Source organism: Trichosurus vulpecula, chromosome 6 (genome assembly GCF_011100635.1).
Source record: "Trichosurus vulpecula isolate mTriVul1 chromosome 6, mTriVul1.pri, whole genome shotgun sequence".
Classification (NCBI taxonomy): Eukaryota; Metazoa; Chordata; class Mammalia; order Diprotodontia; family Phalangeridae; genus Trichosurus; species Trichosurus vulpecula.
In genome coordinates, this window is record NC_050578.1 from 123,854,997 (window position 1) to 123,927,085 (window position 72,089).

The 72,089-nt window shown below is 39.0% G+C and overlaps 1 protein-coding gene and 1 pseudogene across 1 annotated transcript; one reads left to right on the forward strand and one right to left on the reverse strand.

Moving 5' to 3' along the window:
- Positions 1-6,613: 6,613 nt before the first annotated feature.
- Positions 6,614-9,768, reverse strand: LOC118852796 (protocadherin-10-like). Its single transcript, XM_036762493.1, has one exon. The coding sequence runs from the start codon at positions 9,450-9,452 to the stop codon at positions 6,744-6,746; it is 2,709 nt and encodes a 902-aa protein (XP_036618388.1). The 5' UTR covers positions 9,453-9,768; the 3' UTR covers positions 6,614-6,743.
- Positions 9,769-10,940: 1,172 nt separating this feature from the next.
- LOC118854738 lies at positions 10,941-47,069 on the forward strand (annotated as a pseudogene).
- Positions 47,070-72,089: the final 25,020 nt, after the last annotated feature.

Genomic DNA, 72,089 nt, shown 5'->3' on the forward strand with positions numbered 1-72,089 from the left:
ACTACTTTTATAGACATCAACATGAAAATATTTAAAAGTCTTTAAGGAAAATGGACTTGTCCTCTCTCTAGATTTATCATAAATTACACAATCTAGAAGGAGAATTTTTTCCCCTGACTTCTCTCACAAAACATCATTTTTTTTTTCATTTACAAATCTCTTCCTCATACTAATCTGTAGCATAACACTTCACCAGAAACCAGAATGCAGCCTTTCCATATAGTGGACAAGATGCAACATGTCTTTTCCCCATAACAAGGAAGATGATTTGCCTGAATCCTGATTTTGAAGGGAGTAGGAAAAGGGAAGATGTCTCTGGATCTTAACCTGAACCCTTATTGTTGTTTTTGTTTTTAAATCTTATATTACCAATATTCAAATTGAAATAAAACATGCTTTATTTGCAATTCAGGAGAGGGAGATTTTAAAATTAAATGTTTTATTTGAAACAACATTAGATGTCAAGACAAAAAACTAAACTTTCTTAGTAATTACTTTCATTTAAATTGACCGATTTCAATGCGAAGGGCATGTTCATTTTACTATTGTTGAGTAATACCAAAAGTCAAAAAACCCTCATTATTTCATGTAACAGACATACTTCCAGGGATATCTATCAATATTCTCCCAGTTTTCTGAAAGACAGGCTCTGAAGTTAATGAGTGAAGCAAGCCTTTTGATAACTGATCACTTGCTAGGATCCCACATAAAATAAGTTGGTCTCAGCCCAGTGGCTCATGCTTCAGTACCTACATGATGACACTGAAAACTACTTATGCCAATATACTTCCTTACTTGGGATTGCCATTTCAACCTTTCCCACAAGGTATTAAGAAATACAATGTCATTCATCACTTAGCCCACTGCTATATACAGCTGGTGTAACACGTGATTGATATTAGATACATCTCAGATAAACCAACAATATTGGGGCATCACTACCCCAGGATGCTTTATTAGCTTTGTAAATCAACAAAAGACTCCTTTCTTCAAGTCATTTGGCACATTTTCTCAAATGGCAAATCATTTCAGAGTATTTTTTTTAATGCATTGAATAGCTTAGTGATTTTAAGGACAGTTAATTCGGATTTTCCCCAGTGCTGCTTATGCATGAACCTACCACGTTTCCCTGGCTCCCTGCCATATCTAAGCGATACATCAATAGCACACTGAAAACCTCGGGAAGCACCTTGACAAGGCTATAGACAGAAAGTGCCACAGAGCAGGGATCAGGCAGAAGAGTTTCCCCACATGGGGCCAGGTGCAGAGGGAAACTGACAAAGCTCATGTGATTCTCTCTGCAGCTGCCAGCATGTGTGAAGCTCCTCTGTGCAAAAGATTGGTGATAATCTGTGGCTATGAGGGGCCTCCCTCAGGAGAAGAGAAGGAAACAGAGCAAACACTCAATGAAGAACATAGATAGATAGATAGACAGATAGATACATAGATAGATAGCGATTAATGCTTTATGTGAGTTTCCTCATATATAGCCATACCAATATCAATATAGAAATGGGGAAACTCAAAAGCAAAGAAGTCAAGGACACCACAGGTAATGGTGGGTATATAAGAAATTATGTATGTGAGTACTAAAGTACAAATATATTCATCCAATATTTCTTCGCCTGATAATCTGACTGTTAACTGCATCAAATGTGGATTAAGGAAAACGACTAAATTTCATTAAATGCTTGCTTTTCTTACTCTGAAAATGTGTAGATTGCCTAGAGAACATGTATTTCCTAATGTTATAACCTCTGAATTATCATCAGCATTTATCCTTAAATTAAAAGGAAGGAACAGAATTTTTTAAAGAAATCATCAATACACTTTTGTCTTATTTTTGGGAGACAGTTTAGCAACCATGGTAGTTTGCAATATATATGTTCTATGATTATAGCTTAGCATAAGCTTTTAAAAGAAAATAATTGTAATATTCTATATGGAGGAGGTAGAGTTGGTGTGTGATTTCATTCGTATTGGAAAATTTGTTGACAAAACTTTCTCAACATATGAAGCCACAGCCTAAATCTCCTATTATACTAATAGTACTGAAAAATTTCCTTGAGCACTGAAAAGTTAAGTGACTTGCCAGGAGTGACACCACCACTATGCATCAGAAGTGGGACCTGAATCCAGGTGGTCCTAGCTTTCTTTCTACTAATCTCAATGCCCCTCAATATATAGAAGCAGCTGTTTGTTTGTTTTTAAAGTTAAAAACTATCACTGGATGGATTATATCTTAAGATACTTATAAGTTTTTGCTTCTGTTGAACAATTTTTAATATAGCATCAGGTGTTTTGTGGATATTCAAGGAATTTCCACAAAATGAATAAACATACTCTTAGAATAGTAATTTTGAGTCTTGAATCATTTTAAAATAGAAAAGTTTTTATTTTGATAAAAAAGAAGGAAAAGAGAAAAAAAAGAAAGAGTGAATAAATAGCTTCAGTTTGTCATATGTCTCAGAAGTCCATATTTGAGCATTTTAGTCTTTTTTTTCAAATGCTTTGAGGCCTCAGGGAGAATTTGTTAGAAACATAACCATAGTGGCAATCCTTGGTGCCTCTAAAATAAAATAGCTACTGGGAAGATACAACAATCAGTTTATATTCCCATCCATCTTTCAAATTCAGCCCTTTTGTAGCTGTTTATTCCTTCCTTTCCTGTTAAGTTATTATGGCTCATTATGTCTGATGGACTAAACTGTTAGGAATGTTCATTGACACGGGAGTTCTGTGGTAAATTGTGACAAAAAAATGAAATATATCTAAATAGACTTGCAGATGACACTGCTTTTAATTTTTAAAAAATAATAAAAAAGAACCACGGTGCTGACTGCTGCATCAGAAACCCAAATTTGATAAAGGAATAGAAAGAATTGAAATACATAGCTTTTTAAAAGAAAACAATAAATCATATCCCATACATAGGGCAAAAATGAAAGGGACTTTGTCCTCAGATATAAACTTCTGGCAAGATCTGGTTTGTTGTCAGGTTCCCAGACACTAAATAGATGCTCTGTTCACTTAGCGTGAAGGCTTGCAAGGGGCAGGGACCTCCAGGGACTCTTGGCACTTCTCAAGTCTCATTAGGTCTGCATATTAATGACTTGCAGCAACATAAAGGACCCTTGAGCAGCCCCTCCTTTTTTTTTTTTTTTCCTTCCTCCAGCCTGGGTTTCCCAAGGCAAAGGGCAGCAGCAGACACACTACATATTAGCCAAGTAGGAGGCCTGTGGCAACTACCACGGCCAAGAGAACTGGGGGAGTATAATACCCTTTGCTACACTGTCCCAGTACTGCTTAGTGATTCTGAACACGGCTTGGTATCAGGGAATGGGGAGGGGGAGGGTCTGTATGACAGTTTACACAGCAACTAGGACTGCTCCACAATTCTATGGTCCCAAATGAAACAGGTCAAAGAAGTCACCTCGAAGTTTGTTGAATATGGGTGACCAAGTGGCATATATTTTTAGTAGTCACAAGAATGGTGTTGTCTCCCTTTTTTCTCTTTCTATGAAAATACAAAAGTATACCCCTCAAAAGTTACAAATCTAAAATAATGATAGAGCTGGAAAGAAATCCAGGCCTTTCAGTGATTCCCCTAACACATTAAAGTAGAAATATCTCTATCTATACCTCCAGAAAAAACACTGATTAGAAACCTATGAGATAAACAACATTAATACAACGTGTGGTAGAAAATATAAACATAAACACATTATTATATCACATTTCCCAAAACTGATGACCAAAATCTATTAACACCAGAAATGTTCCAAATATGCGTTCAGTTCTTAGCTACAATTTTTTTCCCTTACATCCTATCCAGTACTTGATAAAGTGGCAATTTCATTGCTTCACAAAGAAAGAGAAGTAGATTCTACCCCTCGTCCACCATTTATAGATTGTGTGACCTTGGATAAGTCTCTTGGCTTTAGCATCTCTAAGCTTTAGTAGCTTGATCTACAAAATGAAAAATTAATGCCTTTTTGCCTTGGAAAAAAGATGACTGCTTCAGTTCCCTTCCAGGTCAGTCAATCCAGTCCAGACTACCCCCACCCAAATTATATTTAAATCAAATCTTCTTCAACAAAAGCCACAAAGCTTTACAAAGAAAGTATGTCAAAATCTACAAATCTTATGCAAAGATTGTCAAATGAGCACCATGTTATTTCTTGACATATCCCTTTTTACATGATAACACATATATATGTGAATGTATATACACATATATGTGTATATATATACATGTATCAGTAACATTCATGGAATTACCTAAAAGATCATACTCTCTGGGTCTTTTTCTAAAATACAAATATTTTGAGTCACCTAAGGTCACACTCACCAGAAGACTGACCCCGGTTGGTGGCGTCATGGTCGCTGTCTCCTTGTTCACTGTCTCCATGTCCACTGTCCTTAGAGCTTACTATGTCAGCTTCCTGGAATGCAGAACTAGAAGTGCAAAAATGTTAGTATTAGAATAAACATCATAAAGAGGAAACTCGGAAAATATTCTTCTGCCATCACATGGCCACTGATGGTGCTGCATGTACACAGATCTTTTGGTAGCATGCAGTTTTGCAGGATGCTGATTTTCTTACTCTTAATTAAGCTTGAAAAGCAATCAGCACTAATAATCATAATAATAATAATGAATAACAGTAATAACTAATAGTCCATTTGCTGATCTCATTGAACCACACTTCTATTCTTATTGCCATCCATAATACCTATATTTTAAAATTATTTGCTCTTGTCCCTTACATACAATTACACCCAGATCAGCTAGTATTTAATATTAGAAGGTGCCGGTGTGTGGATTTATACAAAACTAAACCAATGTATTCATCTATGTGTAACTGAAGCAAAGACATACAATTTGTGTTATTATATGGATTCCTAATCATCAGTGTATTTGTGATTCCATCTTGGCTTAAGTCTATGCTTTTAAAATTCTTTTTTTTTTTTTTGCCCTTCCTACTTTGTATTGTTACAAAGAAGGTCACAAAGTCTCCACACACCCTTCTAGGAGCAAAGATTCCATACCTGTTTACCCGACGAGGTCTGTCAACTAGATAACTGAGCTCTGCTCGCTGATGTTTAGTCTAGAAAAAATAAATCAAAAGCATTTGAACTCCAAATGTTAAAAAAAAAAGAAAGAAAACAATAGCCTCACAAGCAGACATGTACCCATTGTTACATATCTGAACACTTAGTGAGGCTGTCTTGAGACCTCAAACTGATGCCTGGGGGAAAGGTGAAAGGGAGGTACAAAATTTGCAAACATGCAGACGTTATAAACTGGTTTATTTTTTGGTTCTGTTCAAAGTGAGGAGCCTAGCAGATGAAAAGGGACCAAAGCTAGACTCAGCAAGGAAAAAAAGCTATTTTTAAATGACCTCAAATTTAAGGTGATTTTAATTTTAAATGAGGCATATACCACCCTACCCATAGCTGCTAATGGTAACCCTTTAAAAAATGTATAATCTCTCTTCATTGGCCCAATATATGTGTTGGAGTGCATCTTTTAATGCAATAAAAATAAACAGCACACTTTTAATAAGAAAAAAGTTTGAATATTTTCAAGGAAATCTTTTTTTTTGTCACTTTATTTTCAAAATGTGCTTCCATACAAATGAGCAATACAAATAGTCATGAAAAGTCAATTAATAAGCTCTAATTCTCAAAGTGAGTAAAGCACCTGCCAAGAGAAGAGTTCATAAAACCCCAGAGGTCCTTTTGCCTTTCAATCAACCACGGCACTCTTTCCCACACAGCATACACTCTTCCAGGGGCACACACATTCTTGTACACAAACCAACTTACTGGACACTCTCTGCCCCACTCCAACCCTCCCCCATTTTTGCTCTTTGCCCTTTCTCCATCTTTTTTTTTTTTTTTTTTTTTTTTTACTGAATCTGGATTGCTTGGCCGAATGCTTTTAAGAAGAATGCAAACAGCACTGAAAGATCAAGGAACAGTGGCAAGAAAAGCAAGAGGGTGGTCATTAACTAAGAGAAATATAGCTGGACTGATGATTGTGAAACCATTCCTTTAGTCTAATCTAGCAACGGGCAGTGCCAGGCCAGCTTCATTCAAATTCACCCGGTGTGGGCATGTGGCTGCAACAGTGTCTGTGTTGCTGTCCAGAGTAGAGAACTGCTGGCTGGCTCTTTTTGCAATGGGAGTTCAGGAGAAAGGGAGCTCTTAACTCATTCGATCAAAGGTACACTCGGGTTTGGAGAACTGTGTAGAGTTAAAACACACTTTAGCTTCTGTTTACAGGCGATTGAAAGCATTGATAAACAAAGCAAATGAGAATCCACTTTATTATACACTGGGACAGACAGACGCAGAGAGCAAGAAAGATGTTTGAATATGTGTTGGAGCTCACTCCCCCTCCTCCATCCCTCCCTTTTCCTCCTCCCCAGACCGGCTTTGTGGAAACTTAGTAGATAGAAAGGGAGTTGGAAAGAAGATAGAGGGAAGGGAGGTGGGGGAAGCAGAAGTGGAGAAAAAGGTACAGGGGAGGGGGGAATTAAAATAATTGTGGAGAGGAGAGTGCACAGAGGATTGGGAATATCTGATTATACAAGGAGGAAGGAGAGTGCCAGCCTCCTTCCCCAACATTACAAGGAAGTTAAGATCCTAAAAATAAATAAATTAAATAAATAAATAAATACACAGGGCAGCCGAGGCGAGAGAGAGTACGGTGCACCAGTGATGGATGTGCCGGGCTAGAGGAGGCTTTCTGATGGAGGAGATGATAGATGGTGGTCCTTTCGCTTGAGCCTTACCTCGTTGGACAGTATGCTGCCGTTGGAGATGATATCGGGCTGCTGGTCAGTGTAGCCAGTGACGATGGCCCCGCAGGGGTTGTGCTCAGTGTCAGTACTCCGGGAAGGGCTGCAGGGTTTGAGGAACATCAGGTCGGTCTTGGCAGACTCCGGAGTCAGACAGACCTGATAGCAGTAGTTCTGGTTGTGGTGATGGGAGCCGAACCCTCCGGACTCCTCCACTGGTACCTGCGCCGGATTGCTGGGTACATTGGAGCTCTGAACCAACATAATGTCCGACTTGCTGAGCTTCTTCTTGCGCGCCCGAGCTTGGCGGCTGCAGCAGGAGGAGCCCCCGCCGCCTGCACCCCCACAGCAGCAGCAGCAGCAAAGACAGCAGTCACTGGCCAGGCACGTGTATATGTTAAGCTTTTTCTCCTTCTGGCAGCGTACTGCCAGTACTATCATGGCCAGTAGGAAGATAAAAGACACTGAGCCCAGGGCAATGATAAGAATGAGGGTGAGGTCCAGTGAGGTCTCCCCGCTGCCAGAGCGGCTGGGACGCTGGTGTTCTCCACCAGGACCTCCTCCTGCTCCGCCCCCCCCACCGCCGCCCAAGGGTTCCACTGCCCCGTCGACCAGCTGCACCTGCAGCGTTGCGGTGGACGACAGCGGAGGCTGCCCGTGGTCCCTCACCTCTATCACCAGCTCGTAAGGCCGCTGGGGGTCGCGCTTGGCCGGCACCCTGCGTGCGGTGCGGAGCTCCCCCGTGCGCCAGTCCATGCGGAATAGACTCATCTCATTGCCCCGCACGATGCTGTAAGTGAGGCGGGCATTCTCTCCGTCGTCTGCGTCCACTGCCGCCACCCGCGTGAGAAGGTAGCCAGGTTCTGCTGAACGAGGCAGCACCTCGCGCGCTGGAGTTCCGTTGCGCCCGGGTAGGGGCGCCACGATGGCGGGAGCGTTGTCGTTCTGGTCTACAATGAGAATATTGACGGTAGCGTTGCCGGCCAGGGCTAGAGGGCTGCCTGCGTCCCGGGCTTCCACTTGGAAGCTGAAGTCTTTGAGCTGCTCGTAATCGAAGGAGCGCAGCGCGTACAAGTAACCATTCTCTGAGTTGATGGACACGTAAGTGAAGACGCTCATGCCCTGGATCTGACAGTCCAGGATGGAATAGGCAAGCTGGGCGTTGGCTCCCTCGTCTCGGTCGGTGGCGCTCACGGCGTAGATGTAGGCGCCTGGCACGTTATTCTCGGTCACATACACGTCGTAGACAGGCTGGCTGAAGCGCGGAGCGTTATCGTTCACGTCCGACACCTGCACCTGTATGGACTTGCTGGTGGCCAGTGCGGGCTCGCCGCGATCCCGGGCCACCACTGTCAGAGTGTACGAGTCTCCTGCCTCCCGGTCCAGTGGGGTCTCGGTCACAATAGTGTAGTAGTTCTTGAAAGAGGACTTGAGACGGAACGGCACGTCACCGAGCAGCTCACACTGCACCTGCCCGTTCTCCTCGGAGTCGCGGTCAGTCACACTGAACAGGGCGACCACAGTGCCCGGCGCCGCGCCCTCACTCACAGCCTCCTTGACTGTGCTGAAGCTTATTTCGGGTGCGTTGTCATTGGCGTCCAGCACCCGCACAAGTACCTTGCAATGTGCCGGCACGGCGTTGGGCCCCAAGTCCTTAGCTTGCACATACACCTGATAGACTGGACTCTCCTCATAGTCCAGCTCCCCGCTCACCTCCAAGCGGCCAGTACGCGGGGACAGACCAAAGAGCTCCCGCGCCCTCGGTGAGATGTGACTGCTAAATGAGTACACCACCTCACCGTTCGGGCCCTCATCTGGGTCCGTGGCGTTCAGCTGAATGACCAGAGTACCTGGGGGTGAGTTTTCAGGCAGGGACACAGTGTAAACGGGTTGGTCAAAGGAGGGCACGTTGTCGTTGGAGTCCAGTACTCGGATAGTGAGCAGGGCCGTGCCCGTGCGCTGTTGCTGAGGGGGTGAGCCCCCTCCTCCGGCGCCTCCTGCCCCTCCTCCTTCTCCTCCACCTCCCCCGTCCACCGCGGTCAGCACGTAGCGGTGCACCGCCTGCTGCTCCCGGTCCAGCGGTTTCTCCAGTACTAGCTCGGCGAAGCGGTTGCCATCTCCCTGGGTCTGGACGTCAAGAGAAAAGTAGCTGTTGGGGGTGATCTCGTAGTCACGCAGCGAGTTAGTGCCCACGTCTGGGTCGAAGGCGCTTTCCAGTGGGAAGCGGGTGCCTGGTGTGGCGCTCTCTGAGATCTCCACTGTCAGGTCGGGCTCTGGGAAGGCTGGTGGGTTGTCATTTATGTCCAACACCTCGATCTCCACCCGGAACAGCTCCAGCGGGTTCTCCAGGAAGACCTCCAGGTGCAGGACGCATGAAGGGCTCTGTTTACAGATCTGTTCGCGGTCGATCTTCTCGTTCACGTACAGCACCCCGGTCTCCAGGTTAAGGTCCAAATAAGGGGTCCTCGAATTGGGGACCGTCTGAAAACGGCGAGCCGAAAGTTTTGTAATGTCCAAGCCCAGATCTTCGGCGATATTGCCCACGAACGTGCCATGCTCCTGCTCTTCCTGCACCGTGTAGTGCAGCTGGCCAAGGACTCCCTCCACCATCCAGAGCAAGGCAAAGAATAATAGCACAATCATCTCCAACGGGGGGGTGGGAAAGAAAGAAAGGTTCCTCTGCAGCCAACAGCCCCCCAAGCACCCCACCCCCCAGCAAAATCCTCCAGAAAATACGAATAAAAGTGCACTACGTGGCAGGACTGCCGGGGCTGGGGTGTCTTGTAAAGATTTAGTATTCCTTTTGCTTCATTTTAGGGTTCTACCCCCCACCATACAGCCTCTCCTTTTTCGCGCTTGGCACACGAAGGAAGGCAGACGTCCCCGCTCCTCATCTGTAATCTTACCACTGGCCAATTAATAAGATAATGATAATACAGTATTTCAGCTTCTTTTATTTATTCCGATAGTCTTGGCGCAGGGCAGTGCAGGCAAATCCCAAGGAGGAAATTTCGATATTTCAAGACTGTCCTCGGTTTGTCTTCCTGCTGATGGGAGGAGGAGGAGGAGGAGAAGGAGGAGGAGGAGGAATAAGAAGAGAAGGAGGAGGAGGAGGAAAAGCAGAACGAGGAGGAAGAAGAGAAGGAGCAGGAGAAGGGAGAGATGCCGCTGGAGCCGTTGAACATGCCTCTTAATTAAAAATAATAATAATAATAATAAACCACTGGTAAAAAGCACAAGCCAAAAAAAATGTTTGTAACCAGCGAGATTTTATGTAGAAAAAAGCACCAATGCTTTGCAGCATCAAACTTTCATTCCCTTCGGTTTTCTGGTTGAATCTCTCTTCTTAGATATTTCTCTCCCCTTGTTTTCATTTAGGGGCATTTCCAATCTCTTCTGCTCTCACTGTCTTCAACCTTGCTCTTTAAAAATGTAGTGAGCAGTTTCTTGCCTGCCGTTTTTTCCTAATCTCTTTCCCTCTCCCTCTCTTCTCTTTCTCTCTCTCTCTCTCTCTCTCTGTCCCTCGAACCTATCTCTCTCCTCTCTGCTTCCCTCCTTCAGCCTTAGATGCAGCTTCTGGGATCTCTGCTGGCAGTTTCTGGGCTCCGAGCGCTCGGCTTCTCTGTTTTTGCGCAGCGCCCTCCATCTGCCAACCAATTGCTGAGCAGCAACACCCACTGGGGAGGGAACTGATTGGATAGACCGGACGTCAAGCACGGCGCGTCACAAGGCAAACAGGCGGGGAGGAGGAGGAGAGCTCGGTTCCAGAGCAGGTCTGGGAATGTGTGTGTGAGTGTGAGAGCGAGAATAACCCTGCAGATCCCGAAGCGCTTGCTAGGGGAATCTCTGCTTCGGAAACTTAATATTCCCTTGCTGCAGAGGGTGGATAGGGAATAGAGGTTCCCCTATTTGCATCAGCAACACTAACGCATCATAACAAAAACAGCAGTGTTCTTTCCTTGGAGAGGTGTTTCCTAGGATGCTAACCGCGCCTCCCCCCTCCCTATTTTGTATCTTCTTCCGTGACATAGAAATAGTTGTTTTCAGCTCAGGGCAAAAGAAGAAAAAAAAGTTTTCAGTGAATTCAGTGAATAGTCTCGTGATTGAGGACAACCAGGGGAAATAATAAAAATGCAAATAATTTTGCTGCCAGGGGTGCTCCTGCTCTCAGATGAAGCAGGTGGGTTTGCGCAAGAGGTCGAACGGGGAGCAGTGGTCAAGACCGAAGGGTTGGGGGAGCAAGGTATTGGGGAAGGCTCCCGCCAAACCATTTGGGCTGACAGCCTCTTATCTCTCCGCTCTTTTAAAGATAATCGCTACTTGCATACAATGATGCTGCCAGAACGGATTAACCTTCTTCCGCACCTGGTTTATGAAAGTGAGCCCTCCGATAAATCACTGAGTAGTTTCACTACCGTATCTCTACACCTCTCCATCCTTTGCTGAAATGCTCTTTTTTAGCTTCCTGTGCCTAGTACATCAAGGCTCAGAGAATCACCTAAGATATCCCTACGCCGCACGCGGCGTAGTACAGCAACTCGAAAGGCGGAGGGAAAGGAAAGAGCAGAGAAGAGCAGAGAGGAGAAGGCTAGCGATTTCCCCCCCTGCTTTAGAAGGGAGAGAGCCCCCCCCCCCCCCACATGCTCCCACCCTAGCCCCGCAACCAAGGTGAGCTGAACTGGGACGCGGAGGCTTTTAGCACCGTGCAGTAAACCATGCATTGAAAATCCCACTTTGCACTAGCAAAAGACTACAGCCAATGCGGCATGAGCTGGGAGGTCTGGTTATAGAAACATACACACCATCCACATAGTTTGTATATATATACATACATATATACATATATATACACATATACACACACATATACATATATATTTGTATGCAATATTGGTAAACGGAGTGTGTGTGCGTGCGTGTGTGTGTGTGTGTGTAAAATATTCGGTCAATCTAGAGGGTTTGGAAAGTGGGGACACTTTAAAGTGCCTCTGGACAGCCCAGTACACACGCCTGTAGTCCATTCTGTACCACTATAGTAATCTGTACCTGAGTGATGTAAAGTTAAAATAGTGCGCCTAAGTCCCTGAACTCTTCATTCCTCAAAGAAACACTTGAAAAGACTGTTCAGAGAAAAGGGATTGTCGGAGCTCTTCACAGGAAAGGTGTCATTTGTAACTATTATTTGGTTCCCATATGCACTTAAAAATCCTGCACCTCTTCATTTTCCAAAAGATAAGAAAAAATTCTCAAGATTTCAAGAATAGAACAAGATCTCGGAAATGTGTGTGTGTGTGTGTGTGTGTGTGTGTGTGTGTGTGTGTGTAGTCCAGGGGGCATGTCTCTTGCCGAGAAAAGCAAAGCGTCTGTGGACAGACATTTAAAGAGCATTTCCTATTAGGGGATAAGGACACTGCATTTCTCCCTCACTTTCTTTTTAAAAGATTATGCACTTGCACTCCCTTATGAAGTATACATTTCCTGCATTTCCTCTAGTCATTCCTACCTCCTTTCATGGGAATAGATCTCGTCTTTAAGCAGTTTACAAAGGATGGGATGCCGAGGGGAAAATGCTAATCCTTTTCCAGCTGCAGTAAATTTAAGAGGGGACCAGGACCCAGCAGCAACCGCAGCAGCTGAAATGTTTCAGAGTCACGTCTGGGGCTGAGAAAGGAGCTACAGTTTATAAAAGGACCTGTGGATCGATGAAAAGGCGATTATGGTGTATCTGAATATTAATAGTTATCCAATCGCCCCTCTCACTCCCCAACACACACACACACACACACACACACACACACACACACACACACACACACACACACACACACACGATTTAAAAAAAAAATTTTTTTAGAACCTATAGCTGAATCATCAGATCCGGTAGTATTTTTCGCCTTCTGACAGTCCTTTCCTAAAGTGTGTACATCCACGTAGAGGAGAACGTGTCTACGTTTTGTGTGGCTATGTCTGTGTTGCGCGCGCGCATGTGTGCGTGTGTGCGTGTGTGTGTGTGTGTGTGTGTGTGTGTGTGTGTGTGTGTGAAAGAGAGACAGACAGACAGAGAGATGCGTCTGAATGGCAATGCAGGTTGACGGGAAAAGGGTTTTCTTATCCCAAAATGCAAACGAAGTTCCCGTGGACTGAGTCCTCCCCCAAAACATACAAAGGAGATGAATTCGAGGAGAAATAGGCAGATCTGGCAGTAAATAATCACTGCATCCACTTAAGCTGCCTTCCTCTGCTCTCTCCCCCCCTCCCCCCACTCCCGCCTTAACCAGATGTAGCTGAATGGGAAGCCCGCTTTGCAAACATGGGTTGCAAGCGTCTCCTAGCGGCCGTAGGAAATCAGTGCATGCAGGTTGCTGCTCGCAGGAGTCCTGGCTGGGGAAAGATACGACGCTTCTTTCCGGCCTCTGCTTCCTTCTCCTGATTTTCAAGATCCCTGAAGAGGATCATCTAGCCGTTTGCGAAAGAAAATTGAAGATACGCTTCCGGAAGAAGCTACGCTCTTGGTGACTCCAAGTCTCCACCGCGGTTTCTCGGCCGGAGCCGAACCACTGCACGGTGGGTGTTTTAGGAAGAGGCGGCAGTGCTTACTTAAGGGGTCCCTAAATCCCCTTCCTCCCCGCCACCCTTTCCTCCAACCCTGTCTTCCCGGGGCACCTCCAGCTTTTCTACTTTGGCTGGCGACCTTGATACTGACCCATTGTCCAGATGTGAAGGCTGTGCTGCTGATGCAACCTGCTCTTGCCTTCTTGCCCTAACTCCTAAATCCTTTCTCCCTAACCACACCTGGCGCTTTTTGCATTTTGGGGTGCATTTTTTTCAGTGCCTAGCAAAATGTAAATGATTTATTGGCTCCCAGCTGAGCTGTTTGCATTCCCTTCCCGCCCCCAGCCTCGAACTCTACCACACAACACCTCCAGGGATTGAAGTAAGATACTACACTAAGGGATGTGGCTGAGGCGCGCTTTGAAGTGGCTGAAGAACTCGCCTAGCCATGCTTTTCCTGGGGAGCTCTAATACGCTGGAGAGGGGCTGTAGGAGCTGGGGAGGGAAGGGGGAGCTCGGGTCTAGAGTGTGTTTGCTCCCAGCGATCATCCGACTCTAACGGTGAAAATGCCCACCGCCTGAGTCTGAGGGTACCAGGAATCTTGGAGCTGGGGCAGCGAGTTTTTTTTTTTTTAATCATTGCAAGGATACAGTATTTATCGAAATATTTTTTTTTTCATCCAGGAAGCCCTTGTGGATCTGAGGGAGGGCATTGGACTTTTCATTGGACTTTCTAATTGCTGTAAAAAAGGTGGGGGAACAACCGGAATGCAACAAATGTTTATTTGAGATATATTGTTTCAAACTTCTCTACCAGACGGTGGGATTTCTGTGCTCCCAGCCCTCTGAGCTGGAGGGGGAAGAAGGGAGCAGCTAGTTAACCTGCTAGAGGGCGGATGAATAAGTATTTGCTGTAATTTAACGCGACTTGAAAGCAATTTGCTCCTAAATCCCTTTGTTATTGCGTTGTGTCCAGAGCTTTGAGGGAGGTATTGTAATCGAAGGCATTCATGTATGTGTGTGTTTGTGTGAGTGTATTTGTATATGTGTATATATATATATGTATATACACATACATATATACATACACATACGAATGTACGCATTTATATCGTCTGAATGTGATTATTAAATCTGAATGTGACTATTAACAGTCCTTCAAACGTCAAACTCACCCAGCCACGGGGAAAGGCTATCCCTGGCATTTGGCTTGAAAGGCAGGCACAGAGAGAAGAGCCAACCCGAAGATATTTAAACTGCATTTCATCAGGACAGGATACCTAAGGCATCTCTTGTGAGGAAGCATGAAATATGCTTATTTTTAGGAGTGAAATATAACTAAGGGATAGCACTGTCCTGCTGGACCACTGTCACAAATAATGCATATGGATCTTGTGCATCGGAGATGTACCATCAAATTTTCAGAGGAGTTTCTGGAACTGAGTAAAGCAGAGTAATTTCACTGGGTTCAAATGGCTATTTTGCTGTTTTGTGTCCCATTAAAATCACTTGAGAACTGTTTAGTTGGTATTCTTAGTAGGATATGTGATGTTGCTTTAGGAGGGTTTAACTACATTATCTAAACGCAGCAAGGAGGAATCCACATCTCCATTTTGTGGGAACTGTGTGCCAGGGATACAGCTTCCCATCTTTCTGCCCTTTCAGTCATCAGACAGGGCCAGCATTTTGTTAAACTCTAAACAGTGAATTAAAAGCACTGACGACTTGGAGCGGCCCTCTAATGCAAAATGACAAATTGCACTTAGGCGATACATGCACAAGAAAATGATTTATAGATTTTTCACGATGGTCTGAGCAAATGAAGGCACCATGAATTATACATCCTAATGCTCACTATATCATTTTCTAATAATACTGTTTCAGCTGGGTTGCTGTATACTGTACTCTTCAATAGGAGGTATTGATTAATAAGAAGTCCATGACTATCTATAAATTGAGTATTTATTTATTTGTCTGTTTTTTTCACTTGTTTGTTAATTTGTGGTGCTGGCCTCAGATATGGATTTGGTTTTTTTATCCACTACCTTTCTTTTCTCTACCTCTTCCTTTTTCCGTATTCCTACTAGGCTACTTGTGAAAATGGTCCCTTGTCCACACAGATTATCATGAGGTAGCAGTTACTTTATAAAACAGAACTAATCTTTAGGACATATGCATTTTACTCCAGACTGTCTTTCAGAAATGCAAATGCCTAAATTCAGAATGTGGTATTTCTCCCCCACCCACCTCCCATCTATCAGGACTTCCCTCACCCACCAACAAAGCACATCATCCTACCTAGCTGGCCATGCTAATGCTGACTGTAATTAGAAATCCGGACTTCTCTAAAATTGCCTGTTGTCTTTTAATGGTGCTGTCATAACATAGAACTGGGAGAGACCTCAGAAGCATCTAATGCTTTGTTCTTTTATTATTTTAAGAAACATTCTTGTTATTCCCTCACATACATTCCTAAAAGTGTTGCAAATCCCCACACCTTAGATAGTGAGACATTCAGAAACCTTACTTGGTTCACATGATGAATGATCTTTCACAGTTTCTGAAAATGGTTGGTGGAAGTATCAATCACAGAAAAAGTTTAATGTCATTCTTGGGTTTTCAGGTACATTGGAACAAGTATTGGCCCTGGAGGCAAGAGACCTGAGTTCAAATCTAGCCTCTGATATTTACTACTTGTGTGACCTTGAGCACTTAATCTTTTCCTTGGCCTCACTTTCCTCATTTGTTAAATTGTGTGTGTGTGTGTGTGTGTGTGTGTGTGTGTGTGTGTGTGGGACCTAACTATATGGTTTCTAAGGTCTCTAACCGCTCTAAATCTATGGTCCTTTGATGTAAGAGGATTAAGCTACTATGCTTTGTCATACAGAATTCTGTGAAATAGGTCCCCTTAGTTTCCCTTTCCGGAGGCTTGCTTAAAGGGTTATTTCTTGGTCCTTATCATTTTAAATAGAGTTAACAGTTTTCACTATTTTAAAGAAAACCTTAATCTAGAAGCTTCTTATCCTGAGATCTCCAGAGTCACATTACTTGGCTTACTTTTAATTATCTGGGTTTACAAACATACATTCTCATATACATAAGAACGAACTCTCAATCCAGCTTTTGGCAGCATTAAAAAGCATTGTTACTGAAAGATTACTGAAATCAATGATGTGATTAGGATTGTAAAGAAGAAGTCTAAGACATCACCATTTACAAAGGAGAAAGCCCACTCCTTTACTAACTGGTAGATGTGTGGGTTTTACCGATGGAGCCCTGAGGCGGAAAATCCAGCTTCAAACATCCAGGTCGATATAAAACAATCTCTGAAATTAATTGCAAGGCCTGATGAAGTTTATTTGTGTGCCAGGGAAGCTTCTCGGATAGGTCTCTTTGCTCCTTCCCCAAGGGTTTTCTTCTTATTTGCCAGTGATAGAAAATGAGGGCAGCCCTCCTGTTTAGTCGAGTTGGAAAGCATAAATTGCTTGTTTCTCTAAGGGGCTGCCCCTTGATTTGACTAATACAGCAGGAGAGTTAGCAAGTCCTGGCTCGGAGCAGAAGTTAGAGAGATGTACTCAGAAGGGTCTCCAAATAATATTGTCAGCCAGTAATGGTGGCATTTGTAATCTTGGTAAGACTCTGGAGGTTTCTGGTGTAGTGGATAGAATGCTAGACTTGTAGTCATGCAGACCTGGTTTCGTAATTCTACCTCCAACACTAACTAGCTCCTTAAGTAGACATTTCAACACTGTGTGTGTGTGTGTTTCCTTCTATTTTTGTATGCACAGTGGATAACAATTTTTTTTTTTGTCTAGACAGTCTTAGAGATACGCTTGGTACACTGAGTGGTTAATATGCCTTTCTTGTCCAGGGTCACACAGCCAGTATGTATCGAAGGTTGAATTTGAACCAATGATGTCCGTATTTAGGTCAGCCATCTCTCTACAATGCTCCGCTGCCTCTCTGTCATGTATACAGTAGGTGCTTGATAATAGGTCTATTGAATTGGCTATGATAAGTCTTTTCTTGACTTAACCTTTCTTAACCTTTTCTTAACCTCACCTGTAAAATGGAGATAAAATCTATTTCACAGGCATATGAGACAAAAATGAGAAAATGTATGCAAAGTGCTTTGACAATATAAACAGCAGCATTTAGTTTTAGGAAACATGATCACTCATAGTTTGAAAACAGCTTGATGGAGGGCCCTCCACTCCCCATCATTAAAGAATTCAAAGGCAGCTTTTCCCAGCTGCCTCATAAGGAATTTAGATCTTTCTATTGTATTGCCTGGTTGGCTTAACTCTCCATAGAGCGAATCACTTCTTTTTCAATGTGTTTTCTTAGCATGTTGACTTTAAAAGTGGTATTTTCTAAAATGATTTATCCTTGTCTCGTTTTATTTAAGAACTTCTTGGATTTAATTTGGTGGATTAACCAGATGTAATTAAGGATTAGAGAATTAGGCTTTTTCCAGGTTTCTTTATAGGCTAATTTTATACTATGCTAACAAGTGGGCAGCACTAGTTTACCCTAGTGACAAGTGATTGGTTGATCACAGGGGCATGGGGAATTTGGTGAGGGTTTTCACTAAATATTTCAAGTTCTTTGCACAAGTGAAATTATATATGGATGTTTTCTCCTCTTGCAGGAACTTATCCTAAATGGATTTTGATGAGTGGAAATGGCAATGAATAGAGAGAACAGAACCCAAGGGAAATTAGCTCTGCTTCTTTGATGATGGGTAGACATCATAACAATGGGTTTACTGAACCTAGCCAATTAATTTAACAGTGGTTAAAAGGATTTAAAAAAATAATAAGTAAACCGATCTTACAACTTTTAAAAATAAGATATACTTTTTTCCCTATTCATGTAAGTTTCTGAATTGAGCCTTCGTTTAAAATGGAAACAGTAGCACTTTATCATTCTTCATATAATGGCTTTTATTGTTTTCACTTCCATTTAGCCTGCGATTGAGAGATTGAGTGTTTTTGTGGTGGCTTGTATTCTTACAAAAAAGTGAATGATTAAATTTGCATGACACTCATGTCAGCAGAAAAAAAGAAGGCAAACACAAGTCAGGAGAAAATTGATGAGAAATAACCAAAGATTGGACATGGAAAGCTGATTGTGGCTTTGTGGTAGTTCAGTGTGAGTATGATTCTTTACATTTTACAGTCAAGAGAATGTTAACATTGCTTGAAAAATATATATTTTATTAATACTTTTCCTTTCTGGACCTTCATTTCTGAATATTAACTCTTCCACCTCAGCCACAGAATTAAAATCTTCTTTGTAGCAAAGAAAAGCATAGCAATATATTGTTTTAAATAAAAACAAGCAATATACTGATCATTCTGTCAGTGTATGAATTACATGACCCTTGGAGGCCTCCAACTTCCAGCTTACGGGTAAGAATTTCTCATTCCTTCCTGGTTTAACATTCCTTTTCAAAGGTTGCCCAGAAAAACAAATTTTCTAAGTTCCTTGAGACATTCTTTTCCCCTGTTATTTGCTTTCCTTTGTTGGAACAATCTATATTCACCAACAGCATTTATTAAGCATGGAGCACTTTAATACTCCACTGGTTATGGAATCTCACCAATGTGTATGTTCCCCCCAAAGATTAGTTTGTAATCTTTTAGAATCTTTTGCATGAAAAAAAGCAAACAAAACAAAACATGCAATCTAGTTGGGAAAGCAAGACATATCTATAATAATTATTATACAATACTAACCCAACTAAACTCTAGTCTACTTTCCATTCTGCAAAAGCTAACCAGGGCCTTTTAGAAGATCAGGTTTCTGGTTGTGATAATAAATTTATCAAAATATTCTTTGTTTTTCTTTCAGGTGATGTTTCTTTCTGCTAGTTGGATGAACCATATCTATAAATCTTTCTTAATGATTAAAAAAGGCTATGCTTTGTATGATTTTATTAACAAATTCCTAATTATTGAGAAATATGGAAAGATGGAACCAAGGTAGAGCTCATTCTTACAGAGGTTAAAGATGCATGGGAACTTAAAGATCACCTAACTAAATCTCTTCATTTTACAGGTGACAAAAGTCAGGCCCAGAAATGGAAAGTGAATTGTCTACGGTTGCACAGGTAAGTCAGTATCAAAGCTGATTTGAATATGAAATCTTTTGGCTTCTGTACAGGACTTTTCTCATTTTACCACATTGTCTTTTTTCTCTATAGCTCAGACTTGAACTAATTGATCTCTACATTTCATACAACTATAAAATTAGATTTTTTTTTAGTTTTAACATTTACCCTAGGTTCAGTAAGGATTGAAAAGTTTCTTAAAATTCTCAAAGTTATGCAAAAGCCTGCAAATTTTTTTTTCAAGGAAAAGTAGAAATGTTAACATAACAATTGGTATTTATCAACTAGCCCCTGAGACTTTTCCTTCTTCTAGGTAACCAACTTTTTTCTCTCTCTCTCTGCATCTCAGCTCCCTGGCATCTGCTCCTCCTAATTATGACTTCCAATGAGTCCTAAATAAATAGTGACACAATGTCTGGACAGCCACAGTGAGATTGTTATGGCATAAGTCCTGCCCTAGAAATGACTGGGGGATGCCAAAGAGGTAGAAATAATATATCTTTCCATCAAGAACCTTTAACTGTAGTTGAAAATGCAGAACAAATACATATGAAAGACATTAAAGACAATCTACCACAAAAACTGAAATAAAACACTCAACATTCTAGAAAAGATAAGTTTCATTAAAAAGTTTCGAAGGAGAATGAAAGAATCAATGAATCTCAAGAGTTGGAAGGGACGTAAGAGGAAAACCCATTCCTGTCCAAGAATATTCTTTATATCATACCCAACAATTCATCCAGGCCAGTGAGTGGACTGGACTATTCTCCTACTTACTACTTTGGTGTGGGAGGTAGTTCATCTTCCTTTTGGTTAGTTCTATTTTTTTTAAAGCACATGGATTGATAGAGAAGAGGAAAATATGGAGCATTACATATACAGAGCAGTAAGCCACTTGCTGTCAAGACTAAAGGAAAAAGTGAATTTTATTTGAGTGCAAGTCAAATCAAGTCAATAAGCCTTTGTTGAGTGCTTTCTATGTACCTGGAACCATGCTAAGCACTGGGTATACAGAGAAAAAAAAGCTCACAACCTAGTGAAATAGACACCAGGCCAAAAACAATGTACAAACAAGATATATACAAGATAAATTGGAGATAATCTCAGAGGAAAGGCAGTATCTTTAAGGGGGAATTGGGAAAGATTACTTACAGAATATGGGATGTTAGCTGAGACGTGAAATAAGCCAGGAGGGAGAAGCAAGGATGGCATTCTTTATACCTAGTTCCTGAAATTCCTGGTATCAGACAGGCTACCATTTTTATGATTAACCCAAAGGACTTTGCCCCCCTAGGATTGGAGCATTTCTTTCTGGGATTTGTGTTCAGTTTTTATGAATGAAAACTGGGAGCATTTATCTTTGTTTGGACTAAAGGCCAATGTTAAATTGGAATTAAATAAAACCCAACATTCCTGTTTATTTGGATATTTCTTTGTAAACTTGGCTTGCTGAAGTTTAAGTAAATCAATCTTATATAGAAGATAGGATCCTGTTTTTGAAGGTTTTTTTCATGATCAGAAGTTAGTTTTGAAATATTTTCTCATAAAAGTAATTTACATGATTTTAAATCTTTGTAAAATATCTAGATATTGCTTAACTATATTTTAAAATAAACAATAAGACAAATTTCAAGAAGTTTAGGAATATCTTCCTTTCAAGTATGTGCTCATTACTACAAATTCCTCAGTGTCCTGTGTTGGGAGCTTGCCTGTTCAGCATTCCTTGATATCATGTATAATCATTTGATACCCAGTTGCCTTTTGATTCTTGAAATGAGTGACATACTTATTTAACATCTCTATGTCCACCTTCCTTCTCTCCCTTTGAATGAACTGCTGTTCAGTTTCAGTAAAGAGTAACTCCCCATGTTTCAGGTTGGTAAGATGAGGGGGACAGTTGTCTGTTTATGGATAAGGCAGGATTCCCTTGACTTAGAATGTATTCCTTCTCTGAAAAAGAGATGCCACCTCCACTGATGCTCAGAGATGGTAGAGTTTGGAATTTAGAGAGTAAGGTGTTCCTCTAGTCCTCATGAAGAAAAAACTGGGCAAACCTAGATGCTAAAAAGAAACATATTTAAGTGCAGACTATATAATTTGATTCAAAATAATAGGCAGAGCTTTAAAAAAGTAGGTTTTCTAAATATTTGCTCCCTCAGTCATGCTCTTGCATTCCTTATAGAAGAGCTGAATTTTCTGTCTGTCTCAGTCTCTCTATCTCCGCCCTACCTTCCTTTTTTCTTCTGGAGTGTTACAGGATAGAATAGTTGTGAGGATTCTAGATAACTTCTCATGAACATTATTCTGTGAGGCAGACGAGCAACAAAAGGAATAACCAGAGGTCTACTTTTCTGAGTTGGGAAGTGAAATGAATTTGTGTTAAGGAAGGGCCAGCTGGGCCCAGAGGAATACAGGTACCTATTCTGCTTTCTAAAATAACATGCCTCCTTTGTTAGGATTATTGTTAAGAATTCTAATATCACTATTTCAGTCACTGTGGATAGTGCTGCATGTTTGTCCTAGGCTAGCAATTTCTCTGGAGAGTCCATAAGTCTGATAATCCTTTTAATATGTCCTCTTGTGGCTGATACTCTTCCAGACCTACTAGCTAAGGATAGCATTGTAATCTGCAGCTGTGCCAAAGCTTCACTCTCCTCCCGGCTTCCCCATCTCCATTGGAGAGGCAACACAGCATAGTAGGTAGAGGAGCTGGATTTAGGAAAGCCTCAGTACAGATCCTCTCTCTGAAGCTTACTAGTTACCTATATGACCTTAGACTTTCTTAGAATTTCTGTGTGGTCACATCCGTAAAATGGAAATCACGTAAGGCTCAAATGACATATAAGTATATAAGACATTCCACAAACTTCAAAGTGTTATGTATCTATTAGAATTATTATAGCGAAACCATTCTCCTACTCATCCAAGCTATTTCTCAGTCATTGTTGACTTTTCCTTAAACCCTGTAACTACTCAGTTCCCAAGACCTGTGGATTATACTTTCAGAGTGTCTCTCCTGCCCTTTTTTTTTCATACATTTCTTTCTTCATAACAGCATCCTACATCATTTCCCTGTTTCCAGTCTCTCTCTTTTCCAATCCATCCTTCACATGCCTGCCAAATCAATCTTCCTACAGCACTGATCTGTTATAGTATTTGCTTGCTCAGAAACCTTTACATGGCTATTAGCTTTATTTTCAAGGACATCTACAATCAGATTCAAACCTGCCTTTTAAACTTTATTTTAATTAATCCATTGACAAACACTTATTAAACACCAACCATATCCTAGGTACTGTGTTAGGTTATAGGAATACAAAGCTAAAGCATTTTTTTGCTTAAGGTAGTTATTCACTTAAACTGATTTGAAAAGCAAAGTGACTTGTGAAAACAAATCCATGAATGTAGCCTGTAGATATATGGAAATATAAATAATTTTCCTCCTGCATACCTTGGCCATTCCATACTTAGAAGGCACTCCCTTCTCCCTTTGACTCATGGAATCCCTATTGTAATTCAAAACTAAGCTCATATGCCACCTCCCACAAGAAGCTTTTCCTGATCCCCCTAGTAGTTAATGCTTTTATCTGGTTCTATCTTTTTCTCCTTTCTCCCCAGTGTAATATAGTATAAATTACCACTGACTTGTAAGTATGCTTGTAAGGGTAGAAAAAATGATTTTCAGGTATTATCCCATTTGAGTCTGACAAAAAAAATAATCACCATTACCACCACCTTTGTTAGTTGTTATTGTTAAATTTTAATATTTTTATTAATTATCCCCATTTTACATAAAAGGAAATTGAGACCCAAGAGAGGTTAAATTACTTGTCCATGGTCATACAACTAGTCAGAGTGAAAGGAAGGATATGGACCCAATTTTTCTTAACTCTTAACTCCAGTATTTTGGAACTAGCCCTGATGCCCTTTGGCATAGAGGACAAAGTAACAGTTACCTATGGTGTCTTAGCCTTAGATACAATAACTAAAGAATATAGAACATAAAGACTAACAAAACAATCTGATACCAGTAGTGTTGAACAGCATATCTTACTATTTCCTCAGTGGAATTTTTATTTTGTTAAGCTGGCATTTGTGAAATTGATCCTTATATATGTCTGGTATATGTGCTGTTTGTATGTATTTGCATACATGCATTTGTGACAAATGTGTGTGTGAATCCATATATTTTAACAAGTTGGGGGCTGAAACTATAGCTGTGGTATACATTAGCAGATGGAAGGAGGTAGTTTGCTACCTAGTTTAAGAACTTTATTCTCTGTCATCACTACTTCTATTCCCTTTTTAACCTTTTCATTTTTATTTAAGGATTTTAAAATATATCTCCCCTTAAAAGAAGGGCATTAAATGAATGAATGGATGGATGGATGGATGAATTTATGACAGGAAAAGATTTTGGTAAAGTATAATTAAGGAATTGGATTTGTTTAGTGTTTATATTTAGTAAACCCTCGTGAACTTTTAATTTAGGTAGGTTATGGCTGATGCAAAATAGTGTAGAGACACTGTAAATCTTCAAAGATGGCCTGGATTCATGCAAGTTTCTCCTTCATATGCTTGTTCTCTCTCATTTTAAGCATTAATCTTCTTTCAGATATTCCATGATTTCTAAATAGTACAAAATGGGGAATTTTCTGATTTTAAATCAAAGATGATATGTCATTTTAATTTCCTGAGAAATATACAAGTAGCATCACAATTCTCTAACGCCATTATACCCAATTTGAAAGCATTACGTTGAAGGGAATTATGCCTAAAGATTATATATAATGAAGAGAAAGTCATATTCTTATGCATATAAGCACACTTTATAGGAACCAAAAATTTATAAAAAGAAACAACATGGCATACTTTCTAATTGGATTTTTCAGGGTTACCAGAGCCCTTGGGTGGCATCAGAAATGTTCTAGAAGGTTAATGGATAACATAAATCAGCAAAGCATGGCATACACACATACCTGAAGAAGCAAGAAAAGGTTAAGAAAAGGTGGCTCTTTATAGTACAGCATACATTAGGTAAGCAAACAGAAATTACCTAATTTGTAGTGCATTTTCACCTTCTAGAATCCAGGTCTTTATCCCTGTGTAGAAATGTTCTCATTTGAGGAGAGGCATGCTAGCTTGAGAAGGGTTAGATTGACACCCAGAAAACTTGAAAATTCACCTAGACCAAAAGAGGAACTAGATAAAGAGTTCAGAAAACAGCTCCTAGGCTTAATACTGAGGCAGGATATAGTAGTCATGGGGGACCTCAATTATCTGGACATCTGCTGAAGCTCTGTCTCTGCCAAAAGCAGAACAGCTAATCACTTCTTGGCTTGCCTTTGTGGTAGTTTTATCCTTTGAAGGATGGAGGAAGCAAAGAGAACTGCTCTCCAAGACCTGATTCTCACCGAGAAGGAGGTACTGATTGCTGAAACAGAAATGATAAGAACCTTTGGGAGAATTGGCTGCTGCATCTCAGAATTTGGGAGAACATATTTCAAAGGATCAGCAAAGTGATATCTGAGGATCCCGTAGACAAAAAAATCAATAGGAAAAATTAGGGCAAGTGGTATTTGGCCCAGTATGTCTTCCAGCTCTGTGCTTCCCTATCTCTATATATGAGCAGTCTTTAGTAAAGTTAGGACTTTACCTTCTTTTATTTTAAAAATAAGAATTTTAGGGTATATAGACATCAGATTCTCAAATCACTTTAGATCCCAAAGCTCTAGCTTAAACCAATTGGAATTCCAGCCATGTTATAGTCATTCAGAAACTAATCTGTATTTTGGGGATCTCATGAAACTTCTAGTTGCAACTGAGAATAATCCAGAAATGTTCATTATTATATTCTCTGATTGATGGGCTCTTGCTTATATGGAAATGAAACCTTAAAGGTAGGCCAGATTAAAGAGCTCAAATCAGAAATAGACACCCTATGCTGAAATGTTTCAAATGGTAACAGAGTAATCAGTTGTTAAATTCTATGCATACATACATTCACACACACATACACATACATACACATAGACATATAGACACATTTGAGTCAGTCAGATAGAACATCAGAAGTTGGTTAACTAGAATTTTTCCTAGATGACCTTTAAGGTCCCTCTAGCCATGGCCAGAGCATGGCATCATATTTATTATCATTTACAAAAGGTAAGTTTCCCTCTGTGATGTGCCTTAACTTTTACTCTCAGTATTAACTCTGAAAACTTACTGGGAAGTTACAGGAAAAGAGGGAAAATGGGTTGCTGTCAATGGTTTCATAGCTATCTGATTCCTCCTTGAACTGAACCCTATAATCATAGCTCTGCCTAGAAAGGTACATTTTTACATGTTGCTAAATTTCTCAACCGTTCTGGGGTCAGGCTTTTCGATAAAAATCAGTTGTTTTTCCAGTGCCACTTAAGATAATGAAAATACATGGAAGATCTCCCTCATCAATGTGGGGTAACTTCCAATTCCCTCTGCCACTGTAAATTATATCTCTGTAAATTGTCTATGAATTAGTTGATATATCCCTGGGAGGTACTTGAAGCATATAAAGGTTAAGTGAATAACCTAGGCTGACCTACCTCATAAACATTGGTGGCAGGATTTGAACCTAAGTCTTCTTGATGCTAAGCCTAGCATTTTATACGATAGCCTATATAATGTATTTGTTTTTATCACAACATATATGCAACTAGACTGAAGACACATATGGATTAGCTCCTGATTTAAACTTCTTCATTCCACTCCACACCCCGGTTTCTAGCACAAAGCTTTGCAAATTATAAGCATTTGAAAAATGTCAATTGAATGAATAAATCGCTCTCTTGTTTTGCTGAGTTACCTCAGTTACAGAAAAAGGGCACACTTGAAAAACTATCAGTTGCCATTTTGTTTCTAGTTGGCACATATCAATCATAATGTGTGCTTTGTTATAATTTTAAAATGTAACAAGCTTCATCAGAATTAACCAGCACCTTCGAAAGTTATCTTGGAATAAAACCCCAAATGTAAATGGTTGAGTTAAAATAGAAATCCCCCTTATTTAATAGCTTTTGACTTGTGTAATGGAAAGAGGCATAGTAGATTTCAAGTAGGCCAGAACTTATTTCTGATGCTTATTTGTCCACAAGAAAAATAAGGAAAAGGTATAAACAAGGGCATGCATGATAAAGTGGGGATTATTCATATATTAGGAACAAGGGGATTAAAAAGATGGCTAACGTTAATGTTGTGCAGGAATATGCAAACCAGAAGAAGACTCTCCATGTCTTAAGTAATCCTCTCTGCAGAACTTTTTAGAAGATATGGACAAGAGTCTTTCAGAATAAGAAACCATGAAAGAGCTATGATCGTCATTGATATTGAGAATCCCCACATTGATGAGACCATGAGTTCATTGACATAACATGTAAAACATTCACAAAACAACTCATTTTCACAGCACTTAACTAGCCTAAGGAATTAGGACCATTTCAGTTTTTGAATTCTTCTTAACAAACTTCCACAAATGTAATGTGAGGTTCAGGAATTCCCTGTGGGCATCCTTCCTTACACAGGAGCAGCGACTTTGAATGGGCGCTAGAGGTGAAAAAGAAGGTTGTTGGAGCTAAAAGTTACTTGGTGTGCAATTTCTGCATAAGCCACCTAGTGGTGCTCTAAACACCAAGGCGTCTAAATCAAGTATTGGCTATGACAGTGGGCACAGATCAGCTTGGATTACACATAGCACCCAATCATGTCATTTAATTTAGTCTAGGGTTGAAAATACAAAGAGTATTAAAACATTTAATTAATTTAACAAAATGGCTTAGACACTATTCCTGTCTATTTTTCTCTCCCATCCAGCAGCAACAGCCAGAGGCCATTTAAAGAAGAGAGCTAACAGGCAGGCATCCTTCAGGTACCAAAGTCACAGAGGGGGGAAACAGAAATCTCATCATGTTAGTTTATCATCCTGTTCCTGGTAGAGTCAGTTTTTGCTTCATGGAAAATCACGTGGTAACATGTTGAGTCTGATGGTCGCTAGGAGACCTCAGTAACTGCTCAGACATCACTCCTGTACTTTCACTGAAACTTTCACTCCATGATCATTCATAGGACACTGCACCCTCCCTGCTCATGTTGCAGCCCAGGTGTGCTTTTCAAGTGTTTTCACATTCTGTTTTAGGGTTCTCAGTAAGGTAGTTGTTTGCCTTTGTTTTTATAACTTCACCTTTTTGAGGTCTCGACCAATGTTAATCCCCAAGGGCTATACACAGTGATGTTATGGAATAAGTCTGAACTGGCTTGGAGAGGCAATTGTTAAATTTTCATTGTGATTATTTACACCTCAGAAATAAGCAAATGCTAAAAATGATTTATTATTTTGTTGATTATTTAGATTAAAGTGATGGCAAAATTGTTAATAGTGTGTATTAAACATAAAAGTTTGTCCTGGGCTCATCTAACCTTTCTCCTCACAGAGATCCTGGTTGTTAAAAAGTTTACTATTATACTCCAGGCTGCTAAGTAAGTCCCATGTGCCAGGCCCCTTTGGTGCCTTCAGGATAATGCAAGGAAATGCAAAAGAAAGAAAACTCAGGACAAACGAAAGTCTGTGAATGAAGACTAGTTTGGGGCCTTGAAATGAAAGGAGATTCAGCCCTATAGTGGAACTATAAAGGCACTATATAGGCACAATTCAACAAACATTTATTGAATCATGGAATCTAGAAATGTTACAAAAGCATCCACATAGCTTTAAAATTCCAGTCCCAGTCAGGGTTCTATGAAAATCCATTATACAGAAAAATTATAATAATGGGAGGTCATACAATGTGTGTGATCATATCTATGCATATGTATTAACATATCTACCCAAGTAACTCTCCTCATGCCTTCCCCCCCAGACACTTTGGATATATTTAACTTCTAAAAATAAGTGAGGGGAATTATTCAATCTTATTCAACAAAGATTTAAGCAATTGGGTACCAAATACTGTCCATGGGAGATACAAAGAAAAAAAAAAGGAAGTTTCTGCCCTTGAAGCGTTTACATTCTCCTGGAATATGCAGAAAATTATGAATAAATGAATGGTCATATAGTCCAACATTTTATTCAAGTGGTAAAGAAACCAAGACCCAAAGAAGTGACATGGCTTGCCCAAAGTCACACATCAAAGTTAGTGACAGAATCAGAAGTAGAACCCAAGTCTCCTGACTCGCAGGCCATTATATTTTCTACAACATCATGACTCAGAATAACATGTATATAAAGATAGTTCAGATTTATATTCAAAGTCTCCCAACAGTCTTAGTGTACTTTTAAGCTATTAAAGCTTGGGGATTTTATATGGTCATGTGCTTTGGTTGATGATAGGAAACTCCCTCTACTAATGCAAGCTGGAACCTTCTCAGCAACTTATAGATTCAGAAAGTTGCCTTGGGCACTGAGAGGTTAAGTGAAGATTTTTATTTTGTTTTTTTTTTTCCCTAGGTTCACACAGCCAGTATGTTTCAGAGGCAGGACATGAACCAAAGTTTTCCTGACTCTTAAAACACTGTGCAGTGTTCCTTCTCATTTATATAATCTAAAAAATAATAATACAAACTCCCGTTGTTCTTTATAGCTTCCCATGTACTCTCTTCACAACAATCCCTTCACAACAAGAGAAGTAGTGCTAGTAACTTTATCCCTTCTCTACATATAAGGAAACTAAACCTCAGAGAGTTTAAGTGACTTGCACATGGTAGCAATGACACCTACATAGTAGGTATCAAAGCTGCTAGTCTGACCTGGGTCTCTTCCCTCCCTATTCAGAGCAATCCTAAGAATTATGGAATTATTTCTTGGTGCGATGCCTAGTCAGCTATTCTAGGGTTGAACATAATTCCTTCTCAGAGTTCATGCCCCTATAAACACCTCAACAAGCTCTTATCTTCTCTAAGTCAGGAAAAATAAAAAAACACCCACTAGATATGATAATGTTTTATCCCCCAAACAAAATTAGAAGCATACTATAGAGAGATGGGCATCTGTGGCACTAAGGGGGTTAGTAATACAGGGGGTATGGAAGGAGTCATGGAGGGCAGAGTTGGAGATAATTGAAATCTTTAGAGAATTTGTAGATTCTAAACTGGCAGGAGGAAGGGATGAAGCTATTAAAAGATGTAACAGCCTAGGAGAGCTAACTAGGTTTGTAAACTTAAACCTCCTCCCTCCTCTTTGAGTTCCACTTTTCTGCTCAGTATGGCTTCTGCCCTTTGAATAGAATTTGGTGTCACTCTGCTGGGCTCTGGAGACAGCTCATAAAGAACATTCATCCATAGTTCCTAGCTGACTTCAGATTGTGTGTGTGTGTTGGGGGTGAGGGGGGTGGTGTGTGGAATAATTGGCCTAGCAAGGTAAAAACCATCTCATGTCCCACCATTGTAGGAGATGCCAGAGGTTGTCGCCCCCTCCTCCACAGAACACAAATGGGTAAACATTGTCTGACTACACAGTGCTCAAATTCTTCCCAAGGCTATAACTAGTAAGTGGACTCACCATATGTACTTTGTGGGCTTCTAAACTGTTCCTGTTGACAATAATTGACTTCCAGGGAGTGATAGTGTAAGAATGAGCGGTCATTTCGTCATTATTTTCTGTAGAGGAATGTTCTGGGAGGCAAGCTGAACTTGAACAAATTTTGTGTGTGCCTCAGAATTTTTGAGCTTTTTCTCAAAGGTTTAAGTTGTGGTTGCTGTTGCACCAGTGAAAGAGAAAACAGAAACCTCAGCTATTTTGGTTTTCTTTTGCTTTGAGCTGGGCAATCCTGGAGTGCCACAGCAGATTTCCCATTAACCACTAAATTGAAAGTCTTCCTAGTAGGCAGTTCAGCAGAAGGGCTTGGTTTCAACAGGAGGACCATGAAAGTGGCTCTGGCTTTAGGCAGGCAGAGGGGAGGGAAGCTTTTAAAGCCTTGTTGTGGTTTGATGGAGAGTGATTCCCATCTGAAAGAGGATGGCTTTTTTTGAGTTTTGGCAGAGGTAACAAGCAGCATTTAAGAATGTGTCTGGGGAAACACAACTTCAATTTATGGTTTGGTGAGGTCCCTAAAAGATGACCAGCTGCCCAGAATTCTTAGAGGTCTTTAGCCCAAACATTGTTACTTTAGGATCTCAGAAAACAAATAGATAAACAAACAAAAAAGTTCTTTATGGGAAAACACACTGGGGAGGGAGCATAGTTATTATACATACTGAATCATTGCCCTTTCTCCTAAATAATAATGAAATCCTTCAAATAATATATATTATGAAGGTATTAGGGCTATTAAAAGGGATGAGTGACTGGGGCTTTACCCCACTGCAGAAAATATAGAGAATGATGACAGCACTGTCCAGGGATGTACTTCCTTCCCTGACTGGCTCACACTGTTACTTGGGAACAAGTAACAATGGTGGCCTTGTCCTGAGGCATTTTCTTCTTTAGCAGGTTAAAAACCTTGTGATGCCCCAGGGTATCCTCTCTCTAACTGGAAGCCACATCCCAGATATGCCTAACCCCCTTCTCAACCCCTGTCATTTGTACGATGCACAAAAAGTCTTAGATATAGCTCTGCTCTCAGATGACCTTTCCACTGGGAACTTGGGATGGTGTATAGGGCAGCTGCAAGTGCAATGCAAAGATCGTGGACTCTAGTCTTAAAGTGACCTCAGAGGTTATCTAGCCCACCCTCTGCCTGAATAGGATTCTTTTCTACGATATCCCCAACTAGTAATGGTCAAGAGGATATAAATGTGAAAATACAAGCCTCTCTCTCTCTCTCCCTCTCCTTCCCTCTCTCTCTCTCCCTCTCTTTCTTTCTCTCTCTTCCTCCTCCCTCCTCTCCCTCTGCCTCTCCTCTTCCCCCTCTCCTTCCCCTCCCCTTCCTCCTCCCCTGTCTCAGAATCCAGAATTCCACAGTGTGCATCACCTCATATCACTATAACACAGTTGAAAAAGGGTGAAAAAGCTTTTCCTCAAAGACCCCTGCTATAGGAGAGCCTACCTATTCCTTAAGAGGCCCATTGTATTTATGGACAATGCTAATTTTTAGAAAGTTTTTCTTTGCCTTAAGCCTAAATATCTTTAAGTCTCAGGCAGTTAGTATAGTGACTTAAGCAAATCATATGCTCAAAAGTATTTATTGAATAAATCAGTATATGAATAGTCACCTAGCCTCCACTTGCACACCTCCAATTATAGGAAAACCACAGCCTCCTGAGGCAGCTCATTACACTTTTGGATGACTCTAATTATTAGAATGATTGTCCTCATATCACCTCTGAAAGCTGCTTCTTTTCCATCTTTAGCCATTACTCCTGGCTCTGCCTTCTAGGGTCAGTCAGAACAAGATGAATCCCTCTTTCGCATGACAGCACTTCATAGACATCTGTCAAGTTGCTTTGAAGACTTCTCTTCTCCAGGCTAAATATCTAAGTTCTTTCAAATGATTCTTGTATGACAAGGTTTCCAGTAATCTCACCATGCTGGTCACACTCGGATCCCCTCCAATTCATCAATGTCCTTCCAAAAACGTTAGTGCTTGTACTGGATACAAAGTGATAACAACTTCCAGAACACTCGCTGCCCCCCAGGTGGCTCTCATAGCTTACCTACTACATCTCCCCCCCAATAAATATAAAGAGGATACGTTGAACGGTGAAAAGAACACTGGACCTGAAATCAACATAGACGAATTCAAATCCTGGCTCTATCATTCACTATGTGGTTCTGGCCAGATCATTTTTAGCTCTCTGAGCCTCAATTTATTCATCCATAAATGAAGACAATACTTTACCTACGTCAAAGGGTTGTTGTGAATAAATTGCTTTGTAAATTTGAAAATGGCATAAAAATTAGGATTACTCTTAAAGTCGAGTTTACCTCCTTCAAACTAATTATTTTTTGTTCAACAGACATTCCTAGAGGCATGCATATGGTATTCGAAAAATTTATAAACATAAATGGTAATCCTGGTGGAGATATCTGAAAGGCCAGCTCCCCAATATATGTATATACATTTTTTCCTAGAATGTATTCTTTATGGAAGTCAGTTTAGAGCCATCACCTACTGATGCCATGTGACATGGAGTCTGGTGGAAACTATTCAGTGAGAAGGAGAAGGAAAAAGATTAACAATAAATAGCTGGGCTTGCAGATGTCAGGGATAGTAGACTTGTTTGCAATTAAAAAGGAAGAGTAGTGGAGGCACTGACACAGGTTGAGCCACTAGCTATGTGAAAATGAGACTAAAAATGAGGAAAGGGAAGAAAATATATGTAGATGCATTTTGGGGACACTGCTAGCGTGGGTTATGGCTGAAATAATGCCCCATCTTTGTGATAGATCTAATTTCTTGTTCTTGGTTTTCCTTCATTCCTTCCTTTCTTCCTTTCTTCCTTCCTGCCTTCCTCCCTCCCTCCCTTCTTTCTTTCCTCCTTCTCCTGCTCCTCATCTTCCTCTCTTCCTTCTCTTCCTCTCCTCCTTCTCTCTCTCTCCCTTCTTTCCTCCGAGAAACATCAATGTAGAAGATCACTAATATGCAGATAGTTTCTAGCTGCATGTAAGAGACTTCTTTTAACAGAAGTACTCTCAAAACTCTTGTTTTCTCTAATTCTCACTGAAATTCTACATTAAATTTATATATCCCTAAGAGGTTTCACTACACTAAGAAGCCTTTATTGTATTATATTGGTTCAATTTCAAATTTATCATTGACCTCCTCTTTACTATAATTAAAGACTTCAATATTTCAATGGACCCATGGTCTCAGTAATGGGGGTACCCCTTCCAGCAATGTATATAAAAACCCATCCATGTCTGCATACTCCATGCAGTTCTTGTCCATATACTCCCATAAATTCTGGTGACTATTTGATGCCCCAAAAGTCTTCCTTTATCTCTTTATGCTTTCTTTTTTTTTGCACTTAATAGGTTTTTTTTCCAATTACATGTATAGATAATTTTCAACATTCACTTTTGTAAGATTTTGAGTTACAAATTTTTCCCCCTCCCTTTCCTCCACAAGACAGCAAGCAATTTAATACAGGTTATACATGTACAGTCATGTTAAACGTATTTTCGTATTAGTCATGCTGTCAAAGAAGAATCAGAACAAAAGGGAAAAACTACAAGAAAGAAAAATAAAAAACAAAGTTAAAATAGTATTCTTTGATCTGCATTCAGACTCTGTAGTTCTTTCATTGGATGTGTATAGCATTTTCCATAAGGAGTCCTTTGGAATTTTCTTAGATCATTGTATTGCTTAGAAGAGCTCAGTCTGTCATAGTTGATCATCACACAATGTTGCTGTTACTGTGTACAGTGTTCTCTTGGTTCTGCTCACTTCACTCTGAGTCAATTCATGTAAGTCTTTCCAGGTTTTTCTGAAATCTGCCTTCTTATAACACAATAGTATTCCATTACATTCATATATCAAAACTTGTTCAGCAATTCCCCAATCGATAGGCATTCCTTCAAATTCTAATTCTTTGCTACCACAAAAAAAGAGCTGCAATATTTTTCTATATGCAGGGCTTTTTCCCTTTTTTTATGATCCCTTTAGGATACAGACCTAGTAGTGGTATTGTTGGATCAAAAGGTATGCACACTTTGGTCGTCCTTTGGGCATAGTTCCAAATGGCTCTCCAGAATGGTTGGATCAGTTCTCAACTTCACCAACAATGCATTAGTGTTCCAATTTTCCCACATCTTCTCCAAGATTTATCATTTTTCTTTTCTGTCATATTAGCCAATCTGATAGGTGTGAGGTGGCACCTCAGAGTTGTTTTAATTTGCATTTCTCTAATCAAAAGTGATTTAGACTTCATATGACTATAGATAGCTTTAATTTCTTCAACTGAAAACTGTTCATATCCTTTCACCATTTATCAATTAGGGAATGACTTGTATTCTTACAAATTTGACTCAGTTCTCCATATATTTGAGAAATGAGGCCTTTATCAGAGACACTTGCTATAAAGATTTGTTTCTTAGCTTTCTGCTTTCCTTATAATCTTGGTTGCATTACTTTTGCTTGAACAAAAACCTTTTAATTTAATGTAATCAAAATTATCAGTTTTGCATTTCTTAGTGTTCTCTATTTCTTGTTTGGTCATAAATTTTTCCCTTCCATAGATCTGACAGGTAAACTATTCTTTGCCCTCCTAATTTGTTTATGGTTATCACCCTTTATGTCCAAATAATATACCCACTTTGACCTTATTGTTGTATAGTGTGTGAGATGTTGGCCTGTGCCTAGTTTCTGCTATACTATTTTCCAGTCTTCCCAGCAGTTTTTTTTTTTTTTGTCAAATAGTGAGTTCGTATCCCAGAAACTGAAGTCTTGGGTCTATCAAACAGTAGATGGCTATATTCAGTTATTACTGTGTCTTGTGTTCCTAACCTATTCTACTTATCCACTACTCTCTTTCTTAGCCAGTGTCTTAGTTTTGATGTACCAGATCTAAAATTATATTATAAAGTGGCAATCATCAAAACTAAGACACTTTCCTTCAGCATACTAAAGTGGGGTAGGCATCTTCTATCTTCCCTCTCCAACCAAGCTAGAGGCCAGAAGTGCCTGAAGCAACTGTGAGGCATGAAGAAATTGGAAGACTGACTAAGGAAGAGCTTAAGACCTCTTCTCTCTCTCTCCAACTTCATCCCACCCTTTACACAGGCTGGCAACACTGATATCCACCTATAAGGAGAGAATCCCATACCAATAGGCTTTGAGACTGGGATTACCTTCATATGAGAAAATTGAAGCCCAGAATTCTAGATCTTAGGTTTAGAACTCTAATGGACTTCAGAAGCCATATAATCTAATCCCTCTCATTTTCCAGCTGAGGAAATTGAGACCTCTCCAGGCTAATTTCCTTGCCTAATGTCACCTAGGTAATAAGTGATTCAAGTAGGATTTGAACCCAGGTCCTCTGTGTCTAAAATGACTGCTGTTTCCACTGTGCTATGTAAGTCAGAAGAGATGTTGGTAGAATACAAGTTCTGTGAGAGAAGAGATTTTTTTTTTGTCATTGTATCCCTAAAGCTAAAAAAACAGAGCCTGGTACTTAGTGTGTGCTTAATAAATGTTTGTTGATTTGAGTTGAATTAATTTTTAAGAAATAAGCATTTATCACCCAAATGAAAAAGGTTATTTAACTAGCGAAGGCAGTAACCTTACTTTTAAAATAAAATTATTTTTACAACTTCCTGACATGCATTATTAATGACAACCATAGAACTATTGTTTAATTTATTGTAAATTATTTTCTTTACATAAATAAACATTTCTAGTTAACAGACGAAACTAAAATTGAGTTGGTTCTGCAAGGTTTTGAAGCTGAGACCTTACTGTTTTTACATCTGTCATATGACTGCTTCATTGGATTTCCATCCTATTTCCCCACCCTGCTATGAGGCCTCCCTAAAATGGCAAAGATTAGATCTCTGTTTTGTAGCTTTCCCCTTACTTATATGGGAACAGAATATGGAGGAATTAATTCTAGGAGCCAATGTCAAAAAATTCACTCAGTATTCTCATCTTCCAAGGGGAATTAAAGAGTATGTCATCAAACTGAACATTGAATGTTCAGATTTATTGAATATTTTCATTTTAAAAGCAAAAAATCTGATTGAGTCACAGATGACAATATTAAAATGGATTGCTAGAGGGGAAAAAAGGAAATGTGGTGATTTAGCAAAGGTGTGTTTACATCACCTCAACAAAATGTCTTATAAAGACTTCTTTTTGTGGGTCTGCTAGTTTGTCCTGCCTTCTAAACTTAGTGTTTATGAGAGGAATCTTGCTGAGACATCTCCAGACTAACACCGTTTGTCAGTGGTCCTATTCAGACAGAAACAATTATAGAATGGGCATTTCCCATTTTGCTATTGACACGTCTGTGCTCTTAATTAGCCACAGTCTTAAACTCACCACTTTTTCTAGTCAAGACAATGTTAGAAAAAAACATGCCAAAGAATTTTTCTTTTAAAAAATCATATCAGTACCTTATTTGGCCTTCCAACCTTCACATTCTATAAGCTCAACATTTGACTGATGATTTATTAAGAGTTTAGTATGTGTAAGGAGGCAGCATTTAATATAGGCCATGATAGAGTGGATTTTGACACAAAGATAGTGGAGGAGAGTACTCCAGGGGGTGGAAACAAATTGAGCAAAGGCACAGAGAAGGGCAAGCATGGGATGCAGTAAGGGGACAATAAATAGTCTAATTTGACTAGAGGATAAGGTAGATCAATAGGGGAATAGTTGGGGGGCCAGGACAGTGGGAAAAAAATCATATTCCTAGAATAGAGCTGGAGGAGGCATTAGAGGCCATCTAGACTAAATCTTTCATTTTTCAGATGAGGAAACTAAAGGCCATGGAAATTAAATGACTTGCTCCAGGTCACTCAAAAGAAAATCAAGAGAAAAATCAAGAGAAAAGAAGGGGGAGAAGAGAGAAAGAGAGATGGAGGAAGGATGGGAGAGAACAGGTGGAGGAAAAGAGAAAGAAAAAAGAGGAGGAAAGGAAGGAAGGAGAGAGACAGAAGGAGGGAGGGTGAGAGAAAGATGGAAGGAGAGAAAGAGAAGGGAGGAAGGTGGGGTAGAGAAGACAAACTGGCCCCCACTGTGATACTTTCTGGGCAACATAGGGAAAACTTTACCACTGATTAGAGCTACCAAAAGTATAATGAACTTTTTTTTTACAGATAATAGCTTCTCCTTAACTGGATGGCCTCAAACAAAAGCTAAATGATCATTTTCCAGCTATGATACAGACAATAGTCATATCCAGGGACTGGTTAGATGGTCTCTGAGATTCATTTATTCTGTATGCATAATTCTGGAATTCTGGGGTATGGGAAAATTACTCAAGTTGATGCAGCTGGACATCTATGTGCTATTTCTCTACAATGTTCATTAAATATGTCAATTCTTGCTATGTATGCTAAATCCCAGAAAGCACCTTGTCAGCTAGACTAAAATAGATGTTATGCTTGGGCATGGTGGTACACGCTTGTATTCTCAAGCTACCTAGAAGGCTGAGCCTGGTGTATCTCTTGAGCTTGGGAGTTCTGAGGTGCAGTGAGGCTGTGCAAATAGTTTGTAGCAGGTTATTTATTAATATGGTGAGTTCTTTGGTTTTGAAGGGCCTTCCTAACAAAGGGCAAACCTGCCCATGTTGAAAAATAAAATAGGTTAATGTTACAGTGTCAATCAGTAGTGGAATTGGGCCCCTGCATTTCCAGTCTGGGCAAAATGGGGAGCTTTAATCTTTAAAAAATAAAATAAAATAGCTGTTATAGATGGCTGTATCCATCCCTTTTCCAACTTTCTGCAAACAAAGGTGTGAAAACCCTTAGCTAGAAAAATCATTATCTCAGGAACTCTTTACATATTTCACTTAAATCACAGCCAGTCTTCAATATATATCCGGTATATAGAACAAATCTGGAAATAAATGGAAGAATGAATTCACTTGAAAAAATACTGATTTAGCTCCCACCATTTTCAAGTTATTATGTTAAACCTGACCTCAATGACCTTATATTCTAGTAGGAAATAGCTATCTTAAAATTTGTCCTACTTTACACATAGAAAGAATTTTCAGACCACACCTTATTAATATAGAGCTGTAAATAAATATCCTTGTGTAGGAGAAAGGGATCTTTCTGCACCCAGAATTAACAGACCAAGAAACTGAGGTTTCTTTTCAACTTTAGGAACCAAAAATTACTGAATAAAAGTGAAGAAGGAACAGGCCTTAGAGTAATTTATTTAACCTAAGATTAAGATAACCTAAGATTTAACCTAAGATAATTTAACCTAAAAATAAGTAATTTATTTAACCTAAGATTATCATATCCTGCTTCGTATATCTAGAAACCGATTTGTCTGTTTGAAAGAACCTAATGCTCCATATTGAGGTATATGGGATGTTCAAGGAGGACTAACACTTCTAGTGTGAGGGTTTGCTGAGCCCTTTCCAGGGTTACTTATTCACCTTTGGTCAGGGCCAGTCATTCACCTTTGGTGTCCACCTCTCCCCCAACTCTCACCTGTGGTTCAAGAAGCCATAGCATGTGCAGCAGCCACACTTGGCTAAATTGTCTGGAGCAAATGGACTAAACCAGTTTGAGGGTAATTGACAGGTCTAAACCCATTTGTGATAAAGGAAGAATATCTATTCCAAGCACGTGAAGACTTCCCCGGGGAATAGGTGGATGAGAACAATTCGTCCCAATTCCTACGAAGGTGGCCGAAGCAGGCTCTGTCAAATGCTTTGAGCTCAGTCAGACATCAAGGATGCCAAGGTTATCCTCTGAATCACAGGCCATCACCTGTCATTCTTACATTTGTCTTGCCACTGGACTTTGAGAACTCTAGAAGAGAAACTAAGACTGATAACTTTGTGCAACTCTGTCTCACTCAAATCCAGTTCATGTATAAGTTAAGACATCACTCCATGTTGTCATTGGTCCTTTTTGAAAACGAGGACAACAACCTTCCATATTGGCTACAGCTTGCCTAAAATGAAAAAATATCTTCATACTCTCCTCTTCTAGTATTATCTTTCCACATTGCCCAGGTGCTTTTATGGGCTTGCTGGAAAAGAACTTTATCTCCAAGAGAACTGAATCTTGCCTCCACTACCACCATCAACCCTGCCACTTCCTCTACTTTCAAACCTTACTCATTACAGGTTTGATGGGAATCATAGAATCACAGACTCTCAATTTGTAAGGGACTTCAAAGTCTATCTAGTGTAGAAGTTTTCAATCCTTTTGTTCCTAAGACTTCTTTACACTCTTAAAAATCATTGAGTTTTGCATTGAGAGTTTTTTTTAATTGTTATGGGTACTATCAGCTGATATATACTATATTAAAAATGTAAACATCTTAACATTTTTTTAGAGATAGTTCACACTTCACAGACCCTAGAGAAAAGATCTAGTCTAAGCTAAACTTGAAAAATTCCTTTTACAAAACCATCCAGTCTCTCCTTGAAGATCACCAGTGAGAGGGAACCCACCATATCTTTAGCCAACTTCTTTTAATTTGGAATAGCTCTAATTTTTTGTACATTCCATTAATCAGCCTTAGATTGGCCTCTGCAATTTTCTCCCCAGTAATACTAGTTCTGCCCTTTAGGGTGAAGAATTGGTCTAATATTTCTCTTGAATGGCAGTCATCAGATTTGGTTTCCTATAGTAATCAATTTCCTATATTACAACATACAGCAGATTAGAAGGAACAAAGTGGGAGGAGAGAAGTTAAAGTAGAGTATAAGAATTAAAATATAAACACAACCATCAGATATGGCATTAAAAACCTTCAGTGAGTGGCCTGACAAATGCTAATCATTTTTTTTTTTGCTTAATGATTTCCAGTAGGTCTTTATTTTTATTCTTTTTTAAATTAAGATTTTTTATTTTTAGTTAACAACACTCAGTTCCACATGTTTTTGGGTTTCAGATTTTCTTCCCCTTTTTCCCTTCTCCTCTTCCCCCAAGATGGCATGGAATCTGATATATCTTCTGTATACACCTTCGCATTAAACTTATTTACACAATAGTCAAGTTGTAAAGAAGAATTATGACCAATGGAATGAATCAGGAGAAAGAAGAAATAAGACCAAAAAAAAAAGAGAAAAAAAAGAGCAAATAGTTTACCTCAATCTGCATCCAGACTCCCTAGCTCTTTCTCTGGATGTAGATAGCTCTTTCCATCAAGAGCCTTTTGGAGTTGTCTTTAAACCTTGTATTGTTGAGAAGAGCCAAGTCTATCAAGGTTAGTCATCACAGAATCAATGTATCTGTGGTTATGTACAATGTTCTCCTGGTTCTGTTCCACTCACTCAGCATCATATCATGTAGGTCTTTCCAGGTTATTATGAAGTCTGTATGTTCCCTATTTCTTATAGCACAATAGTATTACATTACATTCATATACCCCAACTTGTTTAGCCATTCCCCAATTGATGGGCATCCCCTTGATTTCCAATTCTTTGCTACCACAAAAAGAGCTGCTCTAAATATTTTTGTGCAAATGGGTCCCTTTCCCACTTGTGTGATCTCTTTGGGATACAGCCCTAGGAGTGGTATGGCTGGGTATGCACATTTTTATAGCCCTTTGGGCATAGTTCCAAATTGCTCTCCAGAATGGCCGGATCAGTTCACAACTCCACCAACAATGTAACAGTGTTCCAATTTTCCCACACCCTTTCTAGCACTTATCATTTTCCTGTTTTGTCATCTTAGCCAATCTGACAGGAGAGATGTGGAACCTAAGAGTTGTTTTGATTTGCATTTCTCTAATCAGTAGTGATTTAGAGCATTTTTTCATATGCCTACAGATATCTTTTAATTTCTTCCTCTGAAAACTGCCTGTTCATATCCTTTGACCATTTCTCAATTGGGGAATGACTTGTATTCCTATAAATTTGGCTAAGTTCCATGTATAGTTTAGAGATGAGGCCTTTATCAAAGACACTGGATGTAAAGATTTTCTCCCAGTTTTCTGCTTCCTTCCTAATCCTTATTGCATTGGCTTTTTTTATACAAAAACTTTTCAATTTAAAATAATCAAAATTATCAATTTTGCATTTTGCAATGCTCTCTATCTCTTGTTGTATCGTGAATTCTTTCCTTTCCCATAAATCTGATAAGTAAACTATTCCTTGCTCTCCTCAATTGCTCATAGTATCAGCCTTTATTCCTAAGTCATGAACCCATTTTGACTTTATTTTGTTATATGGTGTAAAATATTAGTCTATGCCCAGTTTCTGCCCTACCATTTTCCAATTTTCCCAGCAGTTTTTGTGCAATAGTGAATTCTTAGCCCAGAAGCTGGATTCTATGGGTTTATCAAAGAGTAGATTGCTATAGTCGTTGACTATTGCATCTTGTGTCCCTAACCTATTCCACTGATCCACGACTCTGTTTCTTAGCCAAACGCTAATCATTTCAACAGTACAGGCGTGCATCCCTCCCCTTAGCACAGAAAGAGCTATAGAGGAATTTAGAACACTGAGTCTCTCACTGCCTGCACCTATTTATACTCACATCATTTAGTAATATGGAGTGACAAAATACATATGTGCCAGGTGCTGTACTAAGTACTGGAGATACAAAAAGATGCAAGAGACAGTCTTTGCCCTCTAGGAGCCCACAATCTGATGGGGAAGGCAACAACCAAATATAAACAAAGAAGCTATATATCAGATAAACAGGAAATTAATGGACAAAAGTCACAAGCATAAAGAGATGTTGGAAAAAGGCTTCTAGTAAAAGATGGGGTTTTAGTTGGGATGTAAAGGAAGCCAGGGAGGTCAGTAGGCAGAATAGCAGAGAGAGAGTGCTTCAGGTATGGGGAACAGCCAGAGAGCGTGGCTGGAGACAAGAGTTGGAACTATCTTGTTCATTGTACAGAAAAGAGGCCACAGTCACAGGATTGAAGAGTACATGGCAGGAAATAAGGTTTAAGAGGTCTAGGTTATGATGGACTTTCAATGCTAAATAGAGCATTTTATGTTTGTTTCTGGAGGGAATAGGGAGCCACTGCAGTCTACTGAGTAGGGGAGTGGCAGGACTGCACTTGGGCCTTAAGTGGAGGATGGATTGGAAAGGGGAGATTTGAAGCAGGTACATCCACTAACAGTAGTCCAGGCATATGATGATAAGAAACTGTACTAATGGCAGTTTCAGTGACAAGGAGATGTGTTGGAGAAATTTTCCTTAATGACAGGTCTGATCATATCACCCCACCCACTCAGTAAACTTGAGTGGGTGGCTCCTTATTGCCTGCAGGAGCAAATATCAAATGCTCTGACATTCACAATGCTTCATAACCTAGCATCCTTCTACTTTTCGAGCCTTTTTACACATTAGTCCCTGACAGATATTCTTTGATCCAGTGATGCTGGCCGCTTGTCGATCCACAAACAAGAAAATCCATCTCTTGGCTGCCAGCTTTTTTTCTGGCTGTCCCCTATGCCTGGAGCTCTCTACATCCTCTGCTCTGATCGACTTCATTTAAGTTCCAACTAAGATTCTCCTTCTGCAGGAAGTCTTCTCTGACCCCTCTTAATTCCAGTAGTGTTTTACCTTTTTTGAAAACTATTTTCTATTTATCCTTTATATAGCTTACTTTTTATATATTTGTTTACATGTTGTCTCCCTTGCTCCTTGAGGGCAAGACTGATTTTTACCTCTTTTTGCGTACCCAATGCTCAGCACAATGTCTGGCATTGTAGTGCTTAATAAAGGTTTGGGTAGGTGCTCAATAAACATTTATTGATTTGAATTGAATGTTGCAAAGCTGAAATGGACAGTTCTTGGCGAAAGCTTGGCATGTACAAGGGATGTTTAGAGAGAGTGTAGTCCAGGATGACTCCAGGTTATGAGCCTGAGTGGGACCATGGTGTTGCTCTGTAAAGTAATAGAGAAGGGTGGGGAAGAAGGGTTTATGGATAAAGATGAGCTCAGTTTTGGACATGTTGAGTTTAAAATGTTTACTGGACATTCAGTTAGAGATATGTGTAAAGCGGTTGGGGGTGCAAGATTGGAGTTCAGCAGAGAGTTTGGGCAAGAAAGTTAGGTTTGAGAATCATTAGTATAGAGGTGGTAATTGAATCCATGGAAGCTGATGAGATCACCAAGTGAAGTAATGTAGAGAGAGAAGAGAAAAGGGCCCTGGACAGAACCCCAAGGAACATCTGTGGTTATAGGGAATGGTCTGGGTGAAGATCCAATGAAGGAGACTGAGGAGTGGTCAGATAGGAGGAGAAACTGGAGAGAGTGGTGTCCAGAAAACCTAGAGAGAAAAGAGTATCAAGGTGGAGTACTTGATCAACAGTGTCAAAAGCTGTGAAGAGTTCGAGGAGCATGAGAACTGAGAAAAGGCCATTCAGTTTGTCAACTAAATCATATAATGTATGTGATCATGAACAAGAAATTCTTGAAACAGTGAAAATACTGGCTTCATAATGAGTAGGTCTGTCTGAAGCTGGTCCCCTGTTAGTTTAGGTTAGGTGTAGGAGCCAAATGATGCACTCCTAAGTTATTCAATGGGATAACTAGGTGGCATAGTTGTTAGAGCCCTGGGCCTGGAGTCAGGAAAACCTGAGTTCAAAATCAGCCTTAGACCCTTACTAGCTGTGTGACCCTGAGCAAGTTGCTTAACCCTGTACCTCAGTTTCCTTATCTGTAAAATTATTTGGAGAAGGGAAAATCACTCCAGTATCTTTGCCAAGAAGACCTCAAATGGGGTTACAAAGAGTCAGACATGACTGAACAACAACAAGTGATTCAGTAGTTATCGTAAGGAAGTTTACTTATCCATAAAAGACCATTAACTCAGGTAGACTAGTCCTTTATCCACAAGGGAACAGGATCTGGTCAACATTGTAGTGGCCTTGGGTTATTCCACAAATCTGAAGGGCCTGGACTCCATTGGGTGGGTCTTTTCATGCCCTTAGATCACCAGATGGTATGACCATAGGACATTAGGAAGCTGCATCAGTAGAGATGTAGCTTAAGATTTATTGCCCTGGGCCCATCAAGTCTTGGGAGCAGCCTTCTCATCTTTTAGAGACAAAAGCCTTTATGGGATAGGAGAGACCCAGACAGATATGATTGTATTATATGCTTGGAAAAATCATCTTATACATGCCTTCTTTAGAGAAAGCTGGCCTTAAAGAAGGATTTAAAGGCTAAGAAAAACCTGGTATTGTGCTAAGAGTCAGAGGACCTGGATTCAAATCCTACTTTCTACACTTAGTACCTTTATGATTTACTGAAAGGAATTTCACCTTGTTTTTCAGTTTCCTTATCTGTAAAATGAGGGCCCTACAATAGATGGTGTCTGAGACCTAAACAAAAGTTAGTACTAAGCATTATCAATATGCAAGTCACTGAGTGTAGTGCTCGAAAAAAAATTTTTTTAAAATAATCTTGGTATTCAAGAAGCCTCCACTCTTCTCTGTAACTTGTAGGGAATGGTTTTGAATTTATTTAGCTTTCTAAGTAACTTCCTTCTAGGGAATAATTGATTTAAAAAGTAGTTTTAGCCCTAAGTCACACCAATGATGCATTCAGACCTAGAAGGTGGCAGATCGAAGTGTTACATACATGTAGTGCCCAGTGACTTGTTCCCCTTTGTGCTCAGTGTCTTGTGCCACAAGCAGTTTCTGAAAATGGCTAGCAAGTTTGATGAGGCTATAGGATGCCCCCAAAAGGGCTCCAATGTAATTTTCCTGTTTCATTTCTATCGTTTCTGGCTCAGTAGGTCTTCCAAGACTCAAAAGCAGAAGTTGCAGCCTAACAGTGGCAAAGAAGACTAAGAAGTCAAATGCTTCTTCCGATGGCAGTCATAAAGGAGAGACCAAATGACTTCTAGACAAGAAAAGCCACCAAGTCATCTGGTTCATCCCCTCAGTCTGAGAAATCAACCATTCCTGACAAAGCAATGGAGAGCAGTGAGCAATTAGTAGCAGTGAGGATTCCAGAGTTGAAGAATACAATGATAGCCAGAAGAAGCCTGCCCAGAAGGGACCCAAGTCCCCAACCAAGGAAGCCAACCCTTCCCCGAAGCAGACTAGCCTAAGAAAGCTAAAAGCTCCATCTCTGATTCTGACTCATTCTGACCCTGACTCTGACTGCACCTCAGAGGATGAAGCTACCAAAAAACAGAAATGAAAGACTAAAGTTAATATTCCAGTTAAAACCCCTGCTTAGGCCACAGCTAAGATTCCAGTTAATACCCTAGCTAAGGCAGGTAAAACTACTGAGGTAGCCTCCAAATTAGCCAATGGCAAAGCTGGTGAAAGCAGTAGCAGCAGTAGCAGCAGTGACTCATAGAGGAGGATGCAGATCCACCCAAAAGGGCTGTACTGAAGAATCCAGTTCTGTCCAAAACCCCTGGGAAAGCTACCTAGGAGAGTACCAGCAGTAAAGATTTCTGCACTGAAGAAGAAGAAAAACAGAAGTAGAGGAAAAAATACTGTCAAGGCCAAGCAGAGTCCATACTGCTCTGTCCCCCACATCCCCTGAGCCCAGCCAAGGAAAGTTGGAAGGTGACTAGCCTCCCAAGAAGAAGGAAGAAAGCAGTGATTCTTCTGATAGCGGTGAGGACAGCAGTGATTAGGAGGCAGTCCCTGCTAAAGCAGGAGAGGACAAAGCTACCATGCCTGAGGCTAAATCAGCCAAAGCCACCACTGTCAAAACTAGGACAAACAAGGACAAACAGGAAAGCATCCAGTCCAGATAGCATCTCAGGTTCCAGCTCAGAGGAGGAAAAGGAAGAGAAGAAGCCTTCCCAAAAGGCAGCCTCCTACTTTTGGGAGCCAGATGGTGGAGTAAGCAGTAAGTCACTCTCACTCTCCCTTGTAGACCTTGAAAAACCTAGAAAATACTGCACCAGGGCATCACATGAAGAGGCACAAAAACATATTACAGAAGAGGGAAAGAAGGGAGGGGGATGAGCATTGTTAGAACTTTTTACTCTCATCAGATTTGGCTCAAGGAGGGAATAACATACTCAGATAGGTGTAGAAATCTAACTTGCCCTATAGGCAGTAGGAGGGGAAAGGGGAAAGAAAAGGGAGGGGGTGGGAAAGGAGAAGGGAGGGAAGAAGTAGTAAGGAAAAAGGGAAAGAAAAGGGAGAAGGCTGATAGAAGGAAGGGGAGAGTGAGGGAGGCAGTGGTCAAAAGCAAAACTCTTTTGAGGAGGGAAAGGAGGAGAAGAGAAATAAAATCATAAACCGGGGGAGGGGAAGGAAATACGATGGAGGGAAAGGCATGGATAGTAAGCATAATGGCGAATGTGAATGGAATAAACTCCCCCATAAAATGGAAGTGGATGGCAGAATAGGTTAAAAATCATAATATTACAATATGTTATTTACAAGAAACACATTTGAAACAGGGGGATACATACAAGGTAAAGGTAAAAGGCTGGAGGAGAATATATTATGCTTCAGCTGAAATAAAAAAAACAAGCAGGGGTAGCAATCCTGATATCATACAGAGCAAAAGCAAAAATAGATCTAATTAAAAGAGATTTGGAAGGAAGCTATCCTGCTAAAAGGTACCATAGACAATGGAGTAATATCATTACTAAATATATATGCATCAAGTGGTATAGCATTCTTGGAGGAGAAGTTAAGGGAGTTAAAGGAAGAAATAGACAGCAAAACTCTATTAGTAGGAGTCTTCAACCTCCTCCTCTCTGAACTAGATAAATCTAACCACAAAATAAACAAAAAAGAAGTGAAGGAGGTGAATAGAATTTTAGAAGTTAGATATGGTAGACCTCTGGAGAAAACTGAGTGGGGATAGAAAGGAATATAGCTTTTTCTCAGTGGTACATGGCACATACACAAAAATTGACCATATACTTGGACATAAAAACCAAAAGGCAGTCCCCAAACCTGCTGTAGCTGTTAAGGCCACTCCCAAGCCAGATGTGACTGCAAAGGCTGCTGGGGACTCTTCAGATACCTTAGACTCTGATAGGTCTGAGAAGCATGTGAAGCATGGCCAAGCCAGCCCCTGGCACCAAGAAGTACTCAGCTAAGGTAGCTACCAGTTAAAAGCCTTTGCCTAGGAAAGCTGATAGCAACTCTAGTGAAGAGGAAAGCAGTTAATTGGAATATATGAGGAAGATAAGACTATAAGAGGGAGATAAGAAGCCAGAGACAAGGGCTCCAGGTGTCCCCAAACATGAAAGGATGGAGGGGAGAATCTTATCTTCCTAGCCAAAGTAGCCACCCAGGAGAGCATTGCAGACTCAAAGAACTCCAGCAATGAACTGAATGAACCATCAAGGCCAAGAATGGCTGTCTTCTTCTCCAGTCTGTCCAGCTCCAGTGAAGAAGAGGAAAAACTGAAACCTTAAAAGAACTCTATCCTGGTCGCCAGTGAGTTTTGCCCTCCAAAGGAGGGCATAAGGAGAAGAAGAAGTGCCCCCAGGGATGAGAAAGAGGAGTAGGAGACAGCAGGCAAGCCAGGCTCTGGGAAAAAAGGGGAAAAAGGGTGCTACTCCTGGCCAAGAAGACATTCCCCCAAAGGTGTAGAAACAAAAATTTCAGGCCCCAATTATGTTTATCAAAACAAAAAAAGAAGAAGAAAAACATCTCCTCCTTTCTGGAGAGTGAAGTCAGAAGTTGAGGCAGAGTCTGGTGGATGAAAATTCCTTTGATGCCAAGCAATGTTCAGCTGGACACTGAGGAGAGAAAGTCAAGAAGATCCTGAAGTTCACCAATGGCACATTCTTTTGACGTGTGAGGATCAAGAAAAAGAAGAGCAACCCCCAGGGTAGTACCATATCCACCCATGTCAACTCTGTAAAATTTGAAAGTGACTGAGTGGAGAGACTTCAAGTCTGGAGGCTGGCATCCAGAGACTAATATTGCTTGCAAGATTGGGTAGCTGGAGCTAGTGACTACCCCCTCAGCCATAATTTAGACATGGCCTAGGACAGGTTTTCAATGAGGATCCTTTGGGGGGTGGATTAGGAAAGAGAATTCTTTTTAAAAGCGTGCTGCTTGGTTGTCCCCTCACTCTTCTGAAATCCAAATATAGCTCAGCCTCACTTGTTAAGTCTGTGAAAGTTTGTATATAAAGCAAAAATGTGAAATTTCATGTTGAATCATATATTCCTATTAACTGACATTATAACTTAACAGAGATGCACTTCCACAGGTGACATTTTTCTTCATAGACTTCAGTAAAAGACACATTTGAGAAACCTTAACATCTATGGACTCTGTTATGGATCTATCAATTTGGGGAGAGGGGGCAACCAATCTTAGGAGAAGGTCATTCCCAAATTGGCTTTGGGAGGGGCGAGTTTTTCCATAACAATTCTATGAAACCATCAATTTGATCCTAGAGAGGGAATCGTGACCTGCATCTGTACCATCAAAATCATAAGAACTTTGAAGTTTTGAAATAATATTCTTCTTAATAAGAGGTTGCTGGTCAGGTCACTCTTTTCTGTGTATTTGTAATTCTCTGCAAGCTTCACAGTAAATGGGCAACTGACAATGACACCCTCTGGTTCATTTATTTCATCAAGAGTTTGACCATCCCCATTTCACAAGATTTTCACTTTAGAGCTGGGAGGGACCTCAAAGGTCATCTAATCCAACCCTCCTCCCTTCCTGTCACAGATGAGGGAATGGAAGCTCACAGAGACTAAGTGACCAGCCAAAGGTTATCTAGGCAGTAAATGTAGAGCCCATATTTGAGCTAGAGCCAATAAATGACTTCAACTCCTCTTACTACAAATCTACTGCCCCACTCTAACTCCCATTTCTTCAAATATTCAGACAAACTCATTGACCAAAAGATCCCTGTGAATGTACTCCTCTGAATGTCATTTGGTTGGAGGCTGGATTATCATATAATGAACTTCAAGGGCCCCTTTTATTCATCCCGAAATGTTGTAGTAGCACATTGCTGGATAGAGGCTGGGGGCCCAAACATGTTTTGATGATAATAATCTTGCTGTCACCCAATACTCCTTACTATCACATTGATCACATATTCTGTGTGATCCAGTAATTTCTTCACATCCTCAGACTATTAACACTAATCTTACAGGTTCATAGTCTTATAAATATAGATATTTTTTAATTGCCTTAATTTCTGTCAGAGTAGAAATTACTCTTTGGTAGGGAGAAGGTATAAGACTTGTTAGAATCATTGTCCTAGAATGTATTTATTTTTTTTTGGGGGGGAAGGGAGAAAAAAACCTTCCCTAAAGATTCCCTATTTGTCCTCAATGGAATTTAGATAGCTTTAGTGAAAGGACTAGGTGTGAGCTAGTTTGGGGGTAAGAGATTGTTGCAATTGAAGTTCATTCTGCAACTGGTTCCATTCCATTGGCGGAAATGGGGAGCAGTTCATCAGAATGTTATTTTCATCGGCCCCTTAGTTGTCAGTAATAATCCAGTCCTTGGTCTTTGCCTTTGAGTAGATGATTATTTGTAATTCACACATTAATTATGTATATGTGTCCAACATTTTCTAAAATATATTCGAACACCACTTTAATGAGCTAAACTTCCCTTTCTTCACTATTGTATGCTTCACATACAAACTTTCAGGGATTTAACCAGTCAGATCAAGATATTTTTCCCCTGTTTCACTATTTTCTAAGCTAGCAAGACCTTTTTTTTTTTCCCATAGCAAATGGTGAACTTGTATCCTGACTGCAGTTAATGTGTCAATCGCAAATAATTCTTCAAAATTATTCTTCGACTCAGTAAAATAGGATTTTCTGAGATAAAAATAAATGAATGAATGAATGATTCAATTACATGAATGTGGGAAACAATGGGAGGAGTTTTATTTCCACAGAATTAAAAGTATTCTTCCCAGTTTTAGCAGAATGTAAGTCAGGTGACTGGTTCTGATCAGAGGTGTGATCTAGCAAAACCAGACTTCGGATCGGGTGAAAGGTTAGAGGCTTGTATGCATGCTTAACAAGCTGTTTGAAGGGGGCATGACGTGGACGGTTCAGGGGGTTGCATCTGGCCAATGAAGAGCCGGGAGGGAGATTTGAATTGGGAGCCAATAAAAGACCTGGCATTTGTTTGAGTCCTTGTACTCTCCTGTAATCTGTTCAGGGGGTGTACCCATTTATTCAGAACGAATAAATGTAAAATTAAAACCTTCCTGGCTTTCCAACGAGTATTATTTATTCCTAGACTAAGTATGTTTCTAACATGATCATTCATCAAACACCTAAGTGTATGCCAAGCACTCTGTTAGGCACAAGGGATAGAAAGACAAAAGGGAAAAAGGTAAGTGCCTAATGTTATAATTTATTCATTCCTTTTTTTTAAGAAACCCTACTTCTCTCTTGAACTTTTTAGCTTAGATCAAGCCAATGTGTGTGTGTGTGTGTGTGTGTGTGTGTGTGTGTGTGTGTGCATGTGTAGCGGTGGGTGTCAGTAGTGGAGCCAAATGTGTCTCTCAGACTCTTCTAGATTGAGGAAAACAACAGCTGCCATTTCAGGATCATAAGCCCTGGACCCCCACTAGTGAAGTCATTTCTAGCCTGCTGAGTTGAAAAAGTTTAAAGGTCTATTGTAAAAGAGACAAGAATTCTATTCATTAATTAGAGTAGTCAGAGACTGCTTTGTATTTGCAACAATGAATAACCTTTCTTTCCAGGGGTGCACAGTTAAACCCTTAAGCTAATTTGATTTTGTGTGCCCGGTTCCACTTAACTTTCATGTTTCACCTTTATAAATTTATTTGCTGTAGACCAATTGTGGTATAATGTTTTGACCCTTCTTTTCATTTTGATAAGAAAGTGAAGAATAATTTCTCTATGAATTAGCCCCAAAAGGGGACCTATGAGCAGAGCAAATGGAGGCTCACCTTTGCTGAAACCCCCCCTGGAAATTATTTCATGATTTCCCTTCATCTTCAAATGCAAAGTAGAAGTCTATCCATCCCTGACCCTCTCCTCCCATCCTTTTATCAGGACAGTTTTTTTTTTTAATCCTCTTGGAACAGTCAGTGGTTCTTAACCTGGAGTTTGTATTTTTCTTTTATAACTGTGTTTAAATATAATTGGTTTCCTTTGTAATGTTGCGGGGTTTTGTTTTTACTTTTGCATTTAAAAACAGTATTCTGAAAAGATATCCATAGGTTTTATCAGTCTGCCAACGAGGTCCTCCACAGACAAGGCTAAGAACACCTGTCAGTGAAGTCGTTTATTTTTCTTTCTTTTTTTAGCTTTCTTCAGCTTGGGACCTTGCAACAGAGGTTTGATTCAAAGGAAAGACTTAATAGTGTGTGAATGCTTAAAACCTGGAGAGAGAGAATGACTAAACTTCATTAATTCAAACTTCAGGAATTCTGAATTTTCTATTATTTGGAAACTGAAATTTACCCTACCCAACATCCTTAAGAAAAGGGTTTACTAAGCAAATGAATAGTACAAACAAGAGTGAAAAAGAAATATTTACTTCCTTAGGACAGCAAACTGTTTTCTAGCACTAGAGAAGTATCACTTACAAACAAACCATGCAATTACAGAGTAAGTAGAGACCAGCAAGGTTGACTCTACTGCTTTGATATGCTAATTACACATCACTTATCTATTCATTAAATCACACTTTCTTCTAAACAGTCTAATTTTTTTTTTTTTGCCAATTTCCAGTACCTAAAGTACTGCTTTTCTTTTGAAGTATTATATATTTCACCAACTCAGTACAGACCGAAGTAATGAAGGTATTCAGTTCAATGATTTAATTAAGTGCATGCTACATGTAAGGTTCTCCTTCTGGGGACCAGGGATAAAAAGTCAAAAATGAAAAAAAAATAGTCCCTATCTTCAAGGAACTCACATTGTAATGGGCTAAATAATGGAAAGGTTGTCTTGGGAGGAAAGAGGAATTTTTCTTATATGATCCGAAGGCTATAGGTTTAGAAGTGAAAAGAGCCTCAGGGGTCGTCTGATTCAAGCCCCTCATTTTACAGATGAGGAACTTGGGCCTAGAACTGTTACATGACTTGCCCAGCAACACACAACCAGTATCAGTCAGAATGAAAATCCAAGTCTGATGACTGGATCTGACATTGAGTCCACCGTACCATGCTGACTCCATGCTGTTATTAAACTGCTTTTGTAGGATTAAAAAATACCTCTTTTTCCAGAGGTGATAAAGCTGTTTTTTTTTCACTTTGATAACTTACTCAGAAATAATGAAAGACCCCAATTTAACCATTTTACCTATTTACTAACAATAAATCACACCATTATGAGATCATAGAATAATTGATCTGAAGCTAAAAGAAGCCTTAGAAGTTTTGCTTTTAATCCTAACTGATCACTTGAAGATAGGGAAACTGAGGCCCTAATTGGTTAGGCTACTTGGCAAAGGCAACAGAAGAAGTAAATAGAAGCAGTATTGCTAGGACACTCAGTACTTATTGCACGACTAGTAGATTCATTACTAATTGTACAATGTCGAGAGGTAAATTTGACTAGTGAAATTATCCAGCTGCTGTCTTCATGATTATTATCCATACATATTAAACAATGGCATTTTCTATTAGGATATTGATATCAATGACTAATTTCAAAAATTGATAGTCATGAAATATGGAAAAAAATTAAATCTGCATTTTATAAAAATTTGAGTATCCACATCACTTATTTTTAAGCATATGGAATAAGTATTTCATGGAATACTTAAGAGATTCAAGGTTAAACATTACATTCTGATTCTCATTTATTTAGTCCATCTGCTCTTTGCCAAGAGGTAGAAAGCACTCATCAGTCTTTTAAGGTGTTTTGGTTTTGTTTGTTTCTTTACAATACTGTAATCATTGTATAAAGTGTTCTCCTGGTTATATTTACCTCATTCTGCCTTAGTTCATTTAAGTCTTCCCAAGTTTCTCTAAATCAGAAACTTCAATTATTTCTTAGGTCAGAATTATTTCCCATTATATTCATATACCATCATTTTTCATTCACTCCACAATTAATAGAAATCACTTTATTTTCATTTCTCCGTTACAATCAAGAGTGCTGCTATACAGATTATTTTGTACATTTCAACAGATTCTTTCTTTAAAAAAAAATCTCTGGATATATATATATCTAGTCCCGTATTACTGAGTAAGAAGGTACGTACAGTTTAGTGACTTTGTCTATAGTTTCAAATTGATTTCAGAATTGTTGTACCAATCCATAGCTCCACCAAAAGTATGTTAGGGTGTCTTCCTTCCCACAACTCTTCCAACAATGGTAGGATCTTTTATTTTGCTATTTTTGTAGACTATGTAATGTTAAAATTAATTATCCTTTGAACATATGATGTAATTCACATGTAAATCCATCTGGTCCTGAGGTTTTTATCCTTGGAAATTTCTTTAAGACTTGTCCATTGTCTTTTTCTGAGATAAGGTTATTCAAATTATTTTGTTGTTCTGTTAAAAGGAGTATTTTGTATTTTATTAAATATTCATCCATTTATTTTTAAATCAGTTGGGGGTACAATTGGTAAAATACTTTCTAATAATTTCTTTTATTTCTTTTTTTGCAGATTCTTTGGTTCTCTTTTTAAATTTTGGAAATCTGGTTTTCCTCTCTCTTTTTAAAAATCAAATTAGTGGCTTGTCAAAAAAAATTTTTTTTTCTGTTTATTTCCAGGTTTGTTTATTACTTCTTCCCCCCGCCCCAAATGTCTCTTTTCATGCTTGGTTCTGTTTTTCATTTTATTTTATTTTTGCTTTTCTTGTTTTTTTTTTTTTTTTTAGTTCATTTAATGATTAATTCATTGATGTGTCAGCCTTTTTTTTTTGGTGAAGAGAAAAATTTTCTCCTAAGATCTTTTATTATGTTGTCATTTACTCTGATGAAATTATCTATTGTTACTGTGATTTGTGCTTGACCTACATATTTTAGGATTAAATGATTTAGTCTCCATTTAAGTTTAGATCTGTCAAGTGTACAAAAACCCAAATCACCTAAGTGGTCAGCATAATAATAGTGAGGCATTTTATTCAGGGTCAAAGAATTGCAATAGAGGCACTGCATTATCTTGCTCAGACAGGGATGCCTAGAGAAGGGGATTACAGAGGTTATATGCATGCAGGAAGTGGTGGCTAGGTAGGTAGATGGAACCGTGGTTCACAAGTTAGTGTCAACAAAATAGCTAAACTGCAGGAAAGGAGGGATTGCAGAAGCATCTTTGGGACTGTCTGTCTCTAGGAACATTTAGAAACTGCTAATCAGAACAGGGTAGGGGCCCAGAGTTTCCCAGGGGTTGATATCCCTTCCTTCTGGTCAGGCTAGACCAAGGGTTTGTCGTAGACCTATGTGAGGCTTTGGGTCAGTTCCAAGCACTGATGAATCATGACAGTATCAGTAACATGGACCCCAATATAAGTAGGGACAGGTAGGCAATACTTAATTCCCCCCAGAAGAGTAAGGTGCATACAAGGATGGCAGAGAATCCTTGAAAAGATGGGCTAGATAATATCCTTAAGACCAAAATGACCACCAAGGGTGAGAGGAATCAAACAGCCTCACCATGAAAAGAAATCTCTGAGCCAGGAATGCCAAAAGTCAAATCTTTTCACTAAGGGATTATGGGTTGAAAATGATCCACACCCAATGTCCATTTAATCAGCACATTTCATCTTGAATCTCAGATGTCCTTTGAAACCATGTAGACTTCTGGAAACATCTTCCCTCAGGTCAGCACTCAAGTGGATTAGTGTTTAGTGGATTTGTGTATCTGGTTCAATATCACTTGTAGTTTCTTAGATCTCAACACAATTTAGTACAACCTCTTAAAAATTACTTTTCCAATAACTGGGTCATATGGTGGCAACTAGTTCAAACCTTGTAGTTCTGATCTTATTAACAATAGGGTCAAACGAAAAACATTAAATTGGGAAACCATAGTTCACTTGAAACTTTAGAGAATTTCAGTTCTTAAATATCCCTTGGTATTTCTATCGTTTTCTAAATTCTGTACCTGAAATAAACATTGTCATCAACAGGCTGAAGAATCTTAAAAATCTATGAGAATCTGACTTGAAAATGGGTCCAGAGTTTCCCAGGGTTTGACAGATCATTTCTTTAAAAGCTCTTTATTGGTTATAATTTTTGTTGTGTTGTTCTAAATAAAGAATTCTTAATATTTCTGCTTTTCTAGCACATGGCCAATTTTTTAAAAAGTCTTACAGGCTGATGTATGTGTGTTTGTACATATATACAAACACATATGTGCATATATGTGTATATGTATACACATTTGTACATATATACATATGCTCATATGTATATGCATATACATGCATATATATACATTGATTTATATACTTAGATGTCTATGTGCATGTATTTACATTGTACTTAAAGTCTTACCGTAGTTTTAAGCTGTTAAGCTCTATTTCAATTTCTGTTCAATAAATTCTAGAAATTTATAATATTTAACTTTTAAAATAACCTATTTAAGCCTTTAACTTTTTTCTTGTTTATCTTTTGTTACATTAGTCTAGGCCTTCAAAAGGGACATTGAAGTTCTTAGCTATTATTTTTTTACTATCTATTTCTTCCTGTATTTGGTTAACTTTTCCTTTAAGCATTTAAATTTTATGCCTTCAGTTAGTACACATATTAAATATCAATATTAACCCATTATCTATGGTGCCTTTGAAAATAATGTAATTTTCCTGCACTTTTTCTTTTTAACCACATCTGTGTTCACTGTTGCTTTGTCTGATAATGTAATTATCACCCTCTACTTTAAAAACTTTTCTTGATACATAATAAATCCCCTATTTTAACTCAATAATCACCTTAAGTTTTCAAATGTGGGATGAAGGTATGCTCAGGGAGGACTAGCACCTCTGATGTGAGGGCTTGCAGAGCTCTTTTCAGGGCTGCTCTTCTACTTTTGGTATCTACCTCTCCCCCAACTCTCACCAGTGGCTCCAAGAAGCTATAGCATTTACAGTGACCACATCCTGGTAAAACCATCTTGGGCAGATGGGCTAAACCTGGTTGAGGGTATTCAACAGGCAGCTTGTCGGTGAGTTAGAGGAATGTCTACCCGAATCATGTGAAGACTTTTCCCAATGCAATGGATAGATAGAACAATTTGTTCTAGTGGACATGAAGGTTTCTGAAACAGGCTCTGTGGAGCAGTTAGAGCTTGGTCAGGCATCAAAGATGCCAAGGTCATCCACTGTATCCTGGACCATGACCAATCATCTTGAGTTTTGTCCTGCCACTGGACTTTGATGACTCAGGAAGAGAGAGTATATGTGACAGCTTTGTGCAATTCTGCCTCACTTAAATATAATTCATGCATAAACCAAGGTAACATCCATGATGTCACTGGTCCTCTTCAAAAAAGGAAAAATGACATTTTTTTTTTGTAAATACATATTATTAGTTTCTACATCCTAGTCTATTCTGCTACCCTCCTCAGTTTCATGGGTAGGTTAATGCTATTCATGTTCATCATTACTTGTTAGTTGTTCATTTTCTTCCAGTTTCATTTATTCACTAAGCCCCCTCCCCCTTCACATAGAAGATGGAATAGAAGTAATGTGAGCAAGAATACTAAGTTCTAACCGAAGTGCTCTCAGACCAATCTACTCCCCCAACCCACCTCAACTAGTCTACAGTCTGGTCATTGTTTCTCATACTGTTTCTTTTAATCTATGCTCCAACTTATGTACCACTCACTGAAGCTAAAGGCTATCACTTGAGACTTTTGCTTCTCTGATTCTACCATTTTAAATGCTGCTCTCCCTTCTCCCTAACCCTGCCTGTTTCCCTGCTGAGTTTAATGCATTTCTGTATCTGTGAACTAATTTCCTATTGATAAGTTGTATATTTGATTATCCATTCTGTCACTTGGGGTTGAAGTAGAGTAGAGAGAACATATGAATGATCTCAACAGAAATCACATAAACCTTAAATTAAAAATGCCATTATTTCATCATGCTTGATTTATCACCCATTCTTTTAAGTGCTTTGTCATTGCTAATTATGTAATCCTGTGAATTAGTTGAGGATGAGATTTTATCTCCTCTTTATAGAAATCAAAACTTGGGATAAAAGTAAGCAATCATTTACTTAGCATTGCTCACTGGGGACGGACACTGTAATTTGTCTTTCTAATTCAAATCTATATTTCTTCTTATGGGACATATGACAGCTAGGACTTTGCAACCTATTTGCTTAACCCTTGACATAAATATCCATCAAAGAAGGTTGGCTGGGGGAAACAATATGAGGATGAGTTTGTGTATGTGTATAGATATTTATGTACGTATATGTATGCATATGTTCATATACATGCACTTATGAGTATATATATCTAAGCATGCCTATACAGACTGTACACACGTGTACATATATACAGAGACACACACATGTTGTTTCCCTTGATGGTAGGGACTTTCCTTTCCCCAACTCCTAGCACATTTTCTTGTATCCAGTAGTTGCTTAATGAATGTTAGTTGATTGAATGGTTGACCATTACTTTCTGCTACCTGCTTCACCTCTTTCCTGCTACCTGTGAGCTAGCTTAGCTCCAGTATTCTGTGATATGCTGAATGACTCAACAAACCTGGCCTTGATAAGGATGGTCTTTTTGCTCTTTAGTCATGGCCTCCACATCAGACTACAACAATAATGGTAAAACCTAAGTTTTTTCTTTTTCTTTTTGTCCTCCATTTCTGGGGCAGAAGTTATAGTCCTCTGTCTTGGAAAACTATCTCATTTGCTAGAAATTCCCAAGAATCTCTTTGCCAGCATGTGAATGACTATAAGCCAGAACAAAAGGTGAGCTAAGGAGGAAAGGTTGTTATTCTCTACCCACTCATCTCACATGTTCAGTGGCTGCTTCAGTGCTTTGTTTCAGCTGGCAAAATATCTTGCTATTTGCTTCTATGTGGAGCTTTTTTTTTGAGTGAACAATAATAAAGAAGAAGACAAATATGACATTTGCTACTGGTTATTATAACCTCATTTCAATTTAAGTTGGAAAACTCATATCCCCTCTTTGAAAAAAAAAAGATCTTGCCTTTACAAGGGTGTTAACATTTAAGTACAACTATTTCTTCATATGAATATTAACTGTAAGCAAGTAAAAGTTCACATTGAGCCAGAATTTTTTTAAGGCTTGCCATATATTTGAAGTATATAATTTCAAAAAGGTTGTTCTTAGAGGATTCTATGTTTCTCAGTCTTGTAGGAAGCCACCAAGGGTAAGCATACAGTACCTTAAAAAAAGAACATTAAAAATTCTGAATTTATCAACGCTGTTCTAGCATATCACAAAGGGTTTTTCTATCATATTGACAGCTGTTTTTATTTTTTGGCAGATTTTAATGGGTCTATATCCAGAAAAAAAGTTACTCCAATGTATGAGCTCACCAATAGCTTCTTTTAAAGCTGAAGTGGAAAAGTAACTGTCAGTTGTGAGAATAGCAGAGGAAGATTTAACACCTCATCAAAATATCAGCAAAGAACTTTACTTAGGGACTTAAAAGCTTAATATAGAAAGCCATAGAGAGAGAGAGAGTTAAAATGTGGGAGCAGATTGAATCTTGCAGTGTGCTCAAGGAGCTTTCTCATCTGAGTTGCAAAGCAATGGAATCTTGGAAATTGGGGGGGTATTTCATAATTTTCATAATCCATAAATAACAAAGGCTTATCTGTAAATAACATTAGGTCACCTTACCTACATGGGCCTCAATTTCCTCATCTGTAAAACAAAGGAGTTGGATTATATGGCCTCTGAGGTCTCTTCTAGCTCCAGGTCTATGATCCTAACTACATGATAATGCCAAAGGGACAACTATTCTCATTTGTAGACATGTAGATATGAACATATATACATGTACATACATATTGTTGTTCAGTCATGTTCAACTCTTTGTGATCCTATTTTTGGAGTGTGTTTTGGCCAAGAAACTAGAGTGGTTTGCTATTTCCTTCTCCAACTCATTTTACCAATGAGGAAACTGAGGCAAACAGGGTTAAGTGACTTGCCCACAGTCACACAGCTACTAAGTGTCCGAAGCCAGATTTGAACTGAAGAAGTTGATTCCAGGGCCAGCTCTTTATCCACAGCACCCCCTAGTGTGTGCATGTGTGCGTGTGTGCTTGAATAAATATAATGGAGCGATAGAGGAGGCATAGAGTCATAATAAAGTGCCAGGTTTGGAGTCGGAGAGAGGATCTGGGTACCAATCCCGTCCTGCTACTTAGTACCTGACATTACCTTTCTGCTTAACTTTCCTAGATCTGTTTCCTCTTCTTAAAGCAAGGAGATAGACCAGATGAATCCTCAGGTCCCTGCCAGCTTCACATCTATAATTGTGTGATCCTCTGAGGGGTTCGTGGTCTGAATACTGGACTAAATGCTAATACTGGAGTCAGGAAGACCTGAACAAATCACTTAACCTCTCTCAAACTCAGTTTTCTCAAATATAAAATGGGGACAATGCTAACACGTCCCAAACAGGATTATTGTGAAGCATAGATGACATTGTATTAAAAGTAATTTGTAAATCTTAAAGAGCTATTGAACTGTCATTTATCACCATCATCACTTTGGTGGCATAGTGCATACAATACTGGATCTGGAGTCAGGGACATTTAAAATCAAATCCTGTCTCAGACATTTATATTTTCACATTATTTAAAGAGAAAGATCCACCATCAGTATCAAATTAAAGATTTATATATTTGTTCATCCATTCTAAATTGGCATTATGGTGGAACTGGTGGTAAAGTGTTAATAATATTATTGTAAAATAGTTATGGATTTTATATTTGTGGCATGAAGTAGCAAAATATATTTGAGTGACAAATAAAAATAATGTCACAGTAATGTGGATTGTACCTGTGATTTCATTGTTTTAGGGAACTCCCAGGTATGGAAGTTTTCTCCACCAATTTTGGTCACCATATTCTCTACAACATATAATCTTAGACAGTTGCTTAGCACTAAAGTTTTAAGTGATTTACCCATAGTCAAATAGCCAGTTTATGTCAAAGGCAAAACTTAAACCCAGGTCTTCCTGGCTACCAGCCCAGCTCTCTTATGCCATGTTGCCTCCCTGGCACTATGTAAATGGTATTCTTTAAATCTTGAGAAGACCACAAATCAAGCTAGCACACTGGAGGAAGTCAAAATAACTGATAAATTAGAGAAATACAGCTGTAAGCAATAGTCAGAATTGGATTTAATTGAAATATGTATCTTCTTATTTTATTTTTAATAATATTTTATTTTACCCCATTACATGTAAAAAAAATTTTTTTAGCATTTTTTTAAAGTTTTCAAATACGTGTCTTACAAGTAATTTAGGCAAGCATTAGGTTGAAAATGATCCTGGATACATACAAATAGAATTAATTGTGTTCAGGTGATAGACTCATTTAGAAGCTTAGAGTAGGAAGGGATCTACCTTAGTATACAATAAATCCAAGCCCCATCTGAGCAGGAATAATTTCTACAATATCAGTTACAGAAAGTAATCTGGCCTCTGATTGTCCCCTTCGGTGATGGGGATCTCAGTACCTTCTGTGACAAGTTATTCCACTTCGGGTCAACTTTAATTGTCAAAAAAATTCCTTATATTGAGCCAAAATCTTTTAAAAAATAAATCATTGAGCATTTTTTCAGCTCCTACTATGAGCCAGACCTTGATCTAAGAGGTCATTTTTGCCATTTTTGCCCTCTGGAACAGAAGGGTACTAGCAAATGCTTAACAACTGGTTCTTCAGGGGAAAAATGTACTCAAGAATTATTTTTAAGGTTAGTCAACATAGTTAGTATTTTCTTCATCCCTTTCCTACTTCTAGACAATCAGTAGAACAATGAATAAAGACCTGATTTGTAATGTTTGCCAGTTCCTAAGGTATAAATGCTCATGCTGAAAATTTAACAATCAGCTCTTGCAAGCATTAGGCCTAGCTCCAGCACACCTCTGTGCATTTATAGCCAAGCAAACTTCCTTTTAAATGTGATAGCTTTTCAAAAGTTTAAAGACAAAGATCATGTCTTCCGTAAGTGTTCACTTTTGTCTTTATGTCCAGTGTCTATACGGCATAGATCCATATCTCCTCACTCTATTTTCCTTCATCTGGACTTGTTCCAATGTGACAGTGTCCTTTCTAAAATGTGATATCCAAGATTGAACACAATACTTTGAATGTGGTTTGATCACCTGGAATGCATCTAGATCAAAGTAACTATAATGATGAGAGGACTAGCAGCCATGTCCTATAAAGATTTATTAAAAGCACAGGAGACTTTCACTTGGATAAGAGATTTGAGGGGAAGCGAGGAATGATGACTGCTTTCTTCAAATATTCAAAGATCTTTCACATTGTACAAGGATTAAACTTCTTTTGTCCTTTGCAGAACTAGGAACAATGAGGCAGAAGTTGTAGAGAGGCAGATTTTGGTTGGATAGGAGGAAAAAACAACATTCTAAGAAGTAGAACTTTCTAAAATGGAATAGACTGTTTTTGGAGACAATATTTTTGGAGACTTTCATGTGAAAGTAAATTAAAAGGGGTCAGAGCCAAGATGGCTGACAAAAAGCAGTGACACCTCTGAGATTTCTCCCAAGCCCTCCGAATACCTTTAAATAATGCCGTAAAACAATTTCTGGAGCAGCGGAATCCACAAAAGGAATGGATGAAATAATTTTCCAGCCAAAGATAACTTAGAAGGTTGGCAGGAAAGGTCTGTCATGCCTGGGTGAGAGTGGAGCACAGTCCAGTGCAGGCCATACCATCACAGACCCAGTCCCAGCAAATCAGGAGTAGGCCTCAGGAGCCATTGAATCAGCAGTGGCAGCAGTTGCTTTCAGAGCTCTGAGCTCACAGATGGTAAGGGGGTTGAACAACTGGTCAGAAGGAGATTACAGGGGGTCTCTTTGCTAGCACTGAGGCAGGACTCTATTACTTTGTCCATACTCAGATCCAGGTTACAGTCCTGTGTGGCAGTCCCAGGGTAAGGAGGAGCACTAGTACATCAGAACTTGCAACCTCAGTGGAGTAGGGACCCTTGTCACAGTTCTGGGGCAGAAAAGAGTGCTTGTGGTTGTTCAAAAACAAGAGCACAGGCCAGGAGAGTAGTAAATATATCTGCTTAGATCATATCACCATGGAAGAACTGAAGACTTACAGGTCCCTAGAATGATCCCTGAAAACAGCTACACAGAACCCCTGAAGCTTGGGAAAGTATGCCCTTCATGTTGGAAGTAGGGCCATACTTTAACAAAGAGTTAAAAGTCAAGAAATAGGCTGGGAAAATGAGCAAATGACAGGAAAAAAATCTGACCATAGAAAGTTTCTATGGTGACCCCAAAACGCACACTCAGAAGATAACAAAGTCAAAGGTCCTACATCCAAAACCTCTAAGAAAAATATGAATTGGTCTCAGGTCATGGAAGAGCTCAAAAAGGATTTTGAAAATCCAGTAAGAGAGGTAGGTGAAAAATTAGGAAGAAAAATGAGAGTGATGAAAGAAATGAAAAACAAGTCCATAGCTTTACTAAAAGAGAAGAGAAGGGAAGGAAAAAAGGAAGGGAAAGGGAAAAAGAAGAAAGGAAGGAAAGAAGGATGAAAGGAAGGAAGGAAGAAAGAAGGAATGAAGAAAGGAAGGAAGGAAGGGAGCTGCATTGCTCAACTGGAACTGGCCAGTTGGGTCCCCAGTGGAGCAACTTGGACTGCTTACATATTGTTGTTTATCCTTAGTTCTCAAAGACCACCATAACATTAGGAAGGTGATGGCATGATTTGCAAATGAATTATATTTAAGTGAGGGAGTGCTGTGCAAAGTCATCAGCCTCACTTTCTCCTTTGGAGCCATCTGGGTCCAGTGGGGAGGTGTAGACCAGGATAACTGGAGATGGCCCCACTCTGGATGGTCTATCACATTAGTGAGAGGAGGTTTTATTTTTGTTTTGTTTTGTTTTTCCCTTGGTTATGTGGTCAGAATTGTTGGTGTCTTCAAAAAACAAACAGCAACAACAACAAAAAAATCCCTGAGTCAGAACTCACTTTGGCTTTCGCTCTGTTCATGTCTGAGGAAACGAGGTGACTCCTTCACTTGTAGCTATGCAGTAAATGGGAGGGGGACTTAAGACCTCCTTGTTCCTCCCCTGAAAACAAATGGATCCAATAAAAGGGGTCTAGTACTTTGACATTTTTGTCCATTCTTTTCTGTTCTGAGTGCAAGGAGTAGGGTCTCTGAGCTGGGCTGAGAATTTGGTAATATGGTTGTGGTAGTCCAGGAATCCAAGCCAATGTTGCAACCAGTCCAGAAATAACTCCATGAGGATCGCATTCTGGGATTCCAGCTCAACAGAAACCAGCTGAGATGTGGCCTTTGGACATATATTTGGTGGGACTAACATTATGTAAAAACTGAGCTAAATTGTGAGTCTAATCCACTCCCAAACACTGAAGTAGTGTGGAGACTTTCATATTAAAGTAAATTAAAGAGGGGGCAGAGCCTAGATGGCTGAGAAAAAAGCCTTTGAAGTGTTGGGGGGAAATGTACGCTTGTTCTGTTTGTTTCTGTGAAATAAATTCCCCTTCCTAAAAAACAAATGATATTAAATGGACCTGGGATTCTCTTCACTAGCCCCCTAAAATAAGAATAACACACTCAGGGCAGGATTCCTTGTCAGAGACCAAAAAAAAGATACTGCAACCCTCTCAGGTTATTTGAGCACCCTGAAGGGAAACATTTAATAGGTCTGGTCCTCAAAGAGTAGGACAGGAGAGTGCATGTTACATTATTTGCCACAATCATGGTTGTGACCCCAACTTGTTTCCCTAGATTTGTAAATGAAACTGTATGTTCTTTGAATTTTGTGAATTGCATGCTTGTAAGAAGAGTTAGTAACAGTAACTCAGGCAACTTAGATGGGAAAGTTTCTAGAGTGTTTGAGTGATGGTAACATACTAGAAAATGAGTCCATCTCCCAAACTATATCCAGGCCTTTTGTGTTGTGTGCGTGCCTCTAACACAAGGGTTGCAGATGCAACTACAGAGGTAACTGTGTTCAAGGATCCTGAGTATCAGCATCAAGGGAGGCATAAAACAGAAAGATATATGCTTACTGAAGGTGCTTGATGGTGTCATGGAGGCCATCCTGTGAAAATTCCAGGCAGAAGCTGGATTGTTTATGCATGCTGAAATTCTCCATATGCTCTTGTTTGTTCAGGAGATACTGGGGATTTCATTGAACCTCGAAACATTATTGGAGATCTTCCCTGAGGTCAGTACTTACACACAAATGAGATTAGCTCTTTCATTCAAACAAGATAAAAATAGTGGATGAAATATAGATAGATAGATAGATACATACATACATACATAGACAGATAGATATATTGCCCAGATTTTTAGTTGCATTTGGATGGACAGGGTGATGAATTTCATATATGTATGTATGTATGTATATATCTACATGTGTGTATATATGTGTGTGTGTATATACATATATATATATATATGTATATATATATATATATACACACACACATATGTGTAAAAGAGGGACTGACAGTGGGAAGTGAACTGGGCTGGGAATTGAATAGGAAAAGGAGTTAGATTGCATGTGGGAAACTGTGTAGGAAATTCATAGCCAGCAACTACAAGTTGTTGCCTATCACAAAACTCCATTGCTGTAAAGCTAATTTTCTTCTTTGCCTATATATTAATCATGGAATGTTACAGGGATATGAATTTCAGATGATCAAGCAAATGCAATAGAAAGATACATGGCTGGATCCAGTGTTGCTGCTACTAGGTCTATATTCCAAAGACATGAAAAAAAGAACTCATATGTACAGAAAATATTTATAGCAGCTCTTTTTGAGGTGACAAAAATTGGAAACTGAGGGGGTGTCTATCAATTGGGGAATGGCTAAACAAGTTATGGTATATGAATGTAATAGAATACTATTTTGTTGTAATGAATGATGAAAGGGATAGATTCAGAAAAACCTGGAAAAAATTTGTATGGACTGATGCAAAGTGAAGTGAACAGAACTAGGAGAACAATTTATATGATAAAAACAACCTTATAAAGATATATACGTAGACACATGTACACATATGCACATGCACTCGATTGTGCACACATACATCCACATGTCTCTTCCCTTTGTCTCTAGAAAATGTGGGAATTTGCTTTGCTTGAATGTACATATTTGTTATGTGCTTTTTCTTGTGTTCTCAATGGGGTTGGCATAGGGGAAGAGAGAGGAAGAGGATTCAGAGCTGAAAATAAAATTGATTTAAAAAAAGATGTATGACAGGTGTAAAGTAGGCTTCAATATATTTTCACCAATGGTTTGGGTAGGAGAATTAGTTTAAAAGACATTCTAGAGAGTAGATATGAAAAGAAAATGAGAAAATTGGCTCATACAGTCAGTGTAAGAGATAAAAGACAGACAGCCTTCATGTTGCATTGGCGTCCTTGAAATTTTCATTGAAGGTCTCTAGCACACTGGTTAGTTCGTCTATGGAGGATTTATGATACATGAGCAAGAATTACTCAGGAGGAGAGGGTAAGGATGCATTGTAGTGTGCACTACTGGAGAGAGCACATACCCACTGATTCAGAAATCACAGATCCATAGTGATATTTGCATAAGAAAACTTCAAGTTACCAAGGAAAAAGAAATCATTTTCTTTCACATGACCTATCACAAAACTGTTTTATCAAAGGTGAAAAAATTTTATTTATCAAATGCAAAGATGGTAAATGATAGATTGTAGTACTTTTGTAGCATTTTCAGAGGAAATAAAATTCTGAGGAATTATTCCAGGAAATTATTTGGAGTTAACACATCTTCCCAAGTGTCTCCCAAAAAACAGAAGTCTTTAAACACCCCCTTTTAGGGGTGATAGCTACCTTTCTGATCCTTTGGAAGAATGGTACTTATTCCAACAAATTCTTGATGGTTTTGGACTGAAGATACTATAATTTTCTTGGTTAATATATTATTACTGTGTAGCCTGCTGATAAGACACCTAGTGATGTGTTGTCTGAATGCTATCTTGCATAACTAGGCAGGTGCTGGAGGGAAGAGTCTTTTGAATAATTGAGGACTCTCATTGGAAAGTTGGAAGAGAATAGTAGTAAAGCATCTCAGTTCTGCTTCATGGTATACTACGATATCATAATTTTGAATTTTGCTATCAATAATAGCAGCTTATAGAGGAATCTTTTCTACCTTGAACAGTAGCCTGTTGAAATTTTTCAGAGATTCTTTCTTAGAATAAAAAGGAATATAATTATTCTTTTAAAACATATCCAAGATAATCTTCCCCTCAAACAGAAAATCTTGCCATTTTTTCTAACATCTGTTTATCTGCGATTCCCTTTACAATGTGAACTGTGACAGATGAGTGTAACCTCTGTGCCTTAATTGTAGTATATTTTTATGGAAATTGAATGCCTGTAGGTGTATTTATCACAATTGAAGACAGTACAATAAAGTCATCTCTCAATATTCAGGGGAATATGTACAGAGTCAATGATGATATACTTACAAGGTAAAACAATCTTTCACTAGGAAAAATGTCTGGAATTTCTGTGGTGGTGAAAAGCCTCATCCAAGTGTTTTCCCATCAGATATCCCATGTCAACTAGTTTGGGAAGAGTCACAAGTTTATCTTGTAACCTGTTTGCCAGTGTCAAGGGTGGGATTTCTCTTAGTCTTCAGACTGAGCTCATGATTCATAATTCCAATGAAGACTGAGGCTGGAAAGAATTTAAAATATGCCCCACTCTGCCACCAAGACAGTGGACTTTCTCGCAAAGTAGTTGGCAGAACTGCTGAAATGAAAGGTCACTTTTTTGAATGAGATCACTGCATCCTGATGCTTATGAATATTGTTTAAAAGAAAGTGTATAAGGAGAGAAATTGATCCTGTACCAAAACATGACTTGTTTGTGAAATGTTTTAGTCTGCCTTTTCAGAAAGAACTATAATGATGGAAATATTCATTGATCCCTAAATTCCTTTCTGTATAGTTCATTCAAATGTTCTATATGTATAATGAGATGAAAAGGCAATTGAGCATGTGTGTGTGTGTGTGTGTGTGTGTGTGTGTGTGTGTGTGTTGAGATGTTCCTCCCCCTTCCCCAAAAGAAAAGAAGTGATTAGGGAAGCCTAATAGTAGTTCGCTTGAGAAGCAGAAGGCACACTGGGAAAAAAAGGAAAAAGAAAAAAAAAACTGGAATGGCTATAGATTGGGACTTGGTAACCCTTGACTTTTGTTCCAAGGCTCCGTGTTTTCATGGACTATGCTACAGATGAGCTCCTTATGATATAACTAAATCCCTTTTGGATGTGGTCTCAAATAAAATGCTATCAAATTTGGTGTTATCTCCCTCAATATAAGGAAGCTTTGGTATATATTTTAAATCTATTTAAAATCCAGAATATATTATATATGAAAAATAATTCTCAACACAGCATATAAATTTAAGGTATTTTTTCCTCTCTCTAAAGAATCAAAGGAAGCTGCGACTGTATTTTTTTTAGTGATTTATTTTATTATGAGATCTGACAGAGGCAGCCAAGGAGAGAGAGAAGAGAAACCCCCAAAGACCTTTGATTTTCTTAGCTGACAAAAAACAACATCACTTTTAGTAATTCGTCTTTCTATATCTATTTTGTATATGATCTGACTGAGACCAGACAAGGAATGAAAAATATACAAGATTACTCAGCTAAGAGAAAAGTTTAAGCCAGCTTTTTCAAGGTTATTTCCTGGGTGATTTTTCTTTTATTTTTAATCTAGCTCATTTTTCTGTGGAGATACAAAATGTGCATTCCTGTACAGCAGGTGTCTATTAAAAGTCTTGTGATCAGCTGGAAAGTAGAAGAGGCCTCCTGTTAAACTAAGCAGGTTAGAATTGAATAAAAGGAGAGTGAGAAGAGTTTTTCCTCCCCCATCAGAAAATGTCTTAAAAAGCATGCTCAGGTTGAGAGTTAAACCAGGGAGTACTAGAATTAGAAAGGACCTAGGCAGCCATAGTGGTGAGGTAACATGCCCAAGGTGATATAGATGGTAAGAGCTAAGATTTAAACCCAGCTTGAAAACTATTAAGTTTCAAAATTATAGGAAACTTATAGGTTTCCTGAAGGCAGGGATTGCTTTGTTTTTGTTTTTATATCCCCAGCACCCAGCACTGATCTTGAAACGTAGACATTTAATAAAAGCTTGTTGGATTTAATTGAACTGCTAAAGGGATCTGCAATCAGGTTGTTTTGGGTAAGCTTACAATCAATGAACAGAAAGCTAATCATGGTGGTCTTGAAAGAGACTTAACTTTTCTTCTTTTATCCCTACTCCTTAAAGATTTTGCCAAAATGAAATTTCTTGGAAAAGTGTCTTTTCCATCATCTACTTCTCGGACTTCTGTTGGCAGATGCCAATAGCTATAGCCCTCTTTTCTGCGAAGGACTTCAGGAAAGGATATTTTACAGAATGGTTACCAAGAAATTCCATCTCAGTAGTGCCATCTCAGCTGCCAGTAAAGGCTCCAACTTTGCATTAGGTGCAAAAATACCTAAGGGACTTGGAGACAAGAAAGAGCCATGCTAATGAAATATCTAATTGTGTTATTTTTATTCACACTGCTTATTATCACCACTGTTTATCTGAGTCTTGGGTTGAGATGAATGTAAAAAGCTTTGCTGCTAATTTGACATAGGTGTGGCAAATTGATCACTTGTACTGAAGCTATCATATGTTCTGTGAATACCTGTCAGGGTTTTCCAAAATTGCAAACATTTTTTATAATAGCAAAATGCCAGCAAAGGAAAGGAAAGAAAAAAAAATCAAGATAGCTGCAAAATCATTGCTGTGGAGATACTGCTGATGTAAGATCATCTCAGGCTCGCACATATACACACATACAGGCATATAACAGCTATTGTTGGCATTAGAACAGCAATGTCCAATATTTTTAAAGTTGAAGCAATTCTTTGCTGCTTGTTTTTGGGATATCCCCAATTTTGAATGACATCCTCCACCAAAAAATGTGCAAGTTTGCAAAACACTTTACAAACATTATCTCATATTATCCTCACAACCACTCCAGGAGATATGTAGCAAATAGGAAAACCCAATTTTGCTGATGAGGAAACTGAGGTTCACAGAAGTTTAGTGATTTGCTCAGTGTCAAACAGCTAGTAAATGTCTGAAGCAAGTATATGAGGCCGGATTTGAACATAGTTCTTCCTGATTCCTGGTCCAGTGCTCTATCCATAGCATCAACTAGCAATATGTATGTCATGGTGGCACTGTGGATAAAGTGCTGAGGCTGGAGTCAGATTTATCTTTGTGAGTTCAAATCTGGCCTCAGACACTTAGTAGCTATGTACTTTTGGGCAAGTCTGTTTGCCTCAGTTTCCTCATCTATAAAATAAGCTGGAGAGAAAATGGCAACCCCAAATGGAATCACAGAAAATTCAGACATGACTGAAACAACTGAACAAATCAAATCAAATTTAACGAGAACTTTATTAATGGACTATGGAATTTCTCTTTCTATCTCTTGCTGTTGGGCTTTGTTAGTACTGTATGGGAATGCTGAGGATTTATGTGGGTTAATTTTATATCCTGCAACTTTGCTAAAGTTATTTATTATTTCAAGTAGTTTTTTACTCAATTTTCTAGGTTTCTCTAAGTAAATCATCATATCATCTGCAAAGAGTGATAACTTAGTTTCTTCTTTGTCTATTCTAATTTCTTCAGTTTCTTCAAATTCTTCTCAATTTTCTTCAATTTCTTACTAAAGCTAACATTTCTAGTACCAAATTAAATAGTAGGGGTGATAACGGACATCCTTGTTTCATCCCCGATCTTATTAGAAATGCATCTAGCTTATCCCCATTACATATAATGCTTGCTGACATACAGCAGAGATTCTTTAACTTTTTGTTTCATGGGTCCTAATGGCAGTTTGGTGAAGCCTATGACCTCAGAATAATTCTCTTTAATGCACAAAATTAAATACATAAGATTACAAAAGAAACCAATTAGATTGAAATGCACTTATGAAAATACTTTAAAAATAAGTTCATTAACTCCAGATTAAGAACTATTGCTATAGGTGATGATGTATGACCTGGGCAGTGAAGGAAAAGGATGGATGGAGTGCCTGATTTGGGGGGAGAATCAAGTAGTCCAGTTACTCTAGGACACAGATTACATGAATTGTCATAATTTTCAATAATCCTGGAAAGGCAGGTTGAAATCAGACTGTTCGTATCTTTGAATGTCAAGCTAAAGGGTTTGTATTTCATCACTTAAAGCAATAGAGAAACTAAGGTTCTTTAGCAGGGGAGTTACATTATTATTATTATTATTATTCATTACTCTCTCTTTCCTGGGGATGGGGGGAGTCATCCTAAATTAAGAATGTGTCAAAAGAAAGCGCAAACTTGTGCTTTATGAAGATTATTTTAACAGCTGGATGAAGGAGGAACTGGAGAGAGGAGTCCAATTTGTAGACTGATGCAATAGTCCAGGTGAGATACATTAGGGACCTTAATTAGTATGGCATCCTGAGAAGAGAAAATAGAATATATATGAAAACTGCAGCAAAAGTAGAGTCCACAAAACTTGGCAATTGATTTACTATTCAATTTAATAATCATTTATTAAGCAACTACCATGTACCAGGCACTATGTTAAGCACTGGAGATGCAAAAAGAAGCAGAAGACTTTCTGGTGGAGGTGATAAGGACAAAAGGAAAGTTGCAGTGATGTTGAGATTGCAAACAGAGGTGATTGGTACCCTCAACAGAAATAAGGAAGTTTAGAGGATAGGTGAATCTAAGGAGTAAGATAAAGAGTTTGGTTTTAAATATATTAAATCTAAGATCAATATAGGACATGCCAATAGAGATAGATGTCCAAAGGATGGTTGGTGACATTGGCCTGAACTAGGTTTATGACTTCCTGAGTGTGAATTAGGGGATAAGTGAGTGAGATTTAGAAAAGGATGACCCATAAGGCTTGTCCTGATTGGATAAGACTGATTGGATAGGTGAGGAATGTGAGGAAGAAGAAAGAGTTAAGGATGATTCTGAAGTTACAAAATTGAACACAGCAGAAAACCTTCATTTTTCCCCCTTGCAATGACTCTGAGACAGATACAGAGATAGTTGTAAAGATGAGAAATATATGTGTGGGGCATTCTGCTGCATGCTACTAAGTAATGATGGTTCCATATGTTTTCCTATAAGCAGAAGAGTTATTTGGCTCTACATGTAGGGATACAGAACAAAGGTTACCCATTTTGCCTTGCCCCCTCCAGTCTTGCTTGCCAAATTGAAACTATAGCGTTGTTTTTTAAAAAAACTTAATTATATTTTAACAAACATCAATAAATATGAACATTTTTAATAATCAAAGACTCAAGATTATATACGAAAACATAAACTTCTTTAAGCATAGTTTTTAAGCACATATTAAATTGTTTGATATTAACAAAACTGTCATGGTTTTTCATATTCCGTTGTTTTTTAAAATATATTTTTATTCATCTCTTGCTTTTCTGTCCCTTAGATTTCCTTTCCATTCCTCTTCCCCCCAAAAGCCACCACTTATAACGAATAAAGCAGCTAGGTGGTATAATATATAGAATGTCAGGAAGTCCTGAGTTCTAATTCTGCTCCAAGTACTTACTGGCTTGGTAACTCTGGGCAAGTTAGTTAAACTCTCTTAGCTTGTTTCCTCATCAGTAAAAATGAGGATGATAACAACTACATTACAGGCTTATTGTAAGGATCAAATAAGATAATAGAACTATATCAATGCCAGATATTAGTTAAACTCTCTTAGCTTGTTTCCTCATCAGTAAAAATGAGGATGATAACAACTACATTACAGGCTTATTGTAAGGATCAAATAAGATAATAGAACTATATCAATGCCAGATATTATTATTTTTTAAAGGAAAACAAGAAAAAGAGGAAGGGAAAACCATAAAAAGATCAACACATCAAAAATTGTCTTTATACGCATTGATTTAT

What these genes read in the sequence shown, in the direction of transcription:
- LOC118852796 (XM_036762493.1), bottom strand. Translation starts at nt 9,452, where the DNA reads ATGATTGTGCTATTATTCTTTGCCTTGCTCTGGATGGTGGAGGGAGTC.